This window comes from Rhinolophus sinicus, chromosome 11 (assembly GCF_057876585.1).
Source record: "Rhinolophus sinicus isolate RSI-liver-muscle chromosome 11, RSI-T2T, whole genome shotgun sequence".
In the NCBI taxonomy this organism is placed as follows: Eukaryota; Metazoa; Chordata; class Mammalia; order Chiroptera; family Rhinolophidae; genus Rhinolophus; species Rhinolophus sinicus.
The window spans coordinates 25,811,879-25,880,788 of NC_142511.1; the positions used below are offsets into that span (position 1 = coordinate 25,811,879).

At 50.3% G+C, this 68,910-nt stretch overlaps 3 protein-coding genes across 11 annotated transcripts; all 3 read left to right on the forward strand.

Annotated features, from left to right (window-relative positions):
- Positions 1-9,561: 9,561 nt before the first annotated feature.
- On the forward strand, positions 9,562-12,703 carry SLAMF9 (SLAM family member 9). The gene is made up of 4 exons (XM_088801822.1): positions 9,562-10,128; positions 10,556-10,897; positions 11,689-11,961; positions 12,314-12,703. Exons 1-4 carry the CDS (start codon positions 10,083-10,085, stop codon positions 12,517-12,519), a joined length of 867 nt encoding a protein of 288 aa, XP_088657948.1. The 5' UTR covers positions 9,562-10,082; the 3' UTR covers positions 12,520-12,703.
- Positions 12,704-16,357: 3,654 nt separating this feature from the next.
- On the forward strand, positions 16,358-35,053 carry IGSF9 (immunoglobulin superfamily member 9). 9 transcript variants are annotated; one of them, XM_074322100.2, is made up of 23 exons: positions 16,358-16,470; positions 16,795-16,952; positions 17,123-17,496; positions 19,463-19,706; positions 19,910-20,098; positions 25,199-25,351; positions 26,342-26,496; positions 26,737-26,818; positions 27,763-27,919; positions 28,007-28,152; positions 28,245-28,387; positions 29,700-29,840; positions 30,300-30,416; positions 30,625-30,775; positions 30,946-31,069; positions 31,290-31,465; positions 31,722-31,972; positions 32,181-32,265; positions 32,358-32,534; positions 32,749-32,791; positions 33,096-33,959; positions 34,220-34,347; positions 34,561-35,053. In XM_074322100.2, exons 4-23 carry the CDS (start codon positions 19,649-19,651, stop codon positions 34,740-34,742), a joined length of 3,522 nt encoding a protein of 1,173 aa, XP_074178201.2. In that variant the 5' UTR covers positions 16,358-16,470; positions 16,795-16,952; positions 17,123-17,496; positions 19,463-19,648; the 3' UTR covers positions 34,743-35,053. The 9 variants fall into 9 exon arrangements, with proteins under 9 accessions (XP_074178201.2, XP_074178197.2, XP_074178199.2 ...); XM_074322096.2 differs by having other exon boundaries at positions 16,359-16,470; positions 26,737-26,854; XM_074322098.2 differs by having other exon boundaries at positions 16,359-16,470; positions 17,123-17,438; positions 26,737-26,854.
- Positions 35,054-49,138: 14,085 nt separating this feature from the next.
- Positions 49,139-56,600, forward strand: TAGLN2 (transgelin 2). Its single transcript, XM_019716449.3, has 5 exons — positions 49,139-49,277; positions 54,317-54,524; positions 54,987-55,161; positions 55,441-55,543; positions 55,825-56,600. The coding sequence occupies exons 2-5, from the start codon at positions 54,345-54,347 to the stop codon at positions 55,964-55,966; spliced, it is 600 nt and encodes a 199-aa protein (XP_019572008.1). The 5' UTR covers positions 49,139-49,277; positions 54,317-54,344; the 3' UTR covers positions 55,967-56,600.
- Positions 56,601-68,910: the final 12,310 nt, after the last annotated feature.

Here is a 68,910-nt window from a genome sequence, read left to right on the forward strand (position 1 = left end):
ATGGGTGGCCTTATATAGTATGTGTCCTATGTGGTCCAATGACACAGTCTCCCTGATCCCCTGTGTGTGTGTTCCAGAAGTGTCCCTTGAGTGTGTTGTGTGTGTTCTTCTATTGTAGTTGGTTTTGGTGTGTCAGTAGGTGGAAGTGACTCCCATGCTGACTGACTGTGAGGATTAGCTATGCCCACAGTGTATAAGCTGCTGTGTGGGGGCTAACCCCTCAGAGGAGGATTTGCCCCCATGGGCTCTTGTGCCGGTTGAGACCTCCTTTTGGGTGTGCCACTTTTGGGGTTAACCAGGTAGTGTTCTGGTGTGATCTGAAGCTGGCCTCTGGGTATGTTGTTTCTGGTGTCTCTTGGGAGGGGCTCCCAAGTAGGCTAGTTTCAGCCTTGCCAATTACCAGCCTGCTGCAACCCAGTAGGAGTGCAAAGCTATATGTGGTTGGCTGCAGCCTGTGCTGAACCTGGAGGTGTGTGGGAGTGGCCTCGCCATGAACCAAGGCCTGCTGCCACCAATAGTGGGCCTGAGGCAACTTAGAAAAAGGCCTAGGCCTCCTTAAGCCTATTGCCACCCACTAGCTGCTCATAAGACTCAGCCATTGAAAGAGCCTCTTTAGGTGCATGGGCCAAGCTATTTGACCTGGTGTTAAGAGTGCCCTTGGAGATGCAGCACTAGCTGGATGGTGCGGAGTACCAGGAGTCACAAAACATGGCCTGTGGTTTTTACAAAGTTAATGCAGATTCAGATTCTTGTGCCAGTGCCTGGGCTATGACTACATAGCACAGAACACCACAGGGAGCTACTGCTCACCTCGGGGCAGTGCCTGGACTGTGTCCTCTTCACGGAATTCCCTTAGAACACCACAATCAGCCACTATTTGCCTCAGGCTTGCAAAACCCCAAGAGCTGCCCAAGAGTGACTGTGTTACAGGTTTTGGGTCACTATCCACCATCAAAATCATCCCGGACCATCATGAGCCGTCTGCTGCTGCAAAAGGCCTCCATGGCTTGTGGTACAAGGCTGGTCACCCAGGTGCCTAGTGTGCCCCTCATAATGCAGCTCTAGGCAGGCAGAGGAGGGTTCCAGGGATCTAAGTAGTGTGGTTGGTGGTTTCTACAAAGTCAGTGTAGTCGAGGTTTCCTAACCAGTGCTAGGCCTGCGACCACCCTGCTAAAACACCCCAAGAATACCACGGCCAGCCACCACGTGTCTCAGGCCCACAGGTTCCCAAGAACCACCAAAGAGATGCTACAGTGCAGATCTTGGGTTACTGCTCATGAGCAAACTTTTCCTGGGCTGCTGTGGACCATCCACCACTGCAAAAAGGCATCTGCAGCCTGTGGGGTGGGACCAGCAGCCCAGCAGTCAAGAGTGTCTGGAATGATATATAGCACCAGCTATATGGAGAGCAGGGACCCAAGGCGTCACCAAGACAGTACGCAGCCGCATATTCTACTAGACCAATGCAGTATCAGACTTGACCCTTTGGTGGAGGGCTTCAATACTGAAAAGATGGTGACCTCCTATACTCCACACACATGTCAGTCTCCACACAGGGACAACAAAGGCTCCTGTCCCTCCAGCTCCCACCCCAAAGCCATTCACCTCAGGTCTTCCCTGCACATCCCTCAGCCACCCAAGCTGCCACCTCTCCAGCAGACCAGGCAAGTGCACAAAAGAGAGCGAGTTCATGTGGGGATTCTACAAGAGGGCATCTGGGTTTCCATCTGCCCTCTACCCTACTGGGATGGACAGAGTCCTCGCTGATTTTCACTGGCAGATACCATGGGAACTCCTCTTCCTAGCACAGGACTTTTGGGTTAGGGAGCCCTGTGTGGGTCTGGGACCTCGCCCTCCTCAAGGAGGACCTCCCTCACTGAGATGTCCTTCCCGGCGTTCAACCACCATTCGCGGGCTTGGGGTCAGCCTGATTCATGTATCTGCCTCCCGCCGCCAGTCTCAATGTGGCCTCTTGTTTATATTTTAAGTTGTAGGGATTCTGTTTATCTAGTCTTCAGATGCTTCTTGAGGTTGATTGTTCTATAATTTATTTGTCATTTTGGTGTGATCCTAGGATGCAGTAGGCCTAGCGTTTACCCAATCTGCCATCCTGGACTCTTCCCTATTTTGATATAATTTTAGATTTACAGAATTATAGAGTTTGTGTATACCCTTCATCCTGCTTCCACTAATGTTAGCACTTTACTTAAGCGTGGTGCAGTTGAACCAAATGGTTGAATCATAGATCATCTTTCCTCTAACACTGTACTCCCAGGGCAGCCTTTTGCTGATAACTCTGCATACTGACTGTGTGCTGCAAGGAGATGGCAGAGCAATGTAGCTGCAACTTTTGAATTTGAGCTGAATGTCCTCAACAAAGTGGACTTCTTGCCCCCAATCTTCTCTATTCCTTTTTCCTGATTTGTTGTCCCTCACAATACTTGATTACTTGCTGTTATATATTTGTCTGTTTGGTGTGTGTTGTTCTCTCCCCACAACTATAGTTGGGGTCACCCCAACTATAATGGGAAATCCATGTTTTCCTGCTCACTGCTACACCCACATCTAGAATAGTGCCTGGCACTTAACTGGAGCAGCAAAAATATTTGTAGGATGAATGGCTAATTTTATGTCAGTTGATGACAGCTCTAATAAAGTCAGGCTGCATCCTAGATTCTCATCAACTCTGAGACATTGATGAGCTGGTGTGTTGAGCCAGTACTGTGGAGAATTGGAACCTGATCAGTGCTAAATTCACTAAGAAAACTATTACCCTGTGCAGACCTGTCTGGGTGGCCAGCTGGCTTTCCTCAGGCCGCTCCCTTCTGTTTTCTTCAGGTTCTCCTGAGGACCTCCAGTCTCAAGTACAAATGAATAATAAGAAAATAATAATGACATTACCAATAATAATAAAATTTACTGAGGGTTTTCTATGTGCTGGACATAGCCAGATATATTCTGTTACATCCCAAATGAGTTTAATCAAGTAAAGTCCTGCCAGCAAGACATCAGGAGACCTGGGTTGGGGCCTCAGCTTAGCCATTAAACTATGTGGCTTTGGAGAAGTTCCTACACCACCTAAATCTCTGGGTTTTATTTCTTGTGTTTTTATTTCATAAAATAAAGGGTAGGACAAGATCAGTAGATTCTAAACTTTTTTTGTTTGAGCAACAACACTCTGTTTCCAGCATCAACATCTATCAAGGGACAAAAGCTGACATCTCTTGTTCAAGCTTCTGGTCTCGTACCTGCTCCACCCACCCCCCGAAACCCCGCCCCCAGACCCAGGAGGACAGACTCAACGAGCCCTCCAGAAGCCCAGCATAAGAAGGCAGCAGTTTCACAGCTCCACTTAGGGGGAAAGAAAAATGTTGTGCTTGGAGACAAAGGCATGACCAGCTGGGGAACTTCCTCTGCCTCAGAAAAGCAGAGGAGCAGGCAGTGTGGCGTTCTCAAACATTAGCTGAAGTGGGGTCCGCTGGGACCTTGATAAGCAGGTGCATTTGCAGACCCCTCCCTCCCATGCCCTGTATCCTGGTTCCCTGGGTCTGGAGCGGGGCCAAGGAATCAGCATTGTAACCTGCCCTCCATGTGATTCTGCTGCAGATGGCACAAAACCTGCATTGTGAGAACAATGAGCATGAGGGAAGCAGAGGACATACAACCTAGCAAGTCGATTTCAGGAAAGAAGGGCAAACAAACCCTGCTTAAGAGAGAAGTTGAGGGGAGGGTGTGTGTGTGTGTGTGTGTGTGTGTGTGTGTGTAGGAACCACTCTGGGATCTTTGATGCTAGAGAAACAAGGAATGAGTTGTTTGGCAGTGTGTCAAAGGGGTTCAGCGTAGGACTCTGCATCTCTGCATGTGTACTGGGCTGATCTGGTGAAGAGGCAAGCTGTGTGGAAAACACCAAGATGGGCTGAATGTCCTGGCCACAATGCCTGCTGTATCCTCAGTCCAGGGACTGATAGGTGCTGCCAGCAAATATTCTTGAGTAAACCTATTTATGTGTCTTCTGTTAGACACTTCCTGTGTATTCTTTTCAGTGGCCAGACCCTCGCCAACTATGAAGAGTTTCTAGGTCTTCATAATGCCAAAGCCCATGATCCTGATACTTAAGTAACCTTCAGGAATAACCACAACTCACATTCCTTGAGCCCTCACCATGTGCCAGGCTGTGTGCTAAGTGCTTTACAGGCGTCATTTCATTTTCACAGTCACCCTATAAAGCAGGTATTGTGAGTATCCCATTCTGCAGATGAAGAAACCCAAGCAGTTTGGTTCCAGATGCATTCTCTTATCTCCTGCCCACCCCCTGGTTCCCCCAGATTTGCAGGGCAATATGTTGACCAGAAAAGCTAAGAGTGGCCTTGAACTGTCTCCTTTTCTAGGGTAACCATATAATTTATCCTATAAACCAGGATACTTTCTAAGAGTAAAAGAGGACAGTATTAATAATTAGGCCAGGACGACAGACTTAAACTGGGATTGTCCCAAGAAACCTGGATAGAGTCATCTCATCTGTTTCAAACTTTGTTCATTCTCCTGAAATACCTGCCTTTGACACACACACTTAAACTTTCAGGTTCAGCAGATAATTTTGTCACTGTTTTAGAGAGGAAATTGAAACCACCAGACAAGACTCCCCTTAACTTTTTGCCACATAAATCTGCCTGCATCTCTGACCATCTGTTCTTATTATAATGAAGGGCCATGTTGCAGTCTAAAGTCACTTCTCCCTCCTGGGCCCTGAATCTCAGGCCTTGCTCCAGCCATTGTCTCCTTTCTTTCCTGCATCTTCAGCTGCACTCCCTACTGGCTTCTCTCCTCAGCATTTAAATGTGTCCAAATTTTTTCCATCTAAAAAAACAAACAAACATCAACAGCACTAAAACATTCCCTCTACCTTGTGTTCTCCTTTCACCTCCATCCTATATATTTCTCCTGCCCATCATAGGTAAACTTCTTCTTTATTTATTATTGTTATTATTATTATTATTATTAAAGTAAACTTCTTGAGAGACAGAGTGTGACATCATAAACTCTGGGCTCTGGTGAGCTGGTTCCAGTGCATCTTTGAGCCTTGCTTGTCTCAGCTTTTCTCCACCTCACTCTCTCTGCCCCACCTTGTTGAGATTCTGTCTGTGCCTCCAAGTGCTCTGCTCTGTCCCAACTAGGGGATCCTGCACAGGCAGGTCTGTCTGCAAGGGACACTGCTTTCTCCTCTATTTCATAATGGCTCCTTTGGGTGCAACTCAATGGTTTGCAGACTGTTTCAGTTCTCTCCAGCCACCTTCGTGGTTCAGCCAAATAATTTCTTTGAACCCTGACAATTAAAAAAAGGAAAAAGAAAAGAGGGCAAACCATGTGTCAAGTGCATAGTAGACCCTCTGATAGAATAGAAGGTGACTTATTTGGACCTTTCCTGCTAATGGTTCCTCCAGGACCATGGCTCTACTATGTGTCTCTGGATCTCTCCAGACCCAAAGAAAAGCTGAGGGACTAACAATTGTCACCCCAATAAACTTTAAATAAAAATAAAAGAAAAGCTGAGGGGAAAGTTTGATCAAAAGTTTGATCTTTATTATCACCCCGTCCTCTTCATCAGAGTAGGACCAGTTCTTCACTGGTCCCTGTGTACAAAGGCTGTTATATCAGAAGAATTGGGGTGAAAGGCTTATTTTTCATTGACTATTTGCTCCTAAGGACTGAGGCAAAAGAGAGAGGGGATCTACATTTTACTGGCTCAGCTACTTTATCATGTATAATAGTCTCTTAGTCTATATTCCTTCCAAAGAGGGGCTTTGATGAGAACTTGGGTGGAGGAAGTCTTTCTGGGAGATAATCCAGGAGACCGGAAAGAATGAGGAACATGAGATGGGAAAGGGAATAAAGCCAGAAAAGGATGTGTTAATGGCTGGTTACTGCTGTGAGCAACTGGAGCTCAATCCATCTGAGGAACCATGGAGAACAAGCCTCAGAATTGTCCCATAGAAAGGCAGGAAGGCTGGGACATCTATAAACCAACTCAGCGCTCCCCTGGCTGGGGTGGCATCTGAAGTCTGTGCACTCCCCACTACTACCCTGCTGCACTGCTCCTGGGCTGAGGACCTTCCACTGCTTCAGAGAAAGTCCTGAAGCAGAAAAGCAGAGATGCAAACTTTGGGGTACAGGGGCACAATCATGAAACTGTCCACCAGAGCAGGGCAGAGATCAGCTGGCTCAAAGGCAGTGTGAGGGAGACTTTCCTTTGTGGAATTCACAACAGGAATGAAGGAGAACCCATGTCACCGCTTTTGGAACCCTCTTATTCATGGATGGAGAATTGAGAGGGAGGTTAGAAGAGATTTCTTTGGAAGTATGGTAAGTCCTCACTTAACATTGTTCTGAGACTTTAAGTGAAACGACGTATAACAAAACTAATTTTACCACAGGTTAATTGATATAAAGAAGACTTCCTACTCTCCTCAATGTTGTAACAAAATGATGTTGAACAAAACATAATTATTTAAGGACCTGCTGTAACTGTTGCTTTATTGTGAATCCTCACTTCTCCCCCAAGGGATAGATGATGTTTTATCTCTGACCAGGAACCAGGTGAGAGGGCCTTTAAGGAAAGGACTTAGAAAGCTTTGAAATGTGTGCCCTGCAGGTGAGAGTCTGAGGAGACAGGAGCCTAAGTCTGGCCTGGAAGAGCTGAAACCCACTGTGGACTGAAATCTGACTCCTTTGAGACAGCTGGGAGTGTGGTACTATGTTGTAGATCTTGGAATCTGTCAGGGTGAGAAATGTTTATGGTGAGCAACTGAGCGCCACCCATGAGACACAGCCTGCTTGGTTGGCCTGGATGCCTTTAAGTGGGGACAGTGGAGGGGAGAGGGAAGGGGGCGGGATGTATGGCCAGGGTGTCTAGGGCCTGAGAAAGTAGTTTCAAAGAACCACCCATTATAGAGATGCATCCACCTTTGGTAAAAAATAGGAGAGAGGGAACCAGTAGAAACTGTTAAAAAACCATAAAACTACCTTCAAGAGAAAAGAGTCCATCTTAACAGTCTGCCAGACCTGCAGAGAGCAAAGCCATTCAGCTATTTAAGAACGATGTCATCACCTCCCCTGCCTGCCTACCTTCCTAGAGAAGGGGACATGAGTTGGGGAGGGGAATTGAGGGGAACGGGGTGGAGGGGCAAGCTGAGAGGGAGCAGAGAGGAGTTCCCTCTCCCCCTCCCACTGTAGTCTCCTGCCAGAAACAGACTTATACTGAGGCAAGTTTGACTCTAATTCAAGTTTGGAATTTTGTATACTACATGGCACAGGAAGTTCTCATTTCTGAACTGAGACCAGAAACTAGGGCCAGGGTTCTCCTCTGGGGCAGGGGAAGACTACTCCACTGAGTAAGATTAATGGGGCAGTACGAGACAGAAATGGGACTGTATTGGGATCACAATCCATGAGCCAGAATGAAAATCAAATTTTTCAAAGCACTTGAAAACCATGCCCTGAGAAGTATTTTCTCCACATTAAACTGGGAGGCCTTAGTGAGAAGGGGAGGGTAGGGACTGGAGGATGAAATTACCTTTGTCCACTCAATAAGCATAATGTGCTGTTTACGGAGACAAGGTTAATCAATCTGAACACAGTTACCTTTTGGCTGACCAGAACATTTACTGTAGCAGCCATGAAGGTGCCCCTGGGCCTCCTTTTCAAGAGACAACTTATCTTCACCTGCAAGAGGTGCAGTTACCTGACAGCCTCCAGCTGCAGTGCCTGCAGGATCCATGCTCCTCCTGGGCAGCTGCAGCCAATGACTGTGTGTAGTGAGAGTACGGCTCTTAGTTCCAGAGCTCCCTGCTGAGTTAGCAGAGGCTGCTTTGCATTGTGGTCCAAGGCTCCTCTTGCTCAATTCTGCTTCCTTCCCCTTTTATCTCTTACAGACATGACCTCCCACACACATTAAACTTCTTTCATTTCTAACTTCAGCATCTACTTCTCAGAGAACCTAATTGATATACTAATCCTTGAAACTCTGAACATTATGCACATGACTTTGGTGTTTTTTTTCCCCCTTTGCTTTAATCTAATTTTTTAAAAGGGAAGATTACATAAAAAAAAGTTTTCATACTCAGGCTGAGATTTGATCTACCTTTTCAAAAATTCCTAGCCCCTGAGGTTTCATGCTCATAAATTGAACTTAAATAACTATCTACTTCATTCTCTTCCTCACTTAGGAGATCCTACTCATCCCTGAAGTCTCAGCTTAAATATTATTTCTCCCAGAAAACTTTTCCTCGATCCTCCTGACTTGAATCTTGCTAAATCCCCTTGATATAGGCTCATCAGTTTTTCTTTTGGTAGGGCTCATCAAACTTGTACTTACTCATCTGTGGTCAGTTGTTAGCCTACAATCTCCATGAAGTCATGATCTAAAATTCTTGGTCACTGCTCCAGCACTTAGGACAGTGTCTGAGCAACAGAAGCTACTCAATAAATACGTGTATGAGTGCCACGTTTGCTAACCTAATGGTATGATATGCTGGCACAGGACCAGAACTGAATATATCTGCCTCCACTGTGCCCTTGGTCTTGAGACACCACTCTTGCTTCCTCATCACAGTACAGATTCATAAAATTGAGTATTAGTCTGAATACCTCTCTGTCCCACAGTGTAAGTGTCCCACAGTATAAAAGTGTAATGGCCATCGTAATGAGGAAGTATCTTCAGAACAAAATACAAAGCAGGCAACTCCATAGAATATAACAGAATTTATTATAGGGTAATTCACTTATGGGAATGTAGGGTCACAGCAGATAGATGACCCAGAAGTTCTGTGCAAATTATTCTCCAGTAACAGACTCCTGTTATAGTACTTTTTTAATAGTGTAACTCAGGTACTAACGATTGTCAAGACCAAGAATGCAGTATCGACAGGGGCCATACCTGTTGATGGTCTTGATACTATCACCCGTTTGATATTTATCTCAGTTGTCATGCCATTCTGGCCATTACTAACAAAAATATTTATGGCTACATTTTAAGGAATACAGATAAGCATGAACTAGAAAGCACTGATATTCTTGCTAAGGACAATATTAGGTTGGTCAAAGGTCACAACATGAAAACTCCTGGATACAAAAATGGAGTTGCTTTTGTTCACATCTATTACATCTATTACGTCTATACATCTAATGCCAGAGATATTGCAAAATATCCAAGCAACTGACTTTCCAGTCTTGGTTTGAAAACTAGGGGCAGAAACTACCTCCCAAGGTCACTCATTGCGTCCTGGACAGCCCTGACCATCAGAAAGATTTTTTATTCTCTGCACTTACTCTTAACCTGATTTCCTATAGCTTTGATCCACATCATAGCCTCACAAAATGACTTAAAGTCTTTCCATAATATTAACAACCTTCATCATCTCTCTGGTCCAAACTGCCTTTTTTTTTTTTTTTTTTTTTTTTTAGAGTGTCAATTTTTTTCATCCTCTGAATAAATCTCTCAATTGGGAACATAACTAGCTTGAAATAGAAAAACTTCATTCATTCATTCATTCATTCATTCATTCATCCATTCCAAAAATATTAGTTGAGTGCTATATGTGTCAAGCATAGGAGCCAGAAAGAGTGGACATACAGAGATATCCCAAAAGATGGAGTCTGTCTAGGGAGATAAAGAGATTTATAAGATCAAATGATCTCAGAAACAGAAGAGCTGCCAAGGCTGGATAGGAAGTGTTCTAAGAGTTCAGGAGAGGTGGTGTGTCTGGGGGGACTGGAGACATAGATATTGTGGAGTCTAGGAAGGCTTCACTTAGGAAATGGGATCTGAGCTGAGCTAATGGACAGGAAACATGAGTCAGTGAGTAAACCATCTTGACAATGTGGCGCAGAGAGAGAACTCTTCCCAAGATGGACAGGGAGGGGCTTTGTGAGGATGGAGGAAGTTAGAGGGCTGGAGATTGGGTGAAAATTATTTCCCTCTCCTCAGGACTGTCAATCATTGTCTATAGTAGCTTCCTGACAGCGTGTCTTCTTCACAGCCTTGGGCACTGACCAAGTCACACCTTCTGGTGCACCGGGCTGCTGACATGGCAGCCCTTCCGAGGCTGCTCCTCCTCCTGCTGCTCCAGGAAGGTGAGAGAGAGCGCAGCTCCAGCACAGCAATGTGTCCTCCCTCCTTTGTTCCGTTCTGCTGGGCCTTAGGCTAGCAAGGCACTTCCTTTGGGGTTGTATACTTTAGTTCTTCTGGAGTGAAGAGGAATTGGGTATGGCTTCAGGGCAGGACCAAGAGATGAGGAAACCTGGGAATATGGATGGGAGAGCAGCCCCATGATGGCAAACAGAAAAGGTAAAATTTGGAGGGTGAGGGCACCCCTGGTAGGTGCTCAAGTCAGGTACAGCTGAAAGCTAAAACCAGAAGAGGCAGCTGCAGGACAAAATTGAGTGTAGGGCTATAGAAGCTGCTTAGTTGAGATTGAGACCACAGTCCTGCTGCCAGACTCAGCAGACCAGAGACAACAGCTGGGCTGTTTGCATCTCTCTTTTCTTCCTTTATCTGCAGCCACAGGAGATTCTGGAGATGGTTTGGGTCCTAAGGAAGTGGTTGCAGTCCTTCAGGAGTCCATCAGCTTCCCCCTGGAAATACCAGCCGATGAAGAGGTTGAGAACATCATCTGGTCCTCCCACATAACTCTTGCCACTGTGATGCCAGAGAAAGAGGGACATCCTGCTACCATCATGGTGACCAACCCTCGCTACCAGGGTCGAGTGACCTTCCTGCACCCCAGCTACTCTCTGCACATCAACAATCTGAGTTGGGAGGACTCGGGGCCTTATCAAGCTCAAGTCAACCTGAGGACATCCCAGATCTTTACCATGCAGCATTACATTTTACATGTCTACCGTGAGTTTAGTTTAGGAACCAAAAATCCACTTTCTCTGGCTTTTCTGAGCTTCCCATGCAAAGGAGGAAGGGTCTCAGGAGTTGGGGTTATGGTTTGAGGGGCTGGGACTAGAAGGCAGACTGTCCCCAGTGTGCCCAACCCCAACATCTAGGCTGCCGCCATGGGTGGAGTAACCTGGAACAGTGAGTCACTGGGCATGGAGGCTGATCCTGTGGAGGTGCCCAACACAGAGAGAGAGATCAGAGTCTTTGTGTGTAGATCTCTAGTAGACCTGTTTCTCCCAGGGAGATTTTACATCCTGAAGGTGAATGCCACCTCCATTCTTGAGCCTTTTATCTTCCTATATGATTTGAGGGCTACTAATCAGTGACTCCTCTCTACTTGAACCCAAGTTTCTTCTTAGTGCCTGTGACATTGACTGATAGTCTACCTTGATTCTTGCAGAGACAATGATTCAACTATAAATGCCCTCCTGAGGATGACAATATGTTCTGGGATCAAGGAGACAGAGTGGGGTTTGAAGGAAGGGGGGGTACCAAAGCAAGAGAGAGAAGTCAAGGCATGAAGGGGAGGTGGAAATGCCACAGGCAGCTGTTTGCCTCAGCATCTGCTCAGGGAACCCTAGAAATATAGGTTGTATAGTGGCTGGGTTTTGTTAGTTTCTGCTTTATCATTGTTTGGGTACAGGGGCTCACAGAGGACAGCACCCAAACCCCAGTAGTCAGGAACTTAGGAAAACAGATAAAATCCCTGATTACCCAGAGGGCCTTTTTGTCCCTCCTTCATCTAGGACGGCTGTTGGAACCTCGCATCACTGTGAACTTTGAGATCTCTGGGGAAGGTTCCTGTAACATGTCTCTGATGTGCTCTGTAGAGAAGGCAGGCCTGGATGTGAACTACAGCTGGATATACAAGGAGGACAGCAATGACACAGCACATGAAGGCTCTGTCCTCAGCACATCCTGGAGGCCTGGGGACAAGGCCCTCTCCTATACCTGCAGGGCCAGCAACCCCATCAGCAACATCAGTTCCCGTCTGATACCCGCTGGTCCCTTCTGTGCAGGTACCAGGACCCCAGATATTCCTGAGCTACTGCAAGCCTCAGGGCCACCACCTCCCTCCCTCAGTTCTTCCCAAGATAGTATATGGAATTTAGAATCTAACCCCCTCCCATAGAGACTTGACCCCTGGATTGGGTAAGGAGCCCTCCCTTTTCCTAGAGCTCCCAACTTCCAAAGGTCTCTTGCATTATCTCATTCAGCTTGAGGCTGCTCCCCAGATCTCAGTTCCTTAGCTTCTGTGAATAGAATATGTATTTCCAGAGACACTTGCAAAGGAAAATCAACTGACTGAATGTGAGTCACCTCTGTCAGATTCCTCTGGTGAGTCCCCCCACCTTCCTTCTTCTGTCCTAGATCTTGGCTATCCTTCGGAGAAATCCTCAGCTTCCTTTTGCCTTCTGGCCAAGGCATTACTCTTTCTCTTGCTGCTGGTAACTCTGGTCGTGGGGCTGTGGCTCATCCAAAGCCAGGCAAGATGCAAGACACCAAGAATGAAGAAACTCAGGAGAAACAGAATGAAGCTGAGAAAGAAAGGGAAGCCTGGCCCCAGCCTGGACTGATCACACCCTTGGGGAGCTCTGTCCTGACCATTGTTTCTTCCCAGAGCCCAGGGAATCCTCCCTCTACTCCCCAGGCTATCCTCTTCCCATGGGCCCAGGGTGGGCATCCAAAGGGCCACACTCTCACAGGGAATATTGTCTGGCAATAAAGTCGAATTAGGTGACTGCCATTTTGGAGGAGCGAGGTGACTCTGGCAAACCTATGTCTTCCTTCTACTCCAGGTGCTCCCTCCAAATCACCTTTCCTTATACTCCAGGTACACCCTTCTAAGTTCATACGCTCCCCCACACCTGCCTCTGGGGACGGAAGTGAGTGTTCACAATGGGGTATTGGTGTGTTATTAGTCACCACCTACCCCCTTCCCCACCAACATACAGAACATTTGCACTTTAAATAAGAAAAGTGAGAGATTCCTTCTAACCTAACTGAATCTGTGACTCCTCAAGGGGAGCATTACAGGCACTAAGAACCCTACATGGGTGGTATTGTTCCTGCTAAGATGTTTCTGCTCTCATAGCCCTACGTCCACCCTGGCAGACGAGTTCACTTAACTACTCCCACGCCACCACCCCAGTCTAGAGGCTGTGCTGCCAGGAAGACAGGGACCCCCTAGTGCAGTCCTATTCTGGGTCTAAGTGAGCCTGGGACCCTTCAGTCATCTCCCTGATGCCAGCTGCTCTGGGCCTCTGGTGCCTGCCCCATAGGGATGATAACTCAGCTGGATCAATAGCTGAGGTCTGGACCCTTCACCTCTGTTTGTGATTAGTATTACTGCCCTGTCTGTCCTTTTTCTATAGATTTCCATGTCTCGGACCTCTCTAGATTCTTGTTCTCGGTTAATGCCCACCCCTTACACACCACCCCCCTCAAGCACAGACCCTTATGTTTACTTTCTTGCTCTTTGCCTAGCCGGAATTCCTCACCCAGGCCTGATCTGCCACTGCCCAAGACTTGTAGCTGCCATGGGGTAGGGGGATTGGGCGGAAACTTGAGAGCCACCTAAGTGACAGGACATATGTAGGTAGTGAGTGAATTGCAGGGGGTGGTGTAGGATTCGGTAGGGACAGTGCTGGGTGAGATCTCAGATCTGGGCTCTGCTCTGCCACTCACCTCTTGCTTATGACACTTTGTTCAGGAAACATCAATTGGGGCACAGTCCCTTTCCACAACGAACACTTTGAAGGAGAGGATTGGAGCTCCTAGAGACATGGCTAAGGATATACCTTGGCTCCCACAGAAGCAGGAGGAGCAGGTGACCCTGGGGAGTTTCAGAAGAGGAGTCTGAAGGGCTGGGAGTTGGTCGTGTGGCAGAAGCCATACCTGACATTTCTCTGGACCTCGCCTTCCCCTCTCTCTCTGTGAGGAAAAGGATCCTGACCTCCAAAGTATCTTTCAAGAGGAGGGGTGCTAGGCTATGAATGGGGCTGTGGGATGCACTGGAGAATCTTGGAGACCAAAGACACAGCTTTTGGGAAAACAGGACAAGTCGGCCAGACACTAGTACACACAGAAGGAGGGCTCTAAGCAGCATGGGGCATGGGCAGAAGCCAAGAGCCAGGCCTCCCAGACTGGAAAGGAAGCAGAGCCAACAGATAAGCAGGGATTTCCTGCCTAGGTTTATGAGCAGGAGAGTGAGTCTTTTGGGGCTTGGGGAGGAGGTGGTGAGGGTAGGAAACCCGTCCCCAAAGAGCTCCTAAGATTGGCAACAGATCAACTACTCTCTGAAGGCATGAGCCCAGATCTTGCTGGAAGGCAGTCCATGGCCTGAGGCTGGTTTTCTGTGCCTCTTCCGTGGCCTGAGCAGTTCCACTCTCAAAAAGGCCTGAGCTCTAGGGCCAAGCCTGCAGCCCCTATTTCCTCCAGTTCCTTAATACCTTTCTGAACACTGGAAAAAACAAAAGCAACTGGAGTCTATCTTGCATACACAGGGGCAGCTCATTCCTCAGAGTTAGGCACACAGAAAGTAAATAGAGGAGTAAATGGTCCCTGTACCGTTGACCCAGGGCTGTCCCTAGAATTTGGCAAAGTCCCTTCTTCCACACAGCCTCTGAACAGAGAAAGGCTGAGGTCCCTGCCAGCCCAGGTGTGGGGACAGAATGCCAGAGAGCAGTTTCCAGGCTCTCGCGGCCTCATGTGGAAAGGTACTGACTCGGGTAGTGGATGGCTGTCAGCTGTGGCTGATTGACTGACAGCTGTAACCAGTTAGCCAATTAACCACTGATATAACTGCTGTGGCTGCACTGGTGAGTGAGTCGGGAGTCCATAGAGAGTGGAGAGTCCAGTTGGTTGGTTGGCAGGCAGAGAAGCGGACAAGTTGCAGGTCGTGTGACTCCAGCCTCCAGTGAGACCATAGTGGTATGACTCCCCTACCTATGGCTCCGTGGGTGTTCCTTTTTGGCCTCACCATATCCTGCGTTCTTATGTGGGGAGCGGGACTAGAGACTCCGCAGGTCGCCTTGCACGAGAAATGGCACAGCGAGCAGGGTCTCCAGCATGACACCAGGGCACCTGGAAGAGGAAGGCTGAGACCCTCAAGAAGGTGGAATATAAGCTCAGAGTGGCCCAGTCCTCTTCCTCTGCAGGAAGCCACGATAGTAATCACCTGATAGTAAAGTTTGCTCACCCTTAGAAACAGGTGAAAGCAAACTGAGAGGAGGGGGGTAACATTTAATTATCTACTAAGTATCAGGCACGGGGCATATGGTACTTCATTTCTCATCAGGTGACAGGACCAGTGGCCACTGGTATTGGTCAACAAAATCCCTGTAATTGACAACCTTTTCTGATCTTGTCAACAAGCTGAAAACATGTGGGCTCCCTGATACTTTGGTTACACAGAATCTTAGTTGGTGGATGTCGTGCGGGGAGGCCTGCAGGGTCTCTGGTCCCGCTCCCCACATAACGCAGGATATGGTGAGGCCAAAAAGGAACACCCACGGAGCCATAGGTAGGGGAGTCATACCACTACGGTCTCACTGGAAGCTGGGTTCACTGGACGTGCGACCTGCTGTCCCTTTTGTCTGCAACCCACCGACGACTCTCTTTCACTCTCCTCCACTCTCCTCCGTAGCCGCAGCAGTTATATTAGCGGCTAATTGGCTAACTGGCTACAGCTGACGGCCATCTACTACCCGAGCCAGCACTCCTCCACGTGAGGCCGAGAGCCTGGAAACTACTTTCTGGGGCTCTGCCCCCACAATGGACAAACTTTCCTAGAAAGTTATGATTAAGGGTCAAAGATAACCTGAGTTTTGAGCCTCAGGGACTTTTTTTTTCTTTCATCTTTCATTTCTGGCATTGCATGGGAACAAGTTATAAGAGAGACTCGTGTTTTTACCAAAAAGCCAACAAGATACACCTGAATAACAGCAAAATGACAATAATAAAACACACAAATAAGCTTCCAGAAAAAAAATGACCATATCATAAACTTTTAAAAATTGAAAATCATTTAAATCTCAGATTCACAAAAAGTTATTTTCATGTTCAAGTGAGATTAGTTTATCCTCATTAAATGGTCCCTGAACCGTTGACCCAGGGCTCCCGTTGACACGGGAGATAGCAGAAATGAAACCCATTCCACTGTGGAGGAGCTCTTCCCCTCTGGTTGGTGAGGAGCCAAGAGATAAAAGGTGCTTCACCTATCTCTCCCAAGCACTCTACCTGGCCTTGCTTTCAGGTGTGTCCACTAACACGGTTTCATTAGTCTTAGCACTATTAGTTCAGTCTGCTACATTGTAAAGTAATGCTGAAAACTGCCTCTTTGGGAGAATTTGCTGGAGGAATGGTGGGACAGACCATGTCACTGATCCTGCCTCAGCTCCTCCTCTGCTTCCTCCTTCACATTTCTATCTCAAGCACCAAGACGTTTACACCAGCAGAACTTTCCAGCAGTCCCTACCAATAGACTGGTAATGCGTGGTGAGCTTCCAGGCACAGGATGTGATCAGGTAAGGCTGGCTGATCACCTGGAGGGAGGATGAGGCAGAGACTCTGGTGTGAGCAGTGGTTAAGTGCCGGAGGGTGTGGGTTGATTAAATCAGAGTTGGGTCTGATCCTGGCTCTGTCATGTCCTAGATGGAAAGTCGGCAAGTTACTTCACCTCCTTCGTTTGAGCCTTGGTTTTTTCACTAGTCATCTAGAGCCATACCTACTTCACAGGGTTTCTGCAGTTTAGGTCAGTTATAAAGCATGGAATCCATGGTCTGGCACCTGCAAGGGTTCAGTAAATGATTACTTATTTCATTCCTCCTCTTTCAATCGCCCATGTCAAGGTGCCTCTCTTTTCCCCTCTGGGCCTGTTTCTCTGGGTGGTTGGTGCTGGGCGCTGCCGCGGGAGCTGACTTGGCAACCTCAGCTATGGCGCAGCCTTCCCCTCCCCACAATGCAGGAGGCGCCCGGGCAGGATCTGGGAGCTCGCCAGTGCGGACAGGTATTTCCAGTCCGGCCAGAGAAGAAATGGGCGGAGGTGGGAATGGGGATGGGGGAGGAGACCAGAGGAGGAGCTGGGTGGATCCCCTGGGAGAAGGGCGGGGAGTCCTGCTCCCCGCCGGGTACTCTTGCCCCAGGCTCAGATTTCAATCCTGGCTGCGACTTCTGCAGGTTAGAAGAAGGGAGGCGGTTTTGCACCGGAAAGAGGGCGTGCAAGGAGCAAGGGGAGAGCAGGCATCTGCGACCCCTGGTGCAAGGGCCCTGAACCGCCCACCCTTCGGCCTTTTCGCGCTTGATCGCAACGCTCTCCACCAGGGGGCGACCTGCCCACGTGCCGCGGAGTACAGCTAGCCCGAAACTGCAAGTCCCAGGCCGCCAGAAGGTCGCGCCCGCCCCCTCCTCCCTCTGCTGTTCCCATTGGCCGCCGCAGGCGGGGATTGGCGGTCTCCAGGGTGACGGAAGGCGCTTGGGGCGTCCGAGGCGGGAGGTGGGTCCGCCCCCTATTGTGTCGCGGGAAGAGGGGAGCTGAGCCGCGCGCGGAGCAGGTGAGGGCGGGGGCGTGCTAGGGAGATGGAATGGGGGGTGTCCGCGGGGGAATGGAGAACTGTGTGGGAGTCAGGGGGACAGGAGAAAGCGGGGGACTTATGGAGAGAAGTGGAATTCTCTTAGGCACAGAACTAGGGGAGTTCTGGGGCGTGAAAAGGAAATCTTGGTTGGGGAGGGGGGCTTCCCCGGGAACTGGAGTAGTTCTGGAGGTACTAAGACTTCTGTGCAGGGGATCTGGTTCTTTGTGGATTCCAACAGCAAGGAGTTCCAGGGGCCGGGAGAAGGCGAAGGAGAAGGGAATTGAGGGTGGGACATCAGAAGTGTATTGTGGGCTGAGGCAAGCCAACTCTAGGGAGGGAAATTCTAAGGAGGAGGTGAGAGAAGTAGGTGCGTGGGTGGGTGGGTGGGAGGACACAGGGATTTCCTTGAGGCCCAGAGGACCTGATGCAATTGGAGATCAGGTGCAAAAAATGGGCATGGGGACTGAGAAGTAGAGATAACTGGAATGGGGGTACTAGGAGAATGAAGGAGTGCTGGGTGGGGAGACCAGACAGGTGAGGACATGCTGGGGGGCAGAGGAGTTGGAAAGATTTTAGGAAAAGCAGAGGAATTCTTGGGAAACCCGAGTTGCTAAGATTCAAGGAAAACTGAGCCAGGTGGAACTGGGGTTTCATATACAATTGGAAAAAGATTTGCTGGAAAAGTATGGGAGACCTGGCTAGGGGCAGTGGGAAGCAAGGGGAACATGTTCCCGTGAGTTGTCAGGAGTTAGACACACAGGGCCATTTAAATAGAGGCAAGGGCCAGGCTGAGGGACCTGGGGATATTTTATAGCCAGTCCCGAACTTTGAGGCCCAGAGTGGAGTGGAGGCCCGGAGCAGAGTCCACTTGGATTTGCCAGGCCAAGATAGCACCCCCATCTCACCCCTAGCCCGTTGTGCAGGGAGCACTAGGAGCTGTAAGTCTGGGCTGTCAAGAGTTCCTACCCTCCATCTCCAGGACTCTCTGTACACCACATAGACTCTTGGCTTTTAATGAACCATGTCCTTAAGGTTGGGGAAGGGAAAACCGCAGGCCCTGGGCCCTGAGCATATTGGAGGGGGGTGAGTGGGAGGAAATGGGGTGAGGCACTTTTCAGGGTGTCTAGCAGAGAGTGGCTGCCTGGTAGCATCATGAAGAGGAAGTGGCACCAGCAGCCAGCCCAGGAATCTGGCCAAGCCTGGAGGGTGCTGCCTGGAAAAAAAACAAACAAAAAAACACCACACACACCCCCACCCCAGCCCCATACCAGCTGGTGGGGAAGGCAAGTGTCTTCCCTTGCACGTGCATTACTCACTCATTGTTAAAGCTGCGTTGGGAGGCTGAGTGGAGAAGGTGTACTGTTCCTCAGTTTCCAGGGTTTATGGAGGCTGGGGAAATGGGGCAGAGAATTGTGTGGGGATCCCCTAGGGGCCACTTTCTGGCTTTGCCCTGACTGGCTCTGTCCCCCTGAGTGATACTCTCTGAGAATCTCAACGTCAATTTATCCCTGTTGGGGTGGAGATGATAATACTAGTTCTACTTTCTGTGCCACCTCGTTGTTAGCATCAGGATACATGAAAGATGAGGAAGGAAGGCTTGCCTGTCAGGGGCTCTCTAGCTCCCATACTTCCCTGAAAATTTTTTTTCTGAAAGTATAGGAACCCCTAGTTCCTTCAAGCCTCAGTTTTCTGAGATCCTTAGTAACCTGAATTTCCCTACATGTCCTGGTCTTCCCCGCCAGCACTCCCTCATTTTCCCAGTGCCCCCATCCCAGGCCTTATTCTTAGGGTGGGGTATCAAGATCTCTAATCTGTGACCCCTCCTCTTATCTGCTTCCTCTCCTTTCTCTTCCTTTGCTGTCCTCCTGGACTTTCTCTAACGGTGGGGTTTCTTCTGGTTATTATATTGGCAAACTCTGTGTGTCACCTTGCATTTGGCATTTAGACCTGGCGGTGCTCCAGAGGACAGCTTCATCAGGTGTTAACGTGAGCCAAGCCCTAACCAGAAGCGTGGGAGCCGAAACCTGTTACCTAATCAGAAGGACTGACAGCTTGCTGGGCTGTGGACATCCCGGGCCCGTCTACCTGGGCCCCTGTGGATAGGGGCGCTGGGTGAGCAGGCAGCTGGGCTATGGTTTGGTGCCTCAGTCTGGTCATCCTCAGCCTGATCATCAGCCGAGGGGCTGACGGTGAGCTGGATTCAAGAACTAACTCCCTGTTAGTCTTGGGATGGGGCATTCCCCAGGGGTTCTCTCTGAGCATGTGAGGCTTCTGGAGAGGTTGAGGGTTCCCTCAATTACAGAGTCCTAGGGTGCCCCCTGAGATGCTGATGGGACCTCCCTTCTCAGCCCTGACCTGCGCCCTGCTGTCCCTCATGCCACCCACCATGCAGGTCGAGGGAAGTCTGAGGTGGTATCAGTGGTGGGCCGGGCTGGGGAGAGTGCTGTGTTGGGCTGTGACCTGCTGCCCTCGGCTGGCCGACCCCCCCTGCACGTCATTGAGTGGCTGCGCTTTGGGTTCCTGCTTCCCATCTTCATCCAGTTTGGCCTCTACTCTCCCCGAGTGGACCCTGATTACGTGGGTAAGACTTAGCCGTAGGCTGGAGGGATTGCCAACAAAAGTGGGCTGGGTGGGGTCTCCTTAACTATTGTGTCCCTGCCCTGACTTCACCTCTAGTTCCATTGCTGCAACTCTGCTTAGTAACTGTGGCTCTGCTCCCCATCTGCATTTACACGCACACACACAGGGTATAGCTGTGCTGTTTAGAAGTACAGCTGGTCTTTTCCAAAGGAGGTTCTGCAGCCTTCTTTCAAGTATCCAACCTAATTCTGTAAATTACTTTTCTAGATCTCATCAGGAAGCTTCCCAGACTCCATCCTGATCTTCCCTGGTTTCCCCACGTGACCCTGTCCTGGTCTCTGGCTTTGCTCATTCCCCTGCCCTCTCCGTCTACTGTCTTCAATGCTAGTTTGGGGATTCTGGGCCTCTAGGGCCTGGACTGATGAGTCAGCACAGAGGGTGGGTGGATGACCTGTCTGCTTCTGCAGTGGGGGCTTAGCCTGATTCTGGTACCGAAGAACATGTACACAGAGAGATGGGCTGGGGAGGACCACGTTCCCAAAAGATCAGCAAATGGAAGGGGCTGGGCTTGGTTCCTCCTGTACAGTCTTAAAATAGTGTATAGGCCTCCCTCAAAAAGCTCAGCTTCCTCCTAATCCCGGCTGGAGCCTTAATCTGAATGGTTTAGTGCAGGTCTCAGAGGGAAGTGTGTGGGAGAGCCTAAGAATGGGTCCTTTAGGAGCTAAGCAGAGAAAGCCCAGGAAAGGCCACCTGGGAAGTCACTGATGGCAGGTGGGGCTTTCCCTGTTCCCTTTTTAGTTTGAATCCTGCAGAATCGCTAGGATTGGTTGAGCTCTCATCCAAGGGGCTGGCTGAGCAGAGGGGAGGAGGCTCAGGCAGGTGCTGCCAAAGGGAAGAGTTTTTCAAACGGGGGGGGGGGGGGGGGGGGGTTGTTGGCAAACAGCCTGGTGTGAGTGTATGAGTGTATGTGTCTACACAAGCCCCACGAGAATTGATGAAAGCGGCCCCAGTTAGGAAAAGTGAAGGGAAAGCAGCTGTGCCCACCAGGCCTCCCGCTGTGCCTCTGCCTGCTGGCTGAGAGGCATAGAGGCTGCCTGGCTGAGGCTGGGCAGATGCAGAAGATGCTTGACTAAGGGCCCGCCAGGAGGAGGGGGAGGAGAGGAAGAAAGGCTTTCCCTGGGACTCCACCAGGATGTGGAAATCTTCTTCCCTCTCCCCCCGCTTGTCTTGAGATCTGGCCAGCCACTTTGCTACCTTTTGGATTTCTTTACGTCTGCCAGAGCTTGAGCAGTAATCTCTGGGGCCTTCTTCTTTCCCCTACCTTTTGTGCCCACCTTACCCCCAGTCTGGAGCTCCTGGTGGGGCCAGGGCTAGTCTGCAGAGTATGGGCCCTGGGGGGAGGCCCCTATGCCCAATAACCTTTTACTGCCTGCCAGTGTGGAAGGGGCCTCTCAGCCTTTGTATAGGGGACTCTGAACTGCAGTTGCTAGGTAATGGGAGGTGGAGGTTGCTAAGGACAATGCTGTCGTGTTTAAACTCTCTGGGCAAGTGAAGGGGCTATAGCCTGGGACTGTGTGTGAAGCTGGTGCCTAGACTGTGGAAGGGACCCTGAAAGTAACTGGAGCTTTAGGGACTGCACTGAAGGGCAAGCTTCCAACCTTTAAAGATTCTAGAATCTATCTAGCAAAAGAGACTAGCTTTATAGACTAGTATGAAAGCAGTATAAAACCAGCTAGGACTAAATACTAGGGTTAAGTTAGCCACTGTGTGTGAAATGCCAGCATGGAGCCTGGAGTACCTCCCTACCTCCATGGTGTGAAATGTGACCAGGCATCCAGAGGAAAAAGAAGCATGCCTTAATCTACTCCAGCTTTCCTGGGTTGGGTCTTAGACCAGTCCTAATCCATGGGACCAGCTTTTGGTCTTTTACTTCTGTGCTATATTTCTTGGGAGTTTCAAAATGCCCCATACAGCAGAATGGACATGAGTTTTCTCTCTGTCTTGAGCTGTTTGATACAAATCGGTTCTCTCATTCTCCCCGTTGCTCCCTCTAGTCATCTCCCCTTACTGCCTTTTATCTTTCAAAACACTGCATAGTCACAGTTTCCTGGAAGCCGTCTGTACTTCTCTTGCTTCATACTCTTGCTTCATAGCCTCGTGGAATATCTGGGCACAGCACCATTTTTTGAACGTGCACATGAATGTGAGTGTGGGTTCCCGGCCTTCTGAGAGCTTTCAAGGGTTGGGTTACGTCTTCTGCTTCGTTTATACATCCCTGCATGCCAAGAGGTCTCAGGTCTGTCAGGCTGTTGCTCTGTGAGTAGAGGGTGGGCCTCCAGGAGGTGTGCCCAGGACTCAGGAGGACTAGGGACTGCCTACCCCGGCCCTCTTCCTGTTCTTTTTTTTATTTTTTTGCCCTTCCTTCCCTTCCCCCCTCCGCCCCCCCATTTTTAAAGCCATTGTTTCTGTCTAGTTGTAGGGCACCGCTCCCTGGCCAATGGTGGTATTATGAGCCTTGCCGTCCACCCAGCTGAGGCAGTCGGTCGCTGGTCGCTGGTCAGCCGCTCACAGCAGCTCATGGCAGTCCTTGTCAGCTGCCAGCCGCTTACTCACGGCTGCCAGCTGCTGGCCTGGCCACTCTGGTCAGCTGCCGGCCAGCGCAGCCACTGGCTGCTCACGGTAGCACACGTCAGCACACAACAGGCCACTGCAGCACACAGCAGCTCACATCAACCTCCAGCTGTTCTGGGCACCCCAGCTCCAGGGAGAGCCGTTGTTCACAGTCTTAGCAGTAGAGGGCGCAGCTCACTGGCCCATGTGGGAATCGAACCGGCTGCCTTCGGCTCCAGCAGCTTGAGCCACCGGGCCGCCCCCTTTCTTGTTCTTCTGTAACAGATCTAGCAGTCCCTATTAGAACAGTTAGGACATTCAGTGTGCTTCACTGGATGTTCTGGTCAGCACACATTTGGAACTGTTACCCAGTGGCTACCAACACCCCTGAGTGATAACATACTGAATGTGCTACATGCTCAGTACCTTGAGCATAACGTGATCCTGACACTAGTGTGCAATGGGAAGTACATCCATCTGGAGAAAGAAGGCCTGGCTTTGTCATTTACTAGCCATGAGATTTTGGAAAGAAACTTAACATCAGTTTCTTACTCTATAATGGAATTCTTGGGAGGATTAAATATGGTGACAGTGCCTAATATTTCATGGCCCATATTCATTGCTCAGTGTTCCTTCTCTCTTCTGCCTTCTCTGTAGAGCTTAAAGAGCACCACAGTGAAAAATTACTGCCTTACTGCAGTTAGAGGAAGTTGCGGTCTGCGGGGGGAGGGGTGGGGGAGGATGGCCAGGCCGATTAGGGTTACTGAAGAATCCTGCTGGTGGATGAAAGGGTGTGATTATGTTAAATATTTACCTTCAAGGGTTAGGCTAATCTCCTAGGTGGGGATTTAAACATCTAGCCCTTTAAACAGGTCCACCCTTAGAGAATTCACACCCCTCAACCTCATTCTTGGGAGAAAAAAAAAGTCCCTGCCTGCTCTCACAAAGCAGGCCTCCACTTGATCATTCTCTTTTTCCCCGGTGGCATCAGGGGCTGCCTAGGTTTAGATGATAGTTCGGAAAGATCACCCTAGGGGTAGAATGGAAGCAGATTAGAGGGGGTGAGTGCACAAACAGCTTTAGAATTTCTGGTATTAGGAAGGGCTAATTTGGGGCACAATCTGGATGGTTGGAGTGGGCACAATGCTAAGGGACATGTCTTAGAACTGTTATTTGTTTTGCATAACCCAAAGATTTAAGAAAATGTCATTGCATCCATATAAAAGGTCAAGGGGTGGGCAGCTGATGAATGTAGAGGGGTAGGCTGGAGGGGGAGACCTCTTAATAAGCTATTGGAGTAATGCAGGTAAAAGATACTCAGGACTAAACTAAGGTGAAAGTGGTAGAGAAGGAACAAATATTTAGAAGTTGGGATTTGAAAGGTTTACTGAACAGGTAAAGGGGGTGGGTCATGGAGAGGAATAGGTGATGCCAGGCAGCTGGTGGAATGACTTGGTGCATGTGGTGCTGTTCACTGATAAGGACTAGGAAGGGAGACGATGTGTCACCAGGGCAGGGACAGGGCCGGGACTGAATGCAGGCTTCTGATTTCAAATCTTGAGCTCATTCATTTGTTCAGTCTTTATTTGAGCACCTGCTGCTGCCAGGCCCCATGCTGCCTGCTTCCCTCCATGAGCTTTCCCCTCTACCCCACCCAGATTCCCCTCTTATTTTATAGACAAGGACGCTGAAGTTGAGAGAGGTTAATAACTTGCCCAGAGTACATAGCAGAGCTGCCATTCTCACTAGGTTGTACTGCCAGGGACCCATGAAGTTGTCTGGGGTGCAGGGCTGTCAGGGGAGGTGCTGAGGGATTTGGAGCAACCTCAGTCAGCCTGGTGGTGTGGTGTGGATGCTGACTGAGGGTGACAGTGTGGTGTCTGCCTGTGCTGGGCTGTGTGGCTTTGTGGAGCTCTATGTGGTCAGTCAGCTGGAGCTTGGGTGCCCTGGAACTAAGGAGATGGGGTGATGCGGCTGCTGACCTTGCTTCCTGGCTGGGCTGGACTCTGGCCACCCTAAGGCGCATAGGCCACTGATAATAGCCCTGAGGAATTAGGGGCTTTGGTAGGCGATGTCTGGGTCCCTGCTCAGGTCCCAAACACTACTGAGGCTTCCGGAGACAGAGTTCTCTGGCAGGAAGAATACTCATCAGACCCATATACTCTTCCCTACAAAATCCCAGGGATGGGTAGATCCTATAAGAATTGAGAGGAGACTGAAGTGCTGGTTTTTCAACCTTTCAGTGGAGGGTCTTGTCCACCGCTCAGTGTTTCTCTTTGTCTAGACTAGATCCCAGCTGCTGAAAGGCAGGAGCAACCAGAGGGGCTGATAGAGGGATCTCCCCTCAAATACCCCAACTTCCTCTATGTCTCTCTGGACCCCAGTCTATCAGGGTAATTGAGACTGGCATATTGTTGACCTCTGAGAATGACCAAGGGTTTGGGGCTCCCATGGGTCCTTGCAGCACCCTGATTCTGGGCTCCTCCTCCAGGGCGAGTCCGGCTGCAGAAGGGGGCATCTCTCCAGATTGAGGGGCTCCGGGCAGAAGACCAGGGCTGGTATGAGTGTCGTGTGCTTTTCCTGGACCAGCACAGCCCTGAAGATGATTCTGCTAACGGCTCCTGGGTGCACCTCACAGTCAATTGTATGAAGCTAGGAGCAGGCAGTGGAGAAAGGAGGGGCACAAGATAATGGGACCTCTGGCTGGTGGGGGAGGGGAGGAGGCAGTTCTGATGCCCCACCCTCGCTGACACCTTGTTTGCTTGCCCATTGTTTGCATCCTGCCCCGCCTACCCCGACTCCTGCCCTTTCTGTTCTTCAAATCTAAGTCCAATTGACCTTCTAGGCCAGGAATGTCCAAACTTTTTTCAATGGTTTTCACCAAGGGCCATATGCGGTAAAATACACAAACAGCTGGCCACTCACTCAAGGTGAAGTACGTATTGCCTCACCTGGTTCATTTAAGTAAACTAAATATATTTTTGGAATTTGCTGCAGGCCAATTAACAATGGATCATGGGCCGCAGTTGGCCTGCGGGCAGCAGTTTGGACACCCCTGTTCTAGGCTATGTTAGGAACTTCCTCTTCCCCTCTCTTCCCTGCTCCTGCCTCCCTGGCCAGGAGCAGGTAATGGGTAGGGGGCTGTTGAGCCTTAAATGAAACAGACCACATATATACAGCATTTTGTTTTTTCAAAACACCTTTTAACCCAGTATATCATGAAATGTCTCTCAGCCCCAAAAAGGAAGGTCATAATTATGCCCATTTCATAGATGAGGAGACGGGGGCTCAGAGAGACTGGGTCATGCCACTGATTAGGGGCAGAACAGAGTCTAGAACCCAGGCCTCCTGACTCCCAGAACAGTGGTCTTCTAGAGGGCAGCTAGCTTTCCCCTGGCTCTGAGCACCCTACCTGTGCTCGGCCCTGGCTGCCAACTCTGCAGGCCAGTTCTGGGATGGGCTGGTGCAGTCCTCACGAGGCCCTGAGTACAGCAGACAGGGCGGCCCTGGGCTGGGGGTTCCTGTGAAGGTGGTTGGGCTGGTGGGCTGAGGGCTGATCTGTCTCCCTGCCCTCATATGCTCCTCTTTGGGCTGATAGCCCCTCTGGCAGCCCCTGATGTCTCTCTCTCTGCAGCGCCCCCTCAATTCCTGGAGACACCTCCGCAGGTGCTGGAAGTTCAGGAATTAGAGGCCTTGACCTTGCGTTGTGTGGCCCGCGGTAGCCCCAAGCCTCATGTGACTTGGAAGCTCCGAGGACAAGACCTTGGCCAGGGCCAGGGCCAGATGCAGGTAAGTCCTGCTGCTGGGCAGGGTGCACCAGATAGAGTGAGGGCCAGGTGTAGGCCCAGGAGCCACGCTGAAGGATGGTGAAAGCCATGTTGGGAAACTAGCTGGTGGAGGTGCTTTGACTTGGCTTCCTGAGCCTGGGGTGCTGTCTCCCTCTGCTGGCCGTTCTCAGAAGTGCAGGGTCTGAGGCCTGTGGGAGGGTAGGGAGACTCCTGGGGTCTTCCTCATTGATTCCTACCTTAGGTGCAGAATGGGACGCTGTGGATCCGCCAAGTGGAGCGAGGCAGCTCGGGGATCTACACTTGCCAAGCCTCCAGCACTGAGGGCAGTGCCACCCACGCCACCCAGCTGCTGGTGCTAGGTGCACTCTGGGGGGAGGGCCTGGAACTGAGAAACCTATGTATAAGGAGTGGCCTGTGGTTGGGGGTGCACAGGACAAGAGTTAGGAGGACACTTGTGCCTGAAGGCAGGAGCTGTGGGAAGTGAGAGAGCTCCCAATTTAGGTGCAGGCTGTTCCTCTAAAACTAGCATCTTAAATTTTAAAAGGATCAGTAAACAGATAAGTAGTTAGTGCCCAGCAATGTGGTATAGTGTAAAGGGCATGGGTGCTGGCGTTAGAGCATGAGCCATGTGATCCCCTTGACCCTCAATTTCGCCATCTATATAAAGAGGTTCATATCTACCTCTCAGGACGTGGCAAGAATTTAATTATGTTTAGCTGAGCACCATGATCATCACATTGTAATTCCTGGCCAAGACCTTCCCTTTAGAAGGAAAGCTGAGAAATAAAAGGCCCGATTCGCCCATGAAAAGATGGTTGGCCAGGCAGGGCGGGGTTGGATCAAGAAGTTTGAGTTTAATGTGGTAGGAGATAGCAGCTGTTTGGGGGTCTTAAGCAGAAGTGTTATATGGCCAAAGAATGAATGGCTATTCAATGCATGAATAGCCATTAGAGTGGCAGAGATGGAGTCTGAGTTTGGGGGTCACTGCAGCATCTGGGGGTAAGGTACTAGGTACCTGGGTTAGAGGAAGAGACAGAGGTGATTTAAGGTGTAACAGATGAGGTATATAAAGGGTAAATGAGCAGTGAGCTAAAACTGATCCCCCTCCCCAATACACACACACACACATACACACACATTTCTAGGCAGGGGAAACTGGGCAAATGGGGTTCCAGAGCGCAGGTCCAGGAAGAATCATAGAAGTGAACTCAGGGTTCTGGGAATACTGTGGGCTCAGTCCCCTCCTTCCCCTTGTACTCCCCCACAGGACCCCCAGTCATCATGGTACCCCCCAAGAACAGCACTGTCAATGCCTCCCAGGATATTTCCTTGGCCTGCCGGGCTGAGGCGTACCCTGCTAACCTCACCTATAGCTGGTTCCAGGACAGCCTCAATGTCTTCCACATTAGGTGGGGCTCTGGAGGGTAAGGGTGGGGAACTGGTGGGAAGGCTTTGAGGAGCCCCTTGGCTGACCAAGGCCTGGACCCCTCCTCACACATGCCATATTGCAGCCGCCTACAGTCACGAGTGCAGATCTTGGTGGATGGGAGCCTGTGGCTACAGTCTGCGCAGCCTGATGATGCTGGCCGCTACACCTGTGTGCCCAGCAACGGCCTCCTACACCCACCCTCAGCCTCTGCCTATCTCACTGTGCTCTGTAAGCCTGACCCGAACTCCCCCCACAGCCTGCTCCCCTCCAGTGGGCCAAGCCAAGCTGCTCCTGCACAACTTGCCACTATTTTTCCCCAGACCCAGCCCAGGTGACAGCAATGCCTCCTGAGACACCCCTGCCCATAGGCATGCGAGGGGTGATCCGGTGCCCAGTTCGTGCCAACCCACCACTGCTCTTTGTCAGTTGGACCAAGGATGGGAATGCCCTGCAGCTGGACAAGGTACAGGCTTGGGGCAGGGGAAGGAATGTCTCAGCTTGGATTGATTCTAGTCAGGACAGTTGCAGTGGCGTTAGCTCAGTGTAATTCAATTCAGTGACTAGAACATACACTTATTATTGAGTGCTATGAAGGGGGGTGCATGGAGAGCAGGAGCAAAGAGACATCCATGTTTAAGGAGAGCACAGCCTGGAGGGGAAGGGACAGCAACAGAGACACTCTGCTGGAAGGCCAGGGATGGAGGAAGCACCTTCCGGTTAGGACTGGTCAAGGATAAATCAGCTATAGCTTCTGGGACTTTGATGATGGGCTTTGAAGGGTGGACAGTCCATTCAGAAACCAGGGCTCAGAGGCAAAAAACAATATAGTGCCTTTATGACAATGAATCGTGCAGCTTGGTGGGAGTACCTGTGTGGATGCAAATAGTGCAGAGATAGCTGGAAAGACAGGTTGGGGCCAAAAGAACTCTGGATGCCAAGTTAATATTACTAGCTCATTCCAAGATGATTGGAATCTTATGTGTCTGCAAAGACTATAAATTCCTTGTGGGCAAGTATTACATCTTTTAATCATAGTGTCCTCAGGGCTTCTGCAGTAATAATGCTCAATAAATTTTTGTTGAATGTTAAAGTCTAAGGGCAGTTGGAGACAGTGAAGTTGTTTGAGCAATGATGTGACAGCATCAGAGCTGTGAGAAGGAGTTGAGTTTGTCGGATGGAATGGAGGGGGAGGAGTAGACATAGGGGTAGGAGTTCAGGGGCGTTGAAATGGTCCAGGTGAGAGGTTATGAGGCCTGAATTAGAGAAGAGAACATGCAGATGGATGGGCCTTGCATCTAGACAACAGGCCTTCCTAGAGGACAGAGCTGGTGAGTAAGGGAAGGTGAGGAATCAGATGTGAGCGAGGACATTGGGGCCTCTAACATAGAAATAAGGAAGCCAGGAAAAGGAACTGATTTGGGGTGGAAGATGCTGAATTTTGTCATGAGTGCTGGGAAGACAAATAGATGAGGTCCCAGAAAGCATGGAGCCCCGACACAGCTCAACCACAAGGGGTGCGTCTCACATTGTATTCTCTGTGAGTGGCACCCCCTGGAGTTGTACAGTCTTAGCTGTCACACCCATTGGGAGAGGCCCCTCTCTGGGAAAAGGAGATGAAGGGCTGGAATGCAGAGAGGTCAGGCCTAAAGGTAGAGTTGTGGACTCCTCTGCATAGCTGTGGGCTTCTCATACCATCTCCCGCCTGATATGGTCTCTCCATCTCGGCCTTGCCTCTGCTGAGTTTCTTTCTCTTTGTCATCTCCTCTTCCTTCCAGTTCCCTGGCTGGTCCCAGGGCCCAGAAGGCTCACTGGTCATTGCTCTGGGGAATGAGGACGCTCTAGGAGAATACTCCTGCACCCCCTACAACAGTCTTGGCACTGCAGGGCCCTCCCCAGTGACCCGAGTGCTGCTCAAGGTGACGCTCAGGGTGGGCCAGCAGCAGTGGGTCAGGTGGCTAAAGATGCACCCCATGTGGACACCAGGCTGGCAGAGGGGGGTGAGAAGGGGCTTCCAAGTTTGTGTTTTCCACCGTGGCTACAGCAACAGCTGTCAGGCCCCATCCCAGAGTATTTTGCAGACATAGTGCATAGTGGGGGTGGAACATCAATCACATAGTATATCCACAGTCAGATATTCTGCCCGCCCCCATCTCACTAACCTTGACTACACCCCACCCTCACCCCCATGTTCTGGAGAGGCCTGTACACCTCCAGAGAGGACTCCCAGCCCCCCAGTCCTTCCCTTTCCCTCCAGAGAACAGAGACAAAGCTAGAGAGATACTGAGAGATGAGACTAAGATGTGATATGACAGGGAATCCCAGAGAGGAGACAGCGTGTGAGAGAGGCCCCTCCCAATGCCAGCTCTGGCTTGCAGGCCCCCCCAGCTTTTTTAGAACGGCCTAAGGAAGAATATTTCCAAGAAGTAGGGCGGGAGCTACTCATCCCCTGTTCTGCCCGCGGAGACCCTCCTCCTACTGTCTCTTGGGCCAAGGTAAGACTCCTGAGCCCGTTCTGCCTGTGCTCTGCCCATTATACCCCGGTCTCTCTGCCCCTGGCCATTTTGTGGGAAGGAAGGTATGGAAAAGGGAGGGCTGTCAGAGGCAGGGTGGGGAGAAAGCTGGCGCTGCCCAGAGAGATAAGTGGCGCCCTCGGTGAGGGGTGGCTGCGTGTGTCTTCAGGGCTGACCAGTGGTTCTGTAGGTGGGCCATGGGCTGCAGAGCCAGGCCCAGGTGGACAGCAACAGTAGCCTTATCCTGCGACCCTTGACCAAGGAGGCCCACGGACGCTGGGAGTGCACCGCCAGCAATGCTGTGGCCCAAGTGGCCACCTCCACGAATGTCTACGTGCTGGGTTTGTGGCTGCAGAGCCGGCTGGGGGCTGCAGGAAACTGTGTGGGACTGAAGATGGGGAATCATTTTTGGAGGCCCAGATGGGGATGGTGGTTGGGGACTCCTGGGCTTCCCTTAGCTTTGTACCTTTACTCAGGGTGCTGACCATAGTCCTCCACTCCCCTTACCCAGGCACCAGCCCCCATGTTGTCACCAATGTGTCCGTCGTGCCTTTGCCCAAGAGTGCCAATGTCTCCTGGGAGCCTGGGTTTGATGGCGGTTATCTGCAGAGATTCAGCATCTGGTATACCCCATTGTGCGTGACCTTCCCTGCCACTGCTCTCCTCCCCATCCTGATTCTCTCTGGTCCTCTTCCCTTTGTCCCACTCCTCCATCCCAGCCCTGCACCAATTCTGTTGCTGGATTTCCAAGAATCTTAGGTTACCCTGTATGGTTGAGGGGAGGGGAGAGGTAAGTTCTCCAGACTCCAAGCTTCCTGGTGTTTCTAGTTCATAGGGTATCCTCATGTCCTCCAGGGCCAAGCGTCCTGACCGAGCCCACCATGATTGGGTGTCCCTGGCGGTGCCCATGGGGGCTGCTCACCTCCTTGTGCCAGGGTTGCAGCCCCACACCCAGTACCAGTTCAGCGTCCTAGCTCAGAACAAGCTGGGAAGTGGGCCTTTCAGCAAGATTGTCCTGTCTGTCCCTGAAGGTGAGAGACCTCTCAATCTAGAGCAGCAGACAAGGATGGGGAAGAGCTGGCAGGGAAAGCCTGGGTACGGGAGGACCTGGGTGGGAAGAGGCAGAGGTGATGGGCAGCTTGGGGCCTGGAGGGGTTTGTGGAGGATGATCCAGACTTGTTTAGGGGCTCTGGAAAAAGGGTTGGGCATCGGGGGTTGTGGAAGGCCAGGAGATATGGGGAAGGGCACTGGAGATCCAATTTCTGCTGTGCCTGTCTGCCATTTCAGGGCTTCCTACCACACCAGCTGTCCCCAGACTTCCCCTGACAGAGATGCCGCTGCCTCTGTCCTCTCCCCGAGGTCTGGTGGCAGTTAGGACACCCCGGGGGATACTCTTACATTGGGATCCACCAGAACTGGTCCCTAAGAAACTGGATGGCTACATCCTGGAGGGCCGACAAGGCTCCCAGGCCTGGGAGGTGCTGGACCAGGCCGTGGCAGGCACAGAAATGCAGCTGCTGGTGCCAGGCCTCATTAAGGTTAGTGTGGGAGGTGGGCACAGGGGTTCCTCCTGTGTCTCTCCAGGCCCCAGCTCCATTCCCCAAAACTGATCTTCTCACCCAGATTTGACCATTTTCCCAGCTTTTCACTTCACCCATATTTCCCAACAGCAGTATCTTTCTGAATGGGGTTGGGGTAGGCGGTCAGGCCTGACCCTAACCTACTTCCTGGACCCCCCACCCCTAGGATGTTCTCTACGAGTTCCGCCTTGTGGCCTTGGCTGGTGGCTATGTCAGTGATCCCAGCAACATAGCCAACGTCTCCACTTCTGGTGAGAACCTGGCGGGAGGGCCAATCTGGGGCCTGGGGGCTATTAGCCCACTGAGTCTGGACACCGACCCTCCTTCATGGCCCCTTGTGCAGGCCTGGAGGTCTATCCGTCTCGCACCCAGTTGCCAGGCTTCTTGCCACAGCCCGTGCTGGCCGGAGTGCTGGGCGGGCTCTGCTTCCTGGGGGTGGCTGTTCTTGTGAGCATCCTGGCTGCTTGTGTCACTAACCAGCGCAGGGCCGCCCGCCGCCGCCGCAAGCGCCTTCACCAAGGTAGGACCAATTGCCATCAGCGCCTCCTACCTGGAGGAAACCCCACCCTCCTGCTGGGTCAGGGGCCCTCCTCTCCTTGGTTCTGCACCCAACCTTGCCTCCACTGTTCCCAGCTGGATGGAGCTAGGCACCTGCTATTGGGTGAGGGTCTGTGCCTGGGGCCTTGGGGGCCTTGGGTTTACCTGTGTCATGTCTGGTTCTCCTGCCCTTACAGATCCACCACTTATCTTCTCTCCGCCCCAGTTATCAGCTCTACTGTAAGTGCCTCCACCTCCTGGGCTTTCTTTTGCTTTCCCACAGAGTGCCCCTTTTGTGCACCTTGGGGTGGGAGGCGTGGGAGGTGGAACAGAAGTGAGAGAGGGAGGTGAGGATTGGCATGCAGGGCCCCAGACTGGGGGCCGTCTAGTGTTGCCTTTGCCTCCCTCCACGCCTCCATTGTATGTGCTTCCTCGCTAGTTCTCCCAGCTCTGCTCTGTTGTGTACCAGACCTCTCCAGGCCTGACACTGTTTCCTAGGAGGGGGACTGGCTCCTACCACAGACCCTGATCTGTTCTTCCCCAGCTCTGCTCCAGGTTCAAGCAGTCCTGATAGTGTGGCCAAGCTGAAGCCCCAGGCTTCCCCAGTTCCCAGCCTGCACCAGAGTCTGCTCTGCAGGGAGCCCCCTGGATCCCCCAGCTCCCCTCTGGAGGATCCTCCTAGCCGGGGGCCCTTGCCCCTGGAGTCCATTTGCCGGGGACCAGATGGGCGCTTTGTGATGGGACCCAGCATGGTGACCCCCCAAGAAAGGTCAGGCCCTGAGCAGGCCAAACCTCAGACCCCGTCCCAGCGTCAGGCCAGGTCGTATGACTGCAGCAGCAGCAGCCCTAGTGGGCTGCCCCAGCCCCTCTGCATTGTAGACATAAGCCCTGTGGGGCTCAATCCTGCAGCTCCACCAAGTCCTCTGTCAGGTCCAGGACCCCTGCTCCAGTACCTGAACCTGCCCTTCTTCCGGGAGATGAATGTGGATGGGGACTGGCCCCCTTTCGAAGAGCCCAGTCCTGCTCCACCCCTAGATTACACGGACACCCAGCCCTGCCCCACTTCATCTTTCCTTCAACCCCCGGACTCCTCCCCTGGGTCCCCCAGGGCCGTACTTCCTGGGGCCATGGTCAGGGCTGGGGCTGCTCCTGAGCCCCCATACACAGCACTAGCTGACTGGACATTGAGGGAACGGCTGCTGCCAAGCCTTCTCCCTGCCGTCCCTCGGGGCAGCCTCACCAGCCAGAGCAGTGGGCGGGGCAGCGCTTCGTTCTTGCGGCCCCCCTCCACAGCCCCCTCAGCAGGAGGCAGCTACCTCAGTCCTGCTATTCTGGGAGATAGCAGCAGCTGGGCCAGTGGCCCTGAGAGATGGCCCCGAAGGGAGCACGTGGTAACAGTCAGCAAGAGGTGAGGGCAGTCCCTGCCCATCCCTGCCCACTCCTGCCTTCTCAGACTTTCTCCCCACCCCTCTCCTGATACCCTCTCCTTTCTCGTCTACTCCCACCCTGGGGCCAGGAAACCTTGTCTCCTTTTAGAAGCTCTGGCTGAGGTCCAAGGAGCCTCAGGGAAAACCCATGGCCCTACCTGAATTTGGGGAGCCCAATTTCAGGCTTTTCTGTCACTCTATTCCTCTACGCACCTTACTACCCATTTCTCCCTTTTAACAGGAGGAATACATCTGTGGATGAGAACTATGAATGGGATTCAGAATTCCCTGGGGACATGGAATTGCTGGAGAGTCTGCACCTAGACTTGGCTGGCGCTCGACCCCGACCTGAAGCTGAGCCAGAGCTAGGTATGTGAGCCCTCCAGAAAGGCGGGCACTCCTAGCTTCACTGTCCCACAGTCGCCCGCAGCCTTAGAAGCCAGGCTGTTCCCGGTCAGGCCCTGGACCCCAGGCTCTCTGCTCTTCTCCCTGGGCTCATCTGCTTTGCAGGCCCAGGGGCACTTCACGGTGCTAGTGAGCCTCGAGACTTCTTCCTCTCATTGTTCTGCCCTCCTCTTGCAGGTGAAAAGACTCCAGAGGAGTGCTGCCTCCTGAACACGGCCCATACTCCTGACCCTGAGGCCCGCTGTGCTGCCCTTCGGGAGGAATTCCTGGCCTTCCGCCGCCGCCGAGATGCCACTAGGGCCCAGCTACCAGCCTATCGACAGCCAGTCCCCCACCCTGAACAGGCCACTCTGCTGTGAACGCCTTAATGTGAGGCAGGGTGAAGCCCCACGGACCCTGCAAAGGCAGTCCCAACAAGACCTAGCTCCAGCCTGACAAACTGCTCCTGCCCCTTTGGGGCCCAGGCATAGATCCTGATGGTGGGCTTGGGTGGGCATGGTGTGGGATGTATATGCTGAGCCCCTCTAGTTTGGGGACTGGAATAGGCATGCTAGGTCTGCTGGTTGTGTGTGTGTGTGTGTGTGTGTGTGTGGTGGTGGTGGTGGTGGTGGTGGTGGTCGTGGTGTTGGTGCGGCTGTTTTACAGGTGAATTAAAAAAATCTGGAAAATGTTTTCTGTGTCTGGCTTTGAATTTAAGACGGCGGTGGGAAAATCCCAAACACTTAAAAAGGAGGGGTCACTTCCTGAAGGAATGGAGGTGCATTCAACATCCATTCAAATAGCATTTATTGAGTGCCTACTGAAGTCACCTACTAAAGACCAGCCTTTGAACTAGATGCTGAGAAAATACAAAGCTCACTAAGTCATGCCTTTGCCCTTGGGGAGTTCTTTCTAGTCAGTGAGGCAGACAAGTGAAACAGTTACAGTATGATGCGATAAGTTCTGTGATAAAGTCATGTGTTGGTTATGGTAGCACAAAGGAAGGAGTCAACATGGTGAATGCTTACAGCATGTGCTGGGACAAATGCTTCATGTGGGAGATCTTCAGAGTCCTGACAGAGTGGGGACAATGATAACTAACAGCTGAGCACTCCCGATGTGCCAGTACTGCTCTAAGATCCTTACGTGTGTGGCATGCAGGGTGGCATGCGGGCTCTCAGGTTCCGTTCCCCACATAAGAACGCATGACATGGTGAGGCCAAAAAGGAACATCCATGGAGCCATAGATAGGGGAGTCATACCACTATATTCTCGCTGGCAGCTGGGTTGGAGACACAGGAAGCAGGAGCCATACGATCTGTAACCTGCTGTCTGCTTTTCTCTGCCAACCAACATCATTTCGTAGCTGCAATCCGCCGTGCTAGCTGCAATCCACTGTGCTAACTGCTGTCCGCTCTTGCTAGCTCAGCCACCATCTTCTTGCTAGCCCCCATTTTGCATTTTGCTGCTAGCGTAGCCACAGCAGTTACATTAGTGGGCAATAGCTCACTGGTTACAGCTGCCGGCCAACTAGCCACAGCTGATGGCCATCCAATCACAGTTGTTGGTCATTTACTACCTGAGTCAGCACCTTTCTACATGAGGTCGAGAGCCTGGAAACTGCTCTCCTGGCTCTGTCCCCACAATGTGTCAGTTAGTTCTCTACAACCGAGGTAGGTAGTACTATCAGGCTGGGGAACTGAGGTGTCCTGTGCTTTAGTAATTCGCAAAGTCACGGTGAGTGAGGTAGAGCAGGTGAGAGTCAGTCAAACCACCTCAAGCAAAAGAACAGCTTATGTGAAGGCGTGTGTAGGGGCAGAGCCCCAGAGAGCAGTTTCCAGGCTCTCGGCCTCATGTGGAAAGGTGCTGGCTTGGGTAACAGATGGCTGTCAGCTGTGGCCCTTGAGCCATTGGCCACTAATATATCTGCTGCGGCTGCGTTAGGGAGTGAAGTCGAGGAGAGAGTCGGTCGGTTGTCAGAAAGCGAACAGCAGGTCGCACGTCGTGTGAATCCAACCTCCAGTGAGACTATAGTGGTATGACTCCCCTACCTGTGGCTCCGTGGGTGTTTTTTTTTTTTAATTTATTGGGGTGACAATTGTTAGTAAAATTACATAGATTCCAGGTGTATAATTCTGTATTACATCATCTATAAATCCCATTGTGTGTTCACCACCCAGAGTCAGTTCTTATTCCATCACCATATATTTGATCCCCCTTACCCTCATCTCCTACCCCGCACCCCCCTTACCCTCTGGTAACCACTAAACTATTGTCTGTGTCTATGAGTTTCTGTTTCTCATTTGTTTGTCTTGTTCTTTTGTTGTTTTTGGTTTATATACCACATATCAATGAAATCACATGGTTCTCTGCTTTTTCTGTCTGACTTATTTCACTCAGCATTACATTCTCAAGATCCATCCATGTTGTCACAAATGTTCCTATATCATTTTTTCTTACTGCCGAATAGTATTCCATTGAGTACATATACCACAACTTCTTTATCCATTCATCTATCGAAGGACATTTTGGTTGTTTCCATGTCCTGGCCACCGTAAACAAAGCTGCAATGAACATTGGAGCACACGTGTCTTTATGGATAAATGTTTTCAGATTTTTTGGGTAGATACCCAGGAGAGGGATTGCTGGGTCATGTGGTAATTCTATTTGTAATTTTTTGAGGAACCTCCACACTGCCTTCCATAACGGCTGCACCAGTCTGCATTCCCACAAACAGTGTATGAGGGTTCCTTTTTCTCCACAGCCTCTCCAACACTTGTTACTATTTGTCTTGTTGATGATAGCCATTCTGACTGGGGTGAGGTGATATCTCATTGTGGTTTTTATTTGCATTTCTCTGATGATTAGTGATGTTGAGCATTTTTTCCTATGTCTATTTGCCATTTGTATATCCTCTTTGGAGAAATGTCTCTTCAGGTCCTCTGCCCATTTTTCAATTGGGTTGCTTGTTTTTTTGTTGTTGATTTGCATGTGTTCCTTGCATACTTTGGATATTAGCCCCTTATCGGAAGCACTGTTTGCAAAAATCTTCTCCCATTCAGTTGGTTGCCTCTTTATTTTGTCGATGGTTTCTTTTGCTGTGCAGAAGCTTCTAAGTTTAATATAGTCCCATTCGTTTATTTTAGCTTTTACTTCCCTTGCATTTGGAGTCAAATTCATAAAATGCTCTTTGAACTCAAGGTCCATAAGTTTAGTACCTATGTTTTCTTCTATGCAGTTTATTGTGTCAGGTCTTATGCTTAAGTCTTTGATACATTTTGAATTAATTGTGGTACATGGTGACAATAGCAGTCCAGTTTCATTCCTTTGCATGTGGCTATCCAATTCTCTCAGCACCATTTATTGAAGAGGCTGTCTTACCTCCATTGTATGTTTTTAGCTTCTTTGTCAAAGATTATCTGTCCATATTTATGTGGTTTAATTTCTGGGTTCTCAATTCTATTCCATTGGTCTACGTGACTGTTTTTCTGCCAATACCATGCTGTTTGGATTATTGTAGCCCTGTAGTACAAGCTAAAGTCAAGGAGTGTGATACCTCCAGTATTGTTTTTTTTTCTTAAGATTGCTTTGGCTATTCGGGGTCTTTCGTGGTTCCAAACAAATCTGATGATTTTTTGTTCTATTTCTTTTAAAAAATGCCATTGGGATTTTGATGGGGATTGCATTAAATCTGTATATTGCTTTGGGTAATATGGCCATTTTAACTATGTTGATTCTTCCAATCCATGAGCATGGAATGTCTTTCCATTTCTTTGTGTCTTCTTCAATTTCTTTCAAAAATGTCTTACAGTTTTCATCATATAGGTCCTTCACATCCTTGGTTAAGTTTATTCCTAGGTATTTTATTCTTTTTGCTGCAATTGCAAAAGGAATTGTTTTTTGCATTTCTTTTTCTGAGATTTCATTGTAAGCATATAGGAAAGCAATGGATTTTTGTACGTTGATTTGTAGCCAGCAACTTTACTGTATTTGTTGATTGTTTGTAATAGCTTTTTGGTGGAGTCTTTTGGGTTTTCTATATATAGTATCATGTCATCTGCAAAGAGTGATAATTTAACTTCTTCATTCCCAATTGGATGCCTTTTATTTCTTTCTCTTGCCTGATTGCTCTGGCCAGGACTTCCAACACTAAGTTGAAAAGCAGATGTGATAGGGGACAGCTCTGTCGTGTTCCTGAACGTAGAGCAAAGGGCTTCAGGTTTTCACCGTTAATTATGAGATTGGCTGAGGGTTTGTCATATATGGCCTTTATTATGTTAAGGTATTTTCCTTCTATGCCTATTTTATTAAATGCTTTAATCATAAATGGATGTTCTATCTTGTCAAATGCTTTTTCTGCATCAATTGATATAATCATATGACTTTTGTCCTTTATTTTGTTTATGTGATGTATCACATTGATGGAGTTGCAGATGTTGAACCATCCTTGTGCCCCGGGGATGAACCCCACTTGGTCGTGATGAATAATCTTTTTAATGCATTGTTGTATTCGATTTGCTAGAATTTTGTTTAGGATTTTTGCATCTGTATTCATTAGAGATATTGGTCTGTAGTTTTCTTTTTTTGTGGTGTCCTTACCAGGTTTGGATATCAGGGTAATGTTGGCCTCATAAAATGAATTAGGGAGTACCGTCTCTTCTTCAATTTTTTGGAAGAGTTTGAGCAGGATTGGTATTAGATCCTCTTTGAAGGTTTGGTAGAATTCACTAGTGAAGCCATCTGGTCCTGGACTTTTGCTTTTGGGAAGGTTTTGGATGACTGATTCATTTTCGTTACTGGTGATCAGTCTGTTTAGATTTTCAAGTTCTTCATGGTTCAGCCTTGGAAGGCTATATGTTTCTAAGAACTTGTCCATTTCTTCTAGGTTATTGAATTTGGTGGCATATAGTCCTTCATAGTTTTCTTGGATGATCCTTTGTATTTCTATGGGTTCTGTGATAACTTCCCCTTTTTCATTTCTGATTTTGTTAATTAGTGTCTTCTCTCTTTTTATCTTAGTGAGTCTAGCCAAGGGTTTGTCAATTTTGTTAATCTTTTTAAAGTACCAGCTCTTTGTCACATTAATTTTTTCTATTGTCTTTTTGTTCTCTATTTCATTTAGTTCTGCTCTGATTTTTGTTATTTCCTTTCTTCTGCTGACCTTGGGTTTCACTTGTTCTTCTTTTTCTAGTTCTTTAAGGTGTAACATGAGGTTATTTATTTGGGATTTTTCTTGTTTCTTGAGATAGGCCTGTAATGATATAAATTTCTATCTTAAAACTGCTTTTGCTGTATCCCCAAAATTTTGGTAGGATGTATTTGCATTGTCATTTGTTTCTATGTATCTTTTGACATCCCCTCTAATTTCTTTTTTGACCCAGTCGTTCGTTAAAAGTATGTTGTTTAATCTCCATGTATTTGTGCTTTTTCCTGCTTTCTTTTTGCAGTTGATATCCAATTTCAAAGCCTTGTGATCAGAGAATATGCTTGGTATGATTTCAATCTTCTTAAATTTGCATAGGCTGATTTTATGTCCCAATATATGGTCTATCCTTGAGAATGTTCCGTGTACACTAGAAAAGAATGTATAGTCTGATGTTTTAGGATGAAGTTCTCTATAAATGTCAATTATGTCCATTTCATCTAATGTGTCATTTAGGGCTGCTATTTCGTTATTTATTTTCTGTTTGGATGATCTATCCAAAGCTGTCAATGATGTATTTAAGTCCCCTAGTATAATTGTGTTTCGGTCAATTTCTCCCTTTAGTTCTGTTAGTAGTTGCTTGGTATATTTCGATGCTCCCTGATTGGGGGTATAAATATTGATAACTGTATGTCTTCTTGTTGTATAGTCCCCTTTACCATTTTGAAATGTCCATCTTTGTCTCTTGTTATCTTTTTCACCCTGAAGTCTGTTTCATCTGATATCATTATGGCTACACCTGATTTTCTCTGGGTACCATTTGCTTGGAGTGTCAATTTCCAACCTTTCACTTTGAGTCTATGCTTGTCCTTGTAGCTGAGATTTGTCTCTTGGAGACAGCATATGGTTGGATTTAGTTTTTTTTATCCAATCTACTACTCTGTGCCTTTTTATTGGTGAGTTCAGTCTATTTACATTTAGGGTGATTATTGATATGTGAGGATTTCCTGTCATTCTATCTTTTTGTTCTGGTAAGGCTGTGTCTCTGTTGTTTCTTTGCCTTTTTGTTGTTGTCCATTAATTCTGTGTGGGTGGTATTCTATGATGTTTCCCTCTGTTTCTTCTTTTATTACAGCATATATTTCAGTTCTGGATTTTTTCAGTGGTTACCCTTAAGTTTATGTAAAAGAAAATTTGATATTTAGAGTGTTCCGTTTTCTTCAGCATGCTTACTTTCTCCATTCCCATGTTCTGGTTCAGGCCTTTACTCTCCCCCTTTTTATGTTTTGGTTGCCACAAATTGTCCCTGTCGATGGTGGTCCAATAGCCTCCTTTGTATTTCTTATAGTGCAGGTCGTGTATTAGAAAATTCCCTCAGCTTCTGTATGTCTGGAAAGTTGTTTATTCTTCCTTCATATCTAAAATATATCTTTGCTGGATATATTATTCTTGGCTCATAATTTCTCTCTTTCAATAGTTTGAATATTTGGTTCCACTTCCTCCTGGCTTGTAGAGTTTCTGCTGAAAAATCTGATGATAATCTAATGGGCTTTCCTTTGTAGGTTACCGTCTTCTTTTCCCTGGCTGACTTGAGGATTCTTTCTTTGTTGTTGATTTTAGACAGCTTCACTACAATGTGCCTTGGAGAAGGCCCGTTGGGATTGAGGTAATTAGGTGTTCTATTTGCTTCTTGGATTTGAGGATCCAGTTCTGTCCTCAAGTTTGGGAAGTTCTCATGGACAATTTGTTTGAATATATTCTCTGTTCCCATCTCTCTTTCTTCTTCTGGTATGCCCATTATTCTTATATTGTTCTTTCTGATGGAGTCAGAAAGTTCTTGTAGAGTTCTTTCATTTCTGTTAAGTCTCAAGTCTCTTTCTTCTTCCATCTGTGTAATTTCCAGGTTTCTATCTTCGATGTCACTGATTCTTTCCTCCATCTGGTCAACTCTACTACCTAAGCTGGTTATTTCATTCTTAATTTCTTCTACTGAGTTCTTAATCTCCAGAAATTCTATTTGGTTCTTTTTTAAAATTTCAATCTCTTTCGTAAAATGCTCATGCTGTTCTTTGATTGTGTTTCTGAGTTCATTTAACTACCTATCTGTATTTTCTTGCATCTTGTTGAGTTTTTTCAGAACTGCAATCTTGAATTCTCTGTCATTTAAGTCACATATTTCTATATCTTTAAGTTCCTTTTCTGGAGACTTTTCACTTTCTTTCTGAGCTGTCTTGTTGCCTTGGTTATTCATGGCAATTACTGATTTGCTATTTCTCTTCCTAGACATCTATAGGAGTGGCTTCTGCAACAGGTTGATAGGAAGAGGTCTTTATTTTGTTTTTCAGTACTTGTTAGTAGAATGTTTCTCTCCAACTGCAGCCTTTCTTTTTTTCTCTCTCACACGGTAGTGCTATGTTTTCTCTGCACTATTCAAGCTTCTCACACAATGAGGGGATTCCCTGGGAGACGGGCTTCTCCTCTGTTAATAGTTCGCCTATGTCACAGGGTGCAGTGTCTGTCTGGGTATGCGTAGAGCTCTTGAAGTTCCAAAGCTTCAGATTCCTGCACCAGATTCAGAGCCCATATGTTTCAGCAGTCCGTTTACTCCTGCCGGGATCTGCCCAGATAGGTGGAGCCAGGGGCGGGGTGAGTTGTGAGAGGTTGCCCAGAACAATGGCAGCACCACCACCACAGCTGGTCCTTCCACAACTCCCTCCCCTTTGCCGGAACTAGTTGGGCTGTGAATCTGTGTCTGCGGTCCACAGTTCTCAGAACAGCAAATATTGTATTCTTTTGATCTGACACTACTACTGTTCTGCTTCTAGCACCAGGCAGGTAGGGGCGGAGCGAGCTCTGGGAGGGCAGGGAGGGGCGGCTAGTCTCAGTGCCTTAGGCTTCCGTTCTTTGCTCAGCAGTGAGGGCTTAAACCACCATTTTCAGCCTTGTTCCCTGTCTTTTCTCCGACGTCTCTGCTGTGAGCGTTGGGTTCAGCCGTTTTATATGCGGACCCCTTAGCCCTGTGGACCATAAGTGGAGCCCTAGCAGTCCAAGTTCTTCCCTCTCCTCTAGCTGCTGTAGTTCTGGGATGTAGCGAGCTCGGAGCACTGAGCTAGGTCTGTGTCCTGCGCCTGCACGGCTCCGTCTCCGCACTTCTCTCTTCCCTCCTCCCCCGCTCGCACGATTCGCCCACCTTTAGGTGAATTCAGTAGTAGGCCTCTTCGTCTTGCCTGTGTGCTGTGCAGGGAGTCCTTTGTCTAGTTATTGTTGTTCGATTAGTTGTAAATTCCAAGGTAGCTTTACAGAGGCTCACCTCACCCCGCCATTTTGATTGGGTGTTCCTTTTTGGTCTAGCCATATCCTGCGTTCTTATGTGGGGAGTGGGACCAGAGGCCCTGCCCACCGCCCCACATGACAAATGGGGGAGCGAGCAGGATATGGCGCTGGACAAAGCTCTCCGAGGAATGGTGGAGCCATTTGTGCGTGTCAAAATGCAGTCTCAGGAAGCCCATGAGGAGCTGCGCCAGAGACAGGGAGCGCAGTCTGCCTGGGAGAGACCTGACCCCTTGGTGAATTGGTGGTCCTCTCGAGCATCCGGATAGCATGCCGCCCTGTTGGCCATAGCAGGCATTACCAGCCTTTTGGTGGGCTGGTTCTGTAGGTTCCAAGGGTTGCGGATATCTTACACCGAGGCCTCCACCCACTCAAACACCTGGCACGGCGAGCAAGATTCCGGCCAGGTAGGAATGGAGTCTGACTCTGGGCAGGAGGACATGTGGCCCTCACACAGTGTCTGGTGCCCAGTGGCCACTGTTATCAGGAGTTGGACCCCCAAGGAGGCATGGGAGGACATGGATGGCTCTCCTGCCAGTGTGGAGAGGGCCCTGCAGGCTCTGGCTGAGCGGTTGCCAGGGGAGGAGAAGGCTACAGCCGGCTGCATGGGCTGGATGTTCCTCACAGCCTTGAGTCTCAACACGGAAAGTGCGCTTAATGAAATGGCCCAGGTGCCGGACCAGGTGTCCTCGTTGGAAGCGCTGGAAACTTGGGTCCGCCTGTTGGAAGAGGGGACCCACAGTGGAGACTCTGAGGCAGAGGCAGAGGAAGCGAGTGGAGACAATGTAGCTCCTAACCCCCAAGCCCAGCCAATCTTGAAGCAAAGGGTAAAACATGAGCAACCTTTGGGCCCCAGGGGCATTGCTGCAAGCAACCCAGCTCTGACTGAGTTCACAACCTACCCCCTTTACACTCCCACTGAGTTGCAGGAGCTGGGGAGGCAGTACCGACAGCGCCCTGGAGAGCCAGTCTCAGCTTGGCTATTACATTTATGGGATGAGGGAGCAGACAACATTCTCTGCTCCCCAGGTGAGGTGGAAAAGCTAGCCTTCGTGACACTGCATCCGTCCCTGCGACAAAGTTTACAGAACTGCCATAGGTTGGCCCCAAACCAGGGCAACCATTCTCTAATGGAGTGGCTCACTGCTGTGGTACGCACAGTATGGGGACAGGCTGGTGAGCTGCCAGACACTGTGAGTCAATGGCAGTCATATACGGAACTTACGCAAATCATCTGTGAAATGGGTATGAGACATGCTATTTTCAACCTTAACATGCAGGGACCGGATGACGAGCTTTTTACAGCCAGCATGAGAGATCTTGTTTTGGATACTGCCCCTGCAAGTGCTTTTGGATGCTTGGTTACTATTCTTACACCCTATGTGGGGTGACAGATCCATGAAGTTACAACTGCCATGGTCACCCTAGGGGATGTTGAAAGCCGGAGGCGAAGGAAGTTGAGTCAGGAGGTCCGCACAGTTGAGACCTGGAAGCCCAAATCAAAAGTAAAGGGGCGAGGTCGCGGGCCTCAGAGAGTAACATGCGAACAGATGTGGCGTGATCTCGTGGCAGCAGTGGTCAATCAGAAGAAAATAGACCAACAGCCCAATGCACTCCTGCTAGAACTTTAGGAACAGTTGCGTCTGGAACAGCAATTCCGGAGAAGCCTAAAGGAGAAGTCTGGGAAAGCGTGACCCGTGTCCCTCCAGGACTTTATGCAGCCACATGAGGCCGACTCCTTCCAGCTTGATTAGGGGTGGGGCCAAGGTACCCGGTTAGAGGGGACAAGCAGGGACCGGAAGCCCCACGTGGAACTGTCCATACATTGGTCCCCTTCTAATTTGCAAAGGGTTTTGGCCCAGTGGACACGGTCGCAGACTGCAGTCTTGTTTATGGGAACCCAGAACTGTTCCCGGGACTAGCAATCTACATTGATGGCTTCGGGGGAAAGACTGTGACAGTGAAAGCCGTTTCCTTACCACTGGGTATAGGAAGGCTTCCCCCTCGTACCTACAAGGTGTATGTCACCCCCGTTCCGGAGTATATCCTAGGGGTGGACGTGCTACATGGCCTCAGTTTACAGACATTGGTAGGAGAGTTCCGTCTCTGGATCCAGGTGGTGAAAGCGGTGACACGCGGGCATGCTCACCACCCTCCTCAAGTGTTGCCACAGCTCTGGCGGTTGGTTACAGTGCGACAGTACCGCCTGCCAGGAGGGCAGGAGGAGATTGGTCGTACAATATTGGAATTGGAGAAGGCACATATTGTGAGGCCAATGCACAGTCCCTTTACCTCTCCAGTATGGCCTGTCAAGAAGCCAGATGGGATCTGGCGAATGACTGTGGACTATAGGGAGTTAAATAAGGTGACGCCACCTTTGCACGCAGCAGCACCTTCAATACATGATTTGATGGATCGTCTGACTGTCCGCCTGGGAACATATCACTATGTAGTGGGCTTGGCCAATGCTTTTTTCTCCATTGACATTGCACCCGAGTGTCAAGAGCAGTTTGCTTTTACGTGGGATGGGCGTCAGTGGACTTTTCATGTCCTTCCGCAAGGATACTTGCACAGCCCCACTATCTGCCACAGGCTTGTGGCCCAGGATTTGGCACAGTGGGATCACCCATTCTCTCTGGCCTTGTTTCATTATGTCGATTATATTCTATTAACATCAAATTCTCTTTCTGATTTAGAGCAAGAAGCTCCCTCTCTTCTCTGCCACCTGAAGTCACGTGGCTGGGCGGTGAATGAGGAAAAGGTCCAAGGCCCTGGGTTATCCATCAAGTTTTTGGGTGGTGTGTGTTAGCAATAATATCTGAGGTGATTATTGATAAGATACAAGCCTTTCCCCGGCCGACCAAGGTCTCTCAACTGCAGACGTATTTGGGTCTGCTAGGATATTGGCAGGCGTTTGTACCCCATTTGGCACAAAGGGCAAGGCCCTTGTACAATATGATAAAAAAAGGAGGCCTCATGGGATTGGACAGAGGCTATAGAGCAAGCCTTTGTTGTCACAAAACGGGCAGTGCAGCAGGCACAGGCTCTGCAAGTAGTAGACCCCAGCCACCCTTTTGAACTTGATGTTCACGTAACCCAAGAGGGGTACCGATGGGTCTCTGGCAACGGCAGGAGCGTCTCCGGTTGCCAGTGGGATTTTGGTCCCAATTATGGAAAGAAGCGGAGGTCCGCTACTCTCTAATAGAGAAAGAGCTGGCCGCTGTGTATGCAGCCCTAGTGGCCACAGAAGCCATCACAGGAACTGCACGGGTGTTGGTTTGAACAACCTATCCTGTCCAGGGGTGGGTCCGTACATGGACCCAGGGACCCAAAACGGGGGTGGCACAGACCACCACCCTGGCCAAGTGGGGTGCCTACTTGGAGCAACATAGCACCCTTAGTTCAAGCCCTTGAGCACAGAGCTACAACAGGTCCTGGGGCCTGTGGAGCTTGTAGCCCAGGGTGAGTCAAGCGCTCTGCCTAGAGGGGAGGACTTGGAGCCCTCGCCCTACAAAGAAGGACAGTCCCCAGTACCTGAGGATGCCTGGTTTACTGATGGTTCTAGCTGAGGGGCTGTAGCTGTTTGGACGGCTATTGGTGTGCAGCCCAAAACAGACACCATTTGGTTTGATACCGGGATGGGCCAGAGTCGCCAGTGGGCTGAGCTATGGGCTGTGTGGATGGTAATCAGCCACAAGCCCGGGCCCCTAGTTATTTGTACTGACAGCTGGGCAGTGGTCCGGGGCCTAATGTTGTGGCTTGCTACGTGGAAACATCAAAACTGGTTGGTAGGACACTGTCCACTGTGGGGTCAAGCCATGTGGCAGGACCTCTGGGACCTAGGGCAGAGAACGGGGGTGACCCCAATGCATGTCACAGGTCATTCCCCCTTAGTGTCCCCAGGTAATGTTGAAGCAGACGCCCTAGCACGGGTCCGATGGTTAGAACGGGCTCCTGCCACTGATGTGGCCCATTGGCTGTATAGGAAATTGCAGCACGCTGGAAGCCGAACCATGTGGCAGGTGAGCAGACGCTGGGGTCTGCCTTTGAAATGGTAGAAGATAGCAGATGCCTGCTATGACTGTGCCGTGTGTGTCCAGGACAGCCCCTAAAGGCGGAGTCGCCCCTGGGAGACACAGCAGATTACGTGAGGGAGGGTGCCCCTCACTTGCTGGTGAGTGGATTACATTGGACCCCTGCCTAAGGCCCGCAATGCGATATATGCATTTACAGCAGTGGACACTGCTACAGGGTTGATGTTTGCTTGGCCGTGTCCTGGCTGCGGATCAGCGGCATACAGTGGTCGCTCTTACACGGCTGTTTCCCCTCTATGGCTGCCCCAAAGTCATTGAAAGTGACAGGGGTGCCCATTTTACAGGGCAAGAAGTGCAGAGCTGGGCTGCCAGGATGGACGTGCAACAGTTGTTTCATGCTCTGTATAATCCACAAGCAGCTGGCATGATTGAATGCTATAATGGCCTTTTGAAGCAAGGCCTCCGTGTGTCAAAACACCCTCCCATGATGAGTGACTGGGCCTCGCGTCTGCGGGACGTCCTGAGAGTCCTGAATGACAGACCACGGAAGGGAGGGCCCGCACCAGTAGAAGCTCTGCTACATCGAACGGCCGCTCCCATTCAATTATAAGTTACCACCAGTGAGACTCTGTTAAAGCCAGGCTACGGCAGAAATGGGAACATTTTGCTGCCAGCACCCACATGCTTGAAAGCAGGGGAACGGCAGCAATGGACTTGGCCCTGGCAGGTCAAAAGCCCCCACTGTTGATGGTTGGGCCTGATAGCCCCATGGGGGGCCGGTTTGACCCATGATTTGCAAGTGACGCCAGGGGTGGTGGCTAAGTGGCCACCGCAAGTGACTGTAGTATACGGAGGTCCCGATACTGGGATGATTTTGCAGGGAACCTATGTGCTCTTGCTATGGCCTATTATGGGGTCCCCTATTCTGTTACATATTGAAACTATGCAAGGGACCCCAAGCACTGCCATAAAGGTATCGTACCACAAACCGGGAAAGGTGTCCGTGACAGTGACAGTCCTTTCCAGGGCAAAAAGCTAGTGTGTATCCTCCCAGATGGAAGGGATTTGCCATTGTTGGTTCCTAAGACTACTGTTTCTTTTCGTCCATAGGTGCCGATAGGCTAATATGGCACAGGGACCCTCAAGGAACCTGCTTGTCGCGTAGATTGTGAGGCGAGACCCTGTAGGGGTGGAGTGTGGGGGCAGAGCCCCAGAGAGCAGTTTCCAGGCTCTTGGCCTCACGTGGAGGGGTGCTGGCTCGGGTAGTAGATGGCCCTCAGCTGTGGCCCTTGAGCCATTGGCCACTAATATATCTGCTGCGGCTGCGTTAGGGAGAGGAGAGAGTCGGTCGGTTGGCAGAAAGTGGACAGCAGGTCGCACGTCGTGTGAATCCAGCCTCCAGTGAGACTATAGTGGTATGACTCCCCTACCTATGGCTTCGTGGGTGTTCCTGTTTGGCCTAGCCATATCCTGCGTTCTTATGTGGGGAGCGGGACCAGAGGCCCCGCAGGCCACCCTGCAGGACAGCACAAGAGTGCAAACGTTGGCCTAGGGAATCACTTGGAAGCACTGGAATGTAGGACTGGGTAGGATTGGGGAAAAGAATGGAAAGGTGGGAGGACACTGGTTGTTGATAAAAACTAGGTGAAACGCTTCCACCATACATAAAGGACTCCACTGGTGTGTGTAAGCAGGGACTCCACCCCACGGGGACAGCTCAGGTGAAACTTGAAAAGTGGGGAGTACTCCTTCAATTCTCAGATTATGCTCTCTTCCACCCTCAGAGACAGAAGAATTGCCAGCCTCCTCAACTGGGGCCTCCTCTTCTGAGCCCTCCAGGATTAAGGAGAGATGCCAAATCATAGGAGATGAAGGGGAGAGCAGTCAGGTCTGAACCCTGGGTCCCCGCACTGATCACACCCCTGACGTTTTCCTGCCTAGGCTTGAAGTAGGTGCTGGTGCTGTCCCTGCCTGTAAGCCTCAGTCCTGTCACACCCTAGGCAGTTGGTGAGGAGTGTTTTCCTGTGCCTCCGTTTATCTAACCACCCTTTTAAACCAAGAGGCTTCTTCCTATATAAACACGCCCACAATCTTGAGCTAACCTGAGCAGAAAACTTCCCACTGGAGCACAGATCTCTGGGCTCCAGGGTGGAGTAGAAGTTGGAGACCACTGCCACTATCCAGGGAGGCCCGGACTCCCCAGATCCTTTAACCCAGGATCTCGTCCAACTGCCCCTCTCTTCTAAATGTTTCTCGGCTTGCGCTACGGCGCCTTTAAACCCTTCCGGCTCTCGCCCCGCCCCCGGCCCGCCTGGTCCCAGGCAGGAGCCGCTGAAAACCCCCGCGCGGGACCGGAGCGCACCACTCGCCCTGCAACCCCGCCTTGAGTACGCGCTCTCCGCCTGACGGTGAGCAGGAGGGAGTGGGTGTGTGTGGAAGGGGGTGGGGGTGTCTGTTGAAAGCAAGAAGGCCGGCTGGCGACGTGCTCCACTGAACTTGGGTCCAAGGGCTGGGAGCAAGGGTCCGATGACCGTTCCGTCCCGCTCTATCAGGTCCTGTCCCAGGCCCTGACCTGCATTGCTGGGCGATGAGGTCAGGCCATATGGCGAGCGCACAGATGGAGCGTCCCCCTAGAAGCAGGGACTCAGGGATTGCGCCCCACCCGCCGGCTCCAACCCCGAGTCCTTGCCAGGGTACGGAGGGAGGGCGTTGGGGATTGGCTGGTTGGCCCGAAGGCACAGCATGTCCGGGGTACCGAAGCCGCCCTGGGCCAGCTCGGCGCGACCCTGCACTTCCTGGTTCCAGGAGCACGTGCGGGCGCAGCCTGCCCCCTGCGCCCCGAGGCCGTCCTTTCTATTACTGCTCCTGCCAGCTCGTTTCCTGAGGACTCGGGGTCACGGGCTGGGACTCGGGTACTCAGGTCCCACGGTAGCCTCGCCTCGCCCAGTTCGGGCGGGGAGTTGACGCCACAGTCTGCTTCAGTGGAGTCCCCGGAGTGCAGGCATCTGGGGGCTGCATCCCTAACCGCGCCCTTGTGCCCTCCTTGTGAGGTGGTGGTGGGAGGGATGGCTGCTTTCCAGGCCCTCCTGCCCCTACGCGAGTCAAGGTACCCACCCCGTGCCCCCCGCTGCTGGGAAAGTGGATGGCGGCCACAGGCTGTCCGGTGGGCTGGCCAGACCACTGCGTCACCCCAGCAGGCCAGCGGTGTGACTCATGCCGCAATAACGGCCAGGGTGTGGCCAAGGGGCCGGACCTGCAGGACCGGAAGTGGCCTGCCGCCTTCCCGCCCTGCAGGCCTCCTGGAGCCACACCAGGGAAGTTCTTGGGGGTAACCATGAGCAGAAAGAAGGCAACGGGTGGAAGTAAGGATGGACTGCTATGGAAGTCCAGTGTAGGAGGGGACCTGAAAAGTCCCTCCCCTTCTCTGTCCCAGAACACGAGATAGAGGGACAGCTCCCCAGCTCCAAACCCCCACCCGTTTTCTCCTAGTCCACTGGGATGACAAAACAGCAGGGGAGGCCAAGGTAGGGTGGGGCCAGCTGGGCCCTACCATTGCAGAACCAACAACAAGTAGTCAGAACCAACTGCAACCCTTTCTCATTCCCCTGCCCCGGTGCCTATTCTGCCCCCTGGGTATTGGCCTCTAATTCTTTCTTTGCCAGCTGGGTGTGACCCTAACTCCCCTTCCCTAACTCCCCTTCTCCTAACAGGATTTTCAGGTATGGGACACTAGCCGAGAATACCTATACCTTCTGTTCTCAGGGTATTTCTTTTGCTGAACTATTGCCTTGAGTCTACTTCTCTGCCCCCAAACTTGGAACTTCCCATCTCCAAATGTCAGTAAGCAACATAGCTGCCTCCTTAAGGATCGCCTTGCACCCTGCTATCCCTGAGAACTGCTGTGAAGTGGCCCCTTTCTCTTTCAAGGACCCACCTCAGCACCAGTGCTTGGAGCTTCTCACCCCTCCTCTGTTGAATGTATGTTTCTGTCTGGTGCCCTCTCCCTGCCCCTTGCCTGTGTTTGGTACACAGAAGCCATGGCAACGTCCCCCACTTCACCCCTCCTCCTGCAGGCCTTGTGTCTTCCTGTTTGTGTAGCTTCAGCTTTCTCTCCTCATTGACTCTTGATGGTGAGGGGGCTGCCCCAATCATAGGTCTCCCACCATCCCTGCTTGTGCCTGTTCCATGTGGCACTTCGTGTTGGGGACAGGTACTCCCATTTTGCCCTTTTAGAATAGTCTTAGTCCCAATTCTGAATTGGAAAGTACCCCTGTTTTATGTGCACAATGAATGGAGAGTCCCTTTGTCTTCCCAATTAAACCCCCAGCCAGGAAACCCTCAAATCCTCCCACCCCTAGCCCAGCCCTGCCCAGCCCAGCCCGCATCTGCCTTTTCCTTGGCATTGGTCTGCGGGCTGAGGTAAGCTTCCAGCCCAGGGTCTGGGTGGAGCCTTTTGTGGCCCCTCCCGGTTTCCCAACTGTTGTACCTTTGTGGGTGGGGGTGCGTGGCTGTTCCCACAGCTGTAGGCAGCTCTCTACTTTAGGTTACTCACAGCTAACCCACCAAGTTGTTCAGCTGTTGTCTTCCCTTTGGATCCTCCGTTCTGAGCATCTCCCACACAGCTTCTCCCCACCCCAGCAGGCAACTGGCTGTCTTCCCATCCTTTGAGGGAGGGCAGGAGTAGGTCCTGTGGGTGCCACTAGGGTAGGCCACTCCTGCTCCAGCAGCTGCAGCCCATCAGCCCTCGCCTGCCCCTGGGGATGGGGAGAACAGGCTGCCACAGGCTGTGGCTGGTTGGGCCCTCCCCTTTTTGGAGTTCTGCCCCTTCCCAGAGCTCTGCCCTATGGCTCTGGCACCTCAGGGCTCTAGGGAAATGGCCCCAGAGTGGAGCCTGAACACTGCAGCTGGAGGTTGTGACACTGCCAGCTGTGTCCAGGTTCCAAAGTAGGAAAGGGGCCCTCAGCATCCACCCAGAGTCCAGAGGTTGATCTGGGAGGCTGCGTCTCTCCTGCCAAAGAGGGAGGCACTGGAAGGCTAGGCTTGGGACTTCCTCTTCCCTCGTAGCTCTGATGTCTGGATTAATCATTCTCCTGCCTTTTCTTTCTCTGGGCCACTGTGATCCCTTGTCCTCAGGCCACTTGGCTCTATGGAGACACAGCCTTGAGGCCCAGGTCACCATAGTGAAGCTGCTCCAAGGAGAGAGGTCTGGACATAGGGCTGGAAAATGGGGCCTTACTGAGAACAGGCAGCAGTCCCTAGCCCACTCCCCTTCCTCCCAAGCCTCCAGCCATGCCTCTGTGGCAGGGTCATAGGTTATAGTCTGAGTGGTGACTGAGCATTTGGGGCTGCCCTGGGGGGAATCTTGTCTCGCTCTCTCCACAGGTCTCAGCCTCTCAACTGCCTGCCCTCTCCCAGCTGAGTATGTGTGGCTGGTGGTATGGGTCAAGGCCCAGACTGACGTTTTTCTGGCCCCAATTCCAGGCTAGAGGAGGTCTGGGGTGGGTAGGTTGCCCTTAATGAGGTTTAAAAATAACTAATTTATGGAGAGTCTCTCTGTCAGAAATGTGCAGCTGGATAAGCTGGAGTCTAAAGGAGCAGCCATGTTGGAGGGTAGAGGAAGGGCTAAACTAAGGACCACTGAGGGTGAGAGATGTGAAACAGTTGGGGGCAGCTGCTGCCCCTGTGGCCTGGCTGCTTGTACACAATGGCCAAGGCCCATTGAGGAGGTGGCTTGATTGTTTAACCTGGGATACATGGAAAAAGAGCCAGAGTGACATCATTTACTTGGCCTGGAGCCAAATGTCAGGAGGAGTGGCTCTCTTTCCTTTCCTTGAGTATAGGTGCCTGTCCTGGGGGACCCTCTTTTATAAGCAAGGAGATGGCTAGCTCTATTTCAGAGTAGAAAGTTGCCCATCCAGGGGGGGCATGGGGTCCTGGCTCCCCCTCGGCATTGGGAGCATTTGGGGGCTTACTTGACAGGCCCCTGGGTGTGGGACCTAGGCAGTGAGGTGGTGAGGGGGAAACACTGGCCACTGAGGTGCTGCCAACTCAGGCCAGCTATCAGGAAACCACCCAGTTCTTCCTGAGGTCTTCAAACTAAGTTAAAGAAACCTTCCTGCATATTTCCCTATCCCTCCATCTTTTTCCAAGTTTCCTTTAAAAATACCACCCAGGACTCCTGTATTCATTCTCTATTCCTGCTGTAAAAAATTACTACAAATTTAGTGACTTAAAGCAACATACATTTAATATCTTACAGTTCAAGAGACGCCAACAAAGGTTTTACTGGCTGAAAACAAGGCATGGACAGGGCTGCATTCCTCTTGGGGAGTTTAGGGAAGAATCAATTTTCTTGCTTTTACAAGGTTCTCGAGGCCGCCTGCATTGCTTTGCTTATGGCCCTGTATTACTCTGACCTCTGTTTCCTTTTCACTTTCCCTCTCTGACTCGCCTGCCTCCCTCTTTTGCTTATGAGGACCCTTGTTTGAGTACACTGAGCCCACCTGGGTGATCCAGTGTACTCTCCCTATCTCAAGATTCATAATCACATCTGGAAATAACCTTTTGCCATGTAAGGTACAGTTTCTGGCAATTAGGACATAGACACCTTTGGGGGAACCATTATTCTGCCTATCACACCTTCCAGAAAGGAAAATAGAATTGTTTTTATTTCCTGGTTTGTCATGGGAGGTTCCTTCTACTGCTGAAATCTGAGTTACCTACTCAGACCTACCTCTTCCAGGAAGCCCTCCAAGCTACTTCTGCCCATACTCTTCTCTGAATGCCTACACCATATGGTCTGAGCAGTTTAGTATTTGTCATGTACAATGCTGACCCTTTCATATATGCTCACTTTGTCTCTGATGGCACTATAGGGCAACTTTAGGATAAAGGACTCTGTCTCTTCTACAGTCCCCAGCATAAATAGTGGGTGCTCAGTTAAAACCCAGTGGCTGTTTGAGAGTTGATCCAGCCAGTTTTCTAGCTCCTGGCATAGGCTTCCCAAGCCTCTTCATGTTCTTCCTCCTTTCCCAAATCATTTTCCTTACCAAGGCTGAAAAAAAGCAAGGTTATGGTTAGAATGACCAATTTGCCTTTGCTAAAGCTGACCACCCCAAAGGAGGGCCTGGCTGAACCCCCAATCTCGGCCACATGTACCCCATATTCCAGTGGGTTTAATACTGCATTCTAGTATTGGAACCAGTCAAATGAAATCTAGTGGGAATCCTGAATAATAAACAGACTGCCTGTCACAGGTGGGGGAACCCAGAGATGACCTGCATAGACAGTTCTGAACAGTGCTATTCTAGCCCATGTCCAAGGGTCAAAGTGAGATTTCCCTCATTTGGCAGCTGTTCTCACCTCTGGGTCCTACCCTGGGGATATGGTGTGTATCCTTGTAGGCAGAACGCCCCCACCCACAGGTCTGGGTGTGTCCCTTTCTCAGTTCCCCACAGCCGCCACCACCCATTAGAATGGCCAACAGGGGACCTGCCTATGGCCTGAGCCGGGAGGTGCAGCAGAAGATTGAGAAACAGTACGATGCGGACCTAGAGCAAATCCTGATCCAGTGGATCACTGCCCAGTGCCGCAGGGATGTGGGCCGGCCCCAGCCGGGGCGTGAGAACTTCCAGAACTGGCTCAAGGATGGCACGGTGAGAGCTGGGCCCCTCCAACTGAAAGTGTCAGGAGAACAAGGCTGGGTCGTGGGCGGGGGGAGTTCTGAGGATTATTTCACCTGAAGAACTGAGGGCATGCCCGTCCCAACTTCTTCCGGAGCCTAGAGAGAGGACCCATGCTTTCCTCCCTCCCATCAAGTGATTTGGGGCTGGGATTGGGGATGAATAGGCCTCCCTGCCGTGGAATGCCTTAAATGATACACGGAATGCTCTAAAGAAAGAACTGTCAGAGGTTATAATCTAGTCAGTGATTTTAGATTATCAGGTTTCACTCTGAGCTCAGAAGCAGGGGTTGGGCAGTAAGAGCCTGAGGCTTACTCGAGGTGTGTTCAGGTAGGAGAGGAACCTCAATGGTTCACTGTCTCTGGCTCTGAGAGGGGCACATTCCGGTCTGTATAGGCATGACCCCACCTCTGCCTACCTGCTGTCCTCACCCAGGTGCTATGTGAGCTCATTAACGGACTGTACCCTGAGGGGCAGGGCCCAGTGAAGAAGATCCAGGCCTCCACCATGGCCTTCAAGCAGATGGAACAGATTTCTCAGTTCCTACAAGCAGCTGAGCGCTACGGCATCAACACCACTGACATCTTCCAGACTGTGGACCTCTGGGAAGGTGGGCCAGGGTTCTGTCATCCAGAAGACCAGAGACTGGGTCAGACCATTTTGACCAGGGAGAAGGGGCAGGTTTCTCTCACCCTAAGGACAAAAAGGGGTGTGTGTCTGTGTCTGTGTAATGGAGGAGTTGGCCATGTTGGGGGCCGGGATGGAGAAAGATATGCGGACAAATGGTAAAAGAATTTGGAAGCTGGGCCTGCTGACTTAATGATAGAGGTAGAACCAAGGTGTGTAGGACCCCAGCTCTGCTGAGGCCAATACATCCCCTTCTTCCCAGGAAAGAACATGGCCTGTGTGCAGCGGACACTGATGAACCTGGGTGGGCTGGCAGTAGCCCGGGACGATGGGCTTTTCTCTGGGGATCCCAACTGGTTTCCTAAGTGAGTACTGCTGGGGCTGCCCAAGCCCCATTCCTGTCCTTAGGAAACAATTGATCCACTGTAGTAGCTGTCTCTTTACAAAGCACTGTCACTTTTCTCATCTCACTTAATCCTCCACCATGGGAATGTCCCTTTTGAAAGATAAGGAGGTGACTTCAGAGAGCTCAGGTCTCTCAAGGACAGAACTGGCGCCAGCAAAGCCTGTACTCTGACCAGCGAAGACATTACTGGGGCAGCCTCAACCTCAACCTCCTCCTAACCGATGCTCCCTCTCTACCCAGGAAGTCCAGGGAGAACCCTCGGAACTTTTCGGACAACCAGCTGCAAGAGGGCAAGAACGTGATTGGGTTACAGATGGGCACCAACCGCGGGGCATCTCAGGCAGGCATGACCGGCTATGGGATGCCACGTCAGATCCTCTGATGTGCCTCAGCCCTTCCCCTACCCTCCCATGGGTGATAATGTATATATTATCATCCATATATGTATTTTAGCAGTGACATTCCCCGAGAGCCCTCTGGAGCTCTCAAGCTCCCCTCTGCCAGGGTGGGGTCCTGGCCTGGCCTACCTCCTCTGGGGGTGCCAGATGGTGGCCTCTCCCCCTGTGCTTACTAATACATTCCCTTCTGCAAACCCACAAAAACTGGACCAACTGACCCCTTCTTTTCTCCTGGGAGCAAAATTTAGGGCCTCTTCCTCTTCTCTATACCTTTCTCCCTTGATCTCTGCCCTCAATCCATTCCTTGGCTGGGGATTGGCAATGCTGTCTTCAGCCTTCCTTCCACAAATATGCCTTGCCTACAGCTGTGGTTACAGGGAGTTAATTTATAGGGAGGGGCCTGTGGCTGCTGCCACCCCTGCCACAGCTGGACTGGGCCCACCACACATTGAAGGCATCCTGCCCTGGTGGAGGCCCTCTTGGCTTCTCATTTTCCATTTCCCTCATTGTGGCAAAGCGGTGGGGTGAGGGGACAGGGGAGGGAGGGCTGCCCATTGTGGGCTGGGGCTTGAAGAATCTGAGTTTGCTGATTTAAATAAAGAATCTCCTTTTTTTGGATGGACTCTGGCTGTGTCTGGGGCCACCGAGCCCACTGTTGGGGAGGGAAGAGTACGGGGGAAGTGCAGTGTCTGGTTCAGGGGAAGAAGGCTTTGAAATGAACATTTGCAGTTCTCACCCCAATCTTCGATTTCTTTCTCCATCTTTCGCTTTTGGTTTAGGTAAGGATAGGTTGGAGTTGAGAAAGGGATAGGCCCTCCTCACAGCTCCCCTTGGACTAGGAGCCATAATGCAGGATACGTGGACAGTGTCCACAAGGAATGGGGCACTCACCAACCCAAGGAATTGGGTAGTCCTGCTAGCTTCTCCCCCTCCTCCAGCCAGAATAGCTTCTCAGCCCCTGGAGGAGGATGGGACTGGCTGTTGGCACAGCCCCAAGTCCTGGCAAGTCTCTCATGGGGGAGGACCCTCAGTCAAGCTTGGGGTTGCGGTGGTGAGTAAGAACTAGCAAGATGGGGTATGCGCAGGAAGTTGGTGGTGGTGGCTGGAAGGAGGAAGCCTTGTCGATTGATCCCATGAACTTGTGAGCTACATGCTGGGAAGAGCCTAGCAGCAATCTTCCCTTCTTTCTAGATGGGGGGCCTTGGACAAGATAATCCATTTTGGGGTCAGGTTGTCTCATGCTCCTAGCCCTCACCTAGGCATGAATGTTCTACCCTTATTTTCCAACCCCTGGGGGTCACCTTTACCCCATGACCTCCCCATCAGACCCTGTGTCTTCCTAGGGAAAACTTGAGTGACCCTGGGCCAGCCTCTCACATCAGGTCCCACCCCGATCAGCCAGTCTAGGGGCCTGACGGCCATTGTCCCTCTTCCCCCTTCTGCTTCATGACACCTGTTTCCTTAGGAGGGGAAAGCCCCAACATTGTGCCTAAGTGTGACAGATTCTGCAGGTTTGATAACCAGTGAGCTTCCATCCTTTATCCCACTACTCCCCTGCCCCACTGTGGCTCCCTCTGCCAAGAAACACCTACTGTGTGCCAGGCCCCTGCCAGAGCTGTACAGAATATGTCAGCCCAGAACCTCAGCCTGATATGACACCACACCAGGGAGAGATGGTATTTGCTTGCTGGCTGCACTCCCTCAGGTAAGATAGGGTGCAAATTCCCAGGGGATTAGCCCTTCTTCCACCCCTTTATCTCCCATTCAGGAAGGCTTTATGGACTGCCTCTGAGAATGATGTCATTGCAAAGAAAACATTGAATTCATTAATACTTATACTAAAAAAGCAAACCATTTGCACCCTTCCCTGATTTAACTATTTACAGCTACAAATTACTGGCCACACACCTCACAACTTTTTGAGACACACAGCATGTGTCAGAGCCCAGACAGAATCACTGCCTTCTCCCAGTAGATTCCCACAATAGTCCATGAGGTGGATATTACTATATTTCCCCATTTTGTTCCAAGATGAGCACACTGGGTCTCCGGGCAAGAAACTTGCCCCAAGTCACCTAAGGAGTAAGTGGAGGGACAGGGATTTGAGCCCAGGTCAACCTGTTTGTGAGCCTGGCTAAGCCTGTGCTGTTCAAGGCTCAGCAAGAGGAGCTGCCAGAGGAAAAGGAGACAAAAGGTGGTGGAGTGATGGGTGTTCTTCATCTACAAACTAAAGATAATTATTCCTCATGGGGTTGCTATGAGGATTTCATGAGATACATGCAGAAAGCACTTTGCATAGTCCCTAGCACATAGTAAATGCTAAAGAAATGGGATTGTGGGGGGAAAGGTACGGTTTGTGTGGATACTGCCGACAGGTGATGCCCAGCCACACCACTGCCCTATTGAATGTGGTTGGAGATGGTTCAAGTAGCCCCATCCTCACTTTCTGAAAGAACTCACTCTTCAAAGAAAATGTTGATTGGATTTGAGAGGGATTCAACCATGGGGCCTTGCTTGCCTTCTGGTTGTGACTCACAGCCACCAACAAGCTTTGTGAGGACTCTCCGTGTCTCCTCTTTATCTTGCTGCAGGGTCAGCTCCCTCCTTCTGGAAATGGTCTGCACTGACACCTCAAATTTTTGTTTTCTGTTTGCATTTTAGTATTTTGTCCCATCTGAGGTCACAGTTCCATCCCTAATTTGGCCTCTCATCAATCCTGGCACTTTTTCAGGAGGAAGAACACCTCTGCATGGCACCTCACTCTCCAAGGCTCTCTACACTGGTGTTTCCTAGCACTACACCTGCAGGCCTGTACCTGCTGCTGGAACAATATTCTTCCAGATCTTACCATAGCTTGCTCCTTTATCTCCTTCCCATCTTTGCTCAAAGGTCACCTCCCAAGTAAGGCCTTCTTTGGCCACCCTATTTAAAATTGTGCATTCCACCCTCAGCATGTACCACATCCTCCTTCCCTGCTTTCTTGTGTCATCACCTGACACCCAATATATTTTACTGGTTTATTTTCTGTCTCCACCCATAGAATGTACACTCTGTAAGAGCATGCTTGTGTTGGTGTTGTTGATGTAGGGTAGTGCCTGACATGTTGTAGGTGCTGCATAAATATATGTTGAATGAATGAATGGGTGAGTACCACACTACGCTCATATTCCTGAATCCCTTGGGCCAGCTGGGCGGCATGTCACCTGCCCAGGATCTCAGTAGCCCACCTGCCATTGGCTTTGTCTGTCAGTTTTCAGTGCTTCCCCATTGTCCATTTCTGAAAGGTAAAAACCCAAGAAGCCAATGCTCCCTATCGCCAGAGAAGTGGAGGTTCGGAAGGGGATGGAGAACAGGTGTTGCTCTGGGCAAATGGAAGGTGCATTAAGGATTTGGGGGGAAGTGAGTGGAGGGCAAGAGGGAGAGAGAGGAGCCAACTTTTACTCCTTGCTTTCAGCCTTGATGTGGAGGTGGTGAGAAAGTAGGCTTGGCTCTTTGTGGCCAATGGAAAGGAGAGTTGGAGGGGGATGCAGGGGAGAATGAAGGAGGGGGAGGAGGAGAAAGGGAGGGCTTCAGACACTCCATTTAGTTTGGCTCACCTGTGGGGAAAAAGACCAAATCTGTGTGGTCTATTCCTATGTGTGAGTGTGCATCCAGGTGTGTGAGAATTCACAGGACTAGAGCTCAGGGGGTGCAGGTGGAGGAGATGACTGTGTGTGGAGGCTGCCTATGAACATGTGTTTACCGAGGACTGGGGATTATGGGTGCAGAGAGGTGTGTGTCCTGCGCGCAAAGGTGGGCCAGTAAGCATCTGTATGCCTCTACAGCCGAGGGCAGTCTGAGAGCTCGGCAAGCAGCACAAGGATCAGTGGAACAGGGAAAGGACTGGACAATAGGGCCCCAGGGAGGGAACAATAAAAGGCATGGGATCAAATTTGTTGAAGAGAAGTCTAAAGTGTAAATTAGTAATTGTCTCCTCACAAAGAAATTTTTGAATCCCAGTGGCTATTGGAGATAGACAAAAAGAAAATGCACTAAAGTTGCATCTAGAGAAATTTAGGATAGACAACCAAAAATGATCCTCTTGACTCTGAAGGTTATTAACCTCTGGAATCTCTTAAGGGTTAGGAGGAAGGTCTTCAATAACAGGACAAATCCCGTCTTCTTAATGTGGAAAATTGGCAATTCTGCCTGGGAATGCTAAGACATACCTATTTCTTCATTTATGTAGTTGTCCATTCAACAATTATTGGGGTTCAACTCTGTCAGAACTTATAGGGGATATGAAGATTATTAATACATGATCTCTGCCCAAAAAGTGCATAGTCCTGTAGGGATGAAACACAGATAGTAGCCATGCTAACTCAGGAAGCCAGTGATATGCATCTTCAGAGAAATGTAAATGGGGCTCTTCCGGAGGATCACTTGCCAATGTCCCAGTTCTGGGTCATTCGTTTCCGGAGTGAAGCCTGGTGGTGATGTCATGGCCAGCTGAGGCAACTATCTCAATGATCCTGTCCCCTGATAGGCCCAGGTAAGTGGGGCTGCAGATTAGGGGGGCTTCTCCAGAAAAAGGAGTTGTCATTGACTCTGTGGTCAGAGGTCATGTTTCAGTGGGGGTGGGAGGGCTATTCCTTTCCTGCTTGAAGTGGATGTAGGCAAAGAGGCCTGAGTCAGGGTGAGGACCAGGGACTGGGTAGGGAGAGATCAACATCGCTGGAGTGGGGTAGGGTTTGAACAAACATCTCAGACACCAGGGCTGTCCCACCATTTCACCCACTGCTGGTAGAACCTGAATTTTGAACTGTTTCCTTTAGAGGGATGTGGCTTAGTGTGGGACTGAAGGATGATGATGATGATGATGATGATGATGATGATGATGATGACAGCACTCATTACCGTTTTTCTGCTAGTCATTGTGCTAAGAGCTTTAACTATATTTTTTCTTTCATTATTTAAAAAAATATTCCTTTAGCACTTATTCAGGGCAAAACATCTGCTGGGTGCTAGGGGATATAACAGTCAACAAGAGAAATATAGTCTCTGCACTCCTGGGAGGAGCTAGAGAAGTAAAGAGCCAGTTATGGTATAATGTGATATGCAACATGATAGGGGATTCTAGGTGCTGAGAAGCCACAGGAGGGGACTTAACACAGGAGGGTGTCAGTGAAGATTTCTTGAAGATGTGATGTCTCAATTGAGGAAGCATAAAGGAGAGGCCATGAACATGTGTTTACCGTGGTGCTGAGAACAGTGTTACATGCAGGTGTGCGGCATATGCACAGGCTGCAGGCAAGGCTGTGCAGCACTGGAATGTGGGATGCGTTTAGAGGTGTGTGGGGTAGGGTGCTGAGCAATGCAATGGAAAAGGGGAGTCAGGGCGACATCATCCAAGGAAGTCAAATGAATCATTTTGGACATTTCATTAAGGGCATGGGGATCCACTGAAGGATTTTAAGCAGGGGAACAGAATGATAGCAATTGTGCTCTATTTAGAAAGTTTCCTTAGGCTACAGGGTAGAGAACAAATGGCCCAGGGTTGGGGAAGACCATAGAGGCAGACAGCCTAGAGGAGGTTACTGCCATAGTCCAGACTGAAGTGACAATGGCCTGGATTAAGGGAGGGCCAGTGGAAGTAGAAAGAAGAGAACGGATTTCAAAATTGTTTAGTGCTCTCTGGTTGACTGGAGAATGAAGAAGGGGGAGAGGAATCCAGAAAGACAGGCTTCTGGCTTCAGTGACTAAGCAAATGGTGTTGTCTGTTGCTGGGATGGGAAATCCAGGAGAAGGGGCTTGAGACCACCACAAAATATTATCTCCCATTTTACAGATGAGGGAACTGAGGCTAGGAAAGCAAAACTGACTTGCAGAACCTGGCTAAGGACTGATCTGGGATTTAAACTTATGACAAAACAAGTACAAGCTAATTGCTCGCTCCATCACAGGGCTTCCCTTTGAGGTGGCTGACCCTGGGGAAGGACTCGGCCTGCAGCCAGTACGAACTGCGGTTTTTCTGTGGGTGGAGACCAGAGCCACAGAGAGGAAGGGAGAGGTCAAGCCTGGGAAGGGGTGCAGGAAGTTCAGCTCTGTAGTAGCCTCCTCTCCAAGGAAGGTCTGGCAGCTTCAGGAAGGAACTAATGGAGAGGCCCTGAGGCCCGGCTCCTGAATCCTGAAATTTATGGTTTGGCCTCCAGGCTCCCTGACCTTTCTGGAGCCTCTGACAGCCCAGCTCTTACCTCCAGCAGTAAAAGCTACCACACCTTCCAGACGATATCTGAGAGTTTCACTTTCAAGGCATTTCCATAAGTAATTCCAGGGAACCTCGTCACCTTTTGGGAAGTTTTCAGTATTTTTATACCCTTTGGAGAGAAGGAGGAAACTGAAACCTAGAGACTGTATGTGCCAGGTCCCAGGGTTCTTGAGAGTAGAGAGCACACCTTGTGTATCTTCATATGACTCGTGGTTCTCAGTACCGTAGTACCTGGTCCAGAAGGAGCTGGATCAAAGGTCATGGTTTTGAAGGTTATACATGTACTAGAATCCAGGTGTCTGGACTCCTGGTCACTCACTGGAAGTTGAAAAGACCCAAAGTCAAGCCCCACTAGGGAAGGGGCTGGCTGTAGATTCTAGCAAACACGGGGTGGTTGAGATGACCTAGGCCCTGTCCTGTATCTACCTTCAACCAGGGAGTCCCAACTTCCTGAAAATTAATCTGTTCTCTAAGTGATGTCCTCAGACTGCCAGCATTGGAATCAACCGGGTTGCTGGTTAGAAATGCAGATTCAGTGAGTCCTAGTAGGTTGAGAATTTGCGGTAGAGTGTGTGGGGATAGTGCCTTGAATTTGCGTATTAAATGGACTCCACCCCCATAATTCTTAGGTAGTGTCCCAGGAGATTGGAGAGAAATTTCTCCAACATGAAAATTGAGGGCCCTGGCCTGAGGCCTTGAACAGGAGTTGTCCCTACCCCCTACCCTGAACTATTTGGCGGCTGTGGCTGGGTTGCCAGGGGAACCAGGCTGTGTAACTTCCTGGCATTGGTGGTTTTCCCCTCCTTGGCCTTATCTCAGCATCCGCCAGGACTTCTGCTGATCACGTAGGCAGGGAAGTTGGTGCCAGGCAGTGGAGGAGTGTCCAAGACACCATGCAACGCTGACCCAAGGACCTGGGGTGGGCAGGAGGGTGGAGATGAGGTTTTGAAGAGCAGGGGTCAGGTGGCTGCAGATTCCTTAAAGTCTTTCTGAGCCTAGGGGATATCTATCTGCTCTGTGGGAATGTGGCTAGGTTGGGGGGGAGGGTGTTGAGGAGAGGTGGAGGGGTGGGGGTGTGTATGACCAGCAATGGGGCTCTCTCTGTCACTTCCCTGGAGATTCAGCTCCTCATTCATTGCCCTGCACCTTGGATGGGGGTGGGGGGCACAACTGTCAGAAGTTGATATTGCCCTTCTGGCTGTGTCCCCTCCTCTTTTCTTCCCTCTTCACTCTGGATCCAGGGTCTCCAGGTGCAGGCATCCCCCAGTAGTCCCCACTTCTGCTCCCACTCTAACCATCTCCCTCCCCCACCTCCATTCCACCCCTATTCTGTCCCTGATGCTCAGTCTTTCTCCTTGGTCCCAAATTTCTCCTTGTTTCTCAAACTCTCTCCCACTCCTGCCCTGTGCCTGGTTTCTCAGGCTGTAACTGGAAGGCCCTGCAGTTTTTAAGAATGAGAAAGAGAGAATTTTGAAGAAAGAGGGAAAGGAACAAATACTTTGAGTAAAATAATTCATGTATTTAAGTATTTATTTATGTTTTAAGCCCTCCTTTGTTTTAGAAAGACTTGAGGGCAGTTTTGAGAGTTAAGTGTTCAAGGAAGAAGGAGGCAGTGAAATAGCCTCTCAGGCACCCTTGCAACTGAAGATTTACAGTCTGATTCCTGTTGTGTTTATACTACACTTAGGACAGACTCCCTTCCCTTCTCACTGTTGACAGAAAAACATCGAGCCTAAGAGAAAGCTTATGAGAGTTTATTTGAGCCAAACTGATGACAATTGCCAGGAAGCAAAATCTCAGCGGATGGAGAAAATGCTGGTTTGCAGTTTATTTTATCTGTAGAATCAAAGGAGGGTTACATGAAATACATTGGTGGTAGATTAAGGGGGTGGAAGAAAGCAAAGTGGTGTGTGTGTGTGGGTGAAATCTCTGGGATTGGATAAAAGTAAATTGGAGAGACAGGTACTTATTTTACATAGACGAGTACAGGATAGTTCATAGTTCACTTTTCACAGCAAAAAGAGATGGTAATCAGGGGACAAGAATAATAATGAGGGATTCTATAGTTTCCTGCTCTGGTCTGGAAAAAGGGATTACTGACATTCCAAGGGCATGTGATCCTAGATGCAAAAAGACAATAGACAGGCTCACTTTAAGGTAAAGATTGGCCTTTGTCAAAGAAGCTACAGACTAAAGATGTGACTTCCTGCCATGGCCCACCTTAGGAATTTTTATGTTCCTGATATCCTATGTAGTTATTTTCAATCTCCTGAGCTTGTTAGGTTTAACCTGTGGCCCTTTTTCTGTCCACACCGTATTTTCCTGTTCTAGAGGGAGGAAAAGGGAAGAAAGCTACAAGTCTACAAGGCATTATGCAAATTGATTCGAGCCTGTTGTTTTCTTCACAGCACCTCTCTTTTGGGATATTATCCCATCTCACAGGTAAGGAAACAAGGCCCAGGTAGGTTGCCCAAGGTCTCTCAGCTGTAAGTGGCTGAGCCAGGGTTCAAAACCCTGCTAGTCTGGCTTCAGACTCAGTCACTGCTTTCTTTTCTCACTGTGCTGCTCCAGGGAGCATCACTGTGGAGGAGCTTCCTCCAGGCAGTTCTAGATGGCATCATTGGCTATGAAACAGCCTAGAAGAAACAGTGCTTTACTGAGAACTGAATGGGCATCCCAGAATTCCCTTCATGAGCATTTGGTCACCACTGAAAGGGGAGCAGAAGCTCCACAGGGCAAAGGAGGCAGGTCCAGAGGAAGGAGGTGGGGCCCCTATCCTAGAGACCTCCCATGATATGTGTAGCAAGGAGTTTAGAGAAAACTTGAGTAAAATTGACCATCACCAACAGAGAACTACATGCACTTAACACAGTCTTCCACAGGAATGTGGCCATCCCCTCTCTTTTGCTCATTCCCTCCTACCCCCATCCCACACCCAGCCTCAACATCTCTGATCCCTGTGCTCAGAAGAGCAGGTTCCTAAATGCATTTGAGAGAGAGAGAAAGAGAGAGAGAGAGAGAGAGAGAGAGAGAGAGAGAGAGAGAGAGAGAGAGAAAGAGTCTTCCTTCTCACTTAGACAGGAGACATGTTCAAGTGAGAGGCCAGAATTTTCACTTTAACCAAATAGCTCCTCTGGGTCTTATCTCCCAGGCTCCTCCCATTTAAATGTGCTTATTCACTGCAGAGTGAAAATTCCTATCCCTCCCACTTCTGCCAGTATGGAGAGCACCTCAGGATGCCAGCAGAGTGGGAGTGAAACTGGAGGCCAAACAAGTCCTGGGCTTGGGCACCGCTCAGCCAATAGACCGACACAGGAGTTGGGTCATAGGGTAAGCGTTTATTATCAGAGCCTCTGTGGTCTGAGAAGGCAGCAGGTTAACACCTCCAAAAACTGCCTTTACATTCTCAGACTGGCTTGGGGTTTTTAAGGGAAAATTTGGGCCTTCCTCCAGTGTTTGGGGGTCTGCATTGGAGCCTTCTCTTTGGCCATATGATTCTCTGGTGGAGACAGAAACCCAGGAACATTGATGGGTGAGATTGTGATCAATAAGCCTAAGGGTATTAATCATAAATTCCAGGGTAATTTTCTAAAACAGGGAACTGGGTGGGACAGGGGACATTCCAAGTTTAAGCGACAGGGGGATGATCTATTGTTAAGCTATAGGTAGGTCAAGGAAAGGTGAGGCCAGCGACATGGAGAGGCCTCTACTATAGAGGCACCAACCAGGCCCTGTTTCAGGAGCTGCCTCACAAGCCCCAAGGATGGCTCCAAGGCCTGGTGGAAAGAGGAGGAACTGTGGAACCTAGCCCAGCATTTGGGTTCTGGGGCTACTGGGTTCTGCCCCCAGCTCTTATCCCGGCTCTGAGTTCCTGGCCCCTGGCCGACAATCCAGGGTTCACTCTGAGACTTCTCTGGGAGTGGTGCTCTGGTAGGAAGGGTCACACAGCTGGAGGTAGGCTTATGGTTGGGCTGAGAATCTGGACCTGCCTTCTTCCCCTGGTAGTCTTCGGCTTCTTAAACCTTTCCCCATTGTTCTCACCCGTGGGGCAGTGAGGATGCTGAAAATGGGACAGAGCAGAGGAGGAGAATTAAATGAGCTTGAAATTGATGTAGGAATATTTCTCTGTAAGTCCCCAAATGATGTAGGGGATTTTTAAGTGAGTGCCGGGATCGTGTCTTATGAGACCGAAGAATGGAAACATGGACCCAGGAGAGGCAGAGTTTTCAAAGGAGGATAGTTTATTGAAAGCAAAGGGTCAGAGCTCCCGAGCGGGAGGGGGTCCCGAATGGGGGTGCCCAATGACTGAGGCAAAAGTTCTTACTTTTATACCTTCTCTTGCCTGCTTGGGGAAGGGGGCTGGAGCCTTCTAATGGAATTCATCTATTAGGTTTGTCCTGTTTACCTGTGCTGAATGGATTAATGAACTAACCTATTCCTATCTACTAGATCTGCTTCTTTGTTCCACCAAAAGGGATTTGAGATAATTTGTTAACTTCAAGGTGAGTTCTCATATTTTTGTCCTGGAGTGAAGGAGACATTCCAGAACCTGGAGTTTCAGGATATAGCTGCTTTTTTGTTTGTTTGTTTATTCCAAAGGGACTTCCCTGTCTACCTAAAAACATGCTAACTAACCTAAAAAATCCCAAAATGAGAGCTTTGGGATAAGGTAGAAAGAAGACCCCAAAGATGCCAGCAAGTAGAAATTAGAGGAAGACAAGGGCTCAGGGGAGAAGGTGGAGGATACGGCTGAGCCAAGTTTTGCTGAGAAGGGAAAGGCCACCTTCCTACTGATCAGGGGAGGAACTGAGTTTTGTGAGGCCTGACGCTTATACAATTTTGGAAGCCCCAATTAAGAAAAGTACTACAAAATTCTTAATACAAAATTAGTTATAGAGAAAGATAAGGAGGGATCCGGATCAAAATGGCGGCGTGAGGTGAGTCTCTGTAAAGCTCCTCTGGAATTTACAACTAATCGAACAACAATAACTCCACAAAGGACTCCCTGCACAGCAGACAGGCAAGACGAAGAGGCCCACTACTGAATTCACCTAAAGGTGGGGGAATCATGCGAGCGGGGGGGGGGGGGGTGGGAGGAGGGAAGGAAAAAGTGTGGGGATGGAGCTGTGTGGGCGAAGGATTCAGACCTAGCTTAGTGCTCCGAGCTGGCTGCATCCCGGAACTACTGCAGCTGCGGGAGAGGGAAGAACTCGGACTGCTAGGGCTCCGCTTATGGCCCACAGGGGTGAAGGGCAGCATATAACATGGCTGAACCCAACGCACACGGCAGAGACCTCGGAGAAAAGACTGAGGGAAGAAGGCTGAAAACGGTGGTTTAAGCTCTCACTGCCGAGCAGAGAACGGAAGCCTTAGGCACTGAGACTAGCCGCCCCTCCCTTCCCTCCCAGAACTTGCTCAGCCCCCACCTGCCTGGTGCTAGAAGCGTGTGGGGACAGAGCCCCAGAGAGTAGTTTACAGGCTCTCAACCTCACGTGGAAGGGTGCTGGCTTGGGTGATGGATGGCCGGTGGCTGTGGCTGATTGGCCATCGACTGTGGCCTGTTAGCTGATTGGCCGCTGGTATAACTGCTGCGGCTACGGAGGAGAGCCGAGGACTGCCGAGGATTACCGAGGAGCCGAGCAGAGCTGAGCAGAGCCGAGGAGAACGGAAGAGAGTAGAGGAACAGAGTCGAGGAGAGTGGAGGAGAGTTGATCGGTCGGATGGCGGAAAGGCTGACGGCAGGTTGCACGTCCAGTGGGCCCAGCCTCCAGTGAGACCATAGTGGTATGTCTCCCCTACCTATGGCTCCATGGGTGTTCCTTTTTGGCCTCACCGTATCCTGCATTCTTGTGTGGGGAGCGGGAGCAGAGACCCCGCAGGCCTCCCCGCACGACAGCAGAACAGTAGCAGTGTCAGATCAAAAGAACAGAATATTTGCTGTTCTGAGAACTGTGGACCACAGACACAGATTCACAGCCCAACTAGTTCCAGCAAAGGGGAGGGAGCTGTGGAAGCAGGACCAGCTATGGTGGTGGTCGCCGCCATTGCTCTGGGCCACCTCTCACAACTCACCCCATCCCTGGCCCCACCTCTGTGGGGGGATCCCTGCAGGAGTAAACAGAAGTGCTGAAACATAAGGGCTCTGAATCTGGTGCAGGAAGAGCTTTGGAACTTCAAGCTCCCCGCATCCCCACATGGACACTGCACCCCGTGACCCAGATGAACTATTAACAGAGGAGAAGCCCGTCTCCCAGGGAATCCCCCCATTGTGTGAGAAACTGGAATAGTGCAGAGAAAACATAGCACTACCATGTGAGAGAGAAAAAAAAGGCTGAAGTCGGAGAGAAAATAAAATATTCTACCAACAAGTACTGAAAAACAAAAGAAAGACCTCTTCCTATAAACCTGTTGCAGAAGCCACTCCTGTAGATGTCTAGGAAGAGAAATAATAAATCAGTAATTGCCATAAATAACCAAGACAACAAGACAGCTCAGACAGAAAGTGAAAAGTCTCCAGAAAAGGAACTTAAAGATATGGAAATATGTGACTTAAATGACAGAGAATTCAAGATTGCAGTTCAGAAAAAACTCAATGCGATGCAGGAAAACACAGAAAGGCAGTTTAATGAACTCAGAAACACAATCAAAGAACAACATGAGCATTTTACGAAAGAGACTGAA

Excerpts from the sequence above, each read along its gene's own strand:
- SLAMF9 (XM_088801822.1), top strand. The coding sequence starts at position 10,083 with ATGGCAGCCCTTCCGAGGCTGCTCCTCCTCCTGCTGCTCCAGGAAG. Across the intron at positions 10,129-10,555 it reads CCTCCTGCTGCTCCAGGAAG|CCACAGGAGATTCTGGAGAT; the intron begins GTGAGAGAGAGC and ends CTTTATCTGCAG. Across the intron at positions 10,898-11,688 it reads TTACATTTTACATGTCTACC|GACGGCTGTTGGAACCTCGC; the intron begins GTGAGTTTAGTT and ends TCCTTCATCTAG.
- TAGLN2 (XM_019716449.3), top strand. The coding sequence starts at position 54,345 with ATGGCCAACAGGGGACCTGCCTATGGCCTGAGCCGGGAGGTGCAGCAG. Across the intron at positions 54,525-54,986 it reads ACTGGCTCAAGGATGGCACG|GTGCTATGTGAGCTCATTAA; the intron begins GTGAGAGCTGGG and ends GTCCTCACCCAG. Across the intron at positions 55,544-55,824 it reads GATCCCAACTGGTTTCCTAA|GAAGTCCAGGGAGAACCCTC; the intron begins GTGAGTACTGCT and ends CTCTCTACCCAG.
- IGSF9 (XM_074322096.2), top strand. The coding sequence starts at position 19,649 with ATGGTTTGGTGCCTCAGTCTGGTCATCCTCAGCCTGATCATCAGCCGA. Across the intron at positions 30,776-30,945 it reads CACGAATGTCTACGTGCTGG|GCACCAGCCCCCATGTTGTC; the intron begins GTTTGTGGCTGC and ends CCCCTTACCCAG. Across the intron at positions 31,466-31,721 it reads TGTCCTGTCTGTCCCTGAAG|GGCTTCCTACCACACCAGCT; the intron begins GTGAGAGACCTC and ends CTGCCATTTCAG.